At 40.7% G+C, this 72,089-nt stretch overlaps 1 protein-coding gene across 3 annotated transcripts; it reads left to right on the forward strand.

Annotated features, from left to right (window-relative positions):
• The first annotated feature begins 8,946 nt into the window (after positions 1 to 8,946).
• Positions 8,947 to 32,260, forward strand: Bpgm (2,3-bisphosphoglycerate mutase). Of its 3 annotated transcripts, none has more exons than XM_013021727.1 (3): positions 8,947 to 9,113; positions 19,086 to 19,747; positions 31,335 to 32,260. In XM_013021727.1, the coding sequence occupies exons 2-3, from the start codon at positions 19,147 to 19,149 to the stop codon at positions 31,511 to 31,513; spliced, it is 780 nt and encodes a 259-aa protein (XP_012877181.1). In that variant the 5' UTR covers positions 8,947 to 9,113; positions 19,086 to 19,146; the 3' UTR covers positions 31,514 to 32,260. The 3 variants fall into 3 exon arrangements, with proteins under 3 accessions (XP_012877181.1, XP_012877183.1, XP_012877182.1); XM_013021729.1 differs by lacking the exon at positions 8,947 to 9,113 and adding an exon at positions 10,795 to 10,838; XM_013021728.1 differs by lacking the exon at positions 8,947 to 9,113 and adding an exon at positions 18,662 to 18,770.
• The last annotated feature ends 39,829 nt before the right edge of the window (positions 32,261 to 72,089 follow it).

Here is a 72,089-nt window from a genome sequence, read left to right on the forward strand (position 1 = left end):
AAAATGATCAATTAACGAACTTTACTAAAAGGATGAAAGATAAGGAAAGTAAAAGATCAAGATCTATTAATTAAAGTAGGAAGTAGTTGAGTCCAGAAAGGGCTAGTAAAAACATGGGTAATGAACTATTATTTTAAGAAGCAAAAAGAAAAAAAAAGTACTATGAGATAGGACCATCTCTAAAGAGCTCTCCAACATCCAACAGATATTTGAGTTAGATGTTAAACATAGGCTCTAGCTACAGGCTGCTCAGAAGGAAACCTGCCAGCAATCACTTGGTAGCCATAAATCATTCATTTCAACTCTCCGAGGCCCTTTATTCTGCACTGAATACTGGGCTAATGTGATGCATCTTTCAGGGCTGATGTGAGAGTTAAAATAGACAGTGAGTATGAGACAGTTCACATTTGATAAAGCATGGTAGCTACTGTCTGATTATTATTATTTTTTAACACTTGAGACCCAACTGACAGCACCGCACACATGCTTTCTCCTCTGACCACCAGAAAGCAGACCAACATAGGCCTTCAAAAAACAAAAACCCTCAACTCTGAAGCTTGAGACTTCAGAATGTTCTAGATAGAAGAGCAAACCAACCTTCTTGAGTCTATCGGTCTTACCAGGACAAAACACTAATGAATATACCTTATGCAAGTTCTTTGGGTTATTTCAGACGAATTGACCACAATAACTCATGATCTCAAAAACTGCACTCAGGAATAAATGCCTACTGCATTATAGATAGAAAAACAGACAATGTGTCCATAGATGAGAAACTTCGATCTCATGGAATTGGACTGTACTGTACCATTGCTGTACATAACAGCCCTTCAGTCCTCCACCAATGAACTTGCAGAAAATTATCACTTCTTTTTTTTTTGTTTTGTGGGGTTTTTTTTGTTTTTGTTTTTTTTTGTCGTGCATGGGGCTTGAACTCTGGGCTTGGGTGCTGTCCCTTCAGCTCTTCAGCTGAAGGTAAGTGCTCTACCACTTGAGCCACAGCGCCACTTCTGGCTTTTTCTGCTTATGTGGTGCTGAGGAATCGAACCCAGGGCCTCATGCATGCAAAGCAAGCACTCCACCACTGAGCCACCTTCCCAGCCCGAGTACTTTACATTTTGAGCCACAGCGCCTCTTACAGTTTTCTGGTGCTTAATTGGAGATATGAATCTCATGGACTTTCCTGCATGGGTTAGCTTTGAACCACCATCCTCAGATCTCAGCCTTCTGAGTCACTACGATTATAGATGACAGCCACCCAAAGCCCAGCTAATAGTACCCATTTTAATTATATAATTTGATGAGTTTTAATTGTTTAGTACAACTATGTAACAGTCACTGCAAACCAATTTCAGGATACTCCCCTGTCCTATAAAGTTCCTTTCTGACTATTTGCAGGTAATCTCTGCTCCCTTCCCATCTCTGTAATTTTGCCTCTTTGATTAGTTTTTATAAAGCTGAAATCATACAATATATGGTCTGCAAAACTCTTTTTATTATTTTATGGCTAAGAGATACAATTAGACATAATTATTATGCTATTTTTCTTTTGAAGAGTACTCAGAAACTGGGCCCATCATTTCATGTGCCCTCAAAGATAATGATTCTCTCATATCCACAATTATCATGGTGCATCTCTTCAGTAAATTAAATGCAAGTTTTTCAGAACATTATACAAAACACTTTTGTGTTTCTAAAGTCAGGGCTCCAGCTTTATGAAGCCTTAAAAAATAAAATAAACCGATGACAGATAATTAATTGAATTATTTCCTTTTGGTTCAATGGTATTACATTATAAGATTAGGTGATGAAAAATAAGACCATGTTTCAAAAAAATGAAAAATATAAGGGAGGGTTGTACTACTGAATAAGCTTCTTTCATTGAGAAAATATTTCTCACTTTTCAGCCCATGCTGCTGCCCTTGTGTCTGTTAAGCATGCTTGAGTGCTCACTCTCATCGGCATCTATGGAAGAATGCTGTTCTCTCACCAAATCATATAGTAATAACCATATGTCTTATTATGTTTACAAAATAAAAAAGAATAAAGCAAGTGAAATAGACATTTGTTTGTTTTAGTGGCAGTGGGGTTTGAACTCAGGATCTTGAGCTTGCTACGTAGATGATCTACCACTTGAGTGACATCCCCAGTGCCTTAGGAGATATAGCTCAAATGGTAGAAAACCTGCTTGATCTCTTACACCCCGATCCTCCAATCTCTGTATCCCAGGTAACTATGATTATAGGCATGAGCCACCATACTTGGCCCTCTTTCAGATTCAATTAATCAGATGATTAGCATACAAATCATGGCCCAGGCATGAGGTATGGGTAAAGTCTCACATGGAAGAAATATACTCAAACTTCTATAGGTGTAATTATACCTGTTTTTTTTTTCTTTTTGGTCAGTTGTGGGTTTGAATTCAGAGCTTAGCTCTTTCACTCAAGCCTAGTGCTCTACCACTTTGAGCCACAGCATTGCTTCTGGTTTTCCAAGGGTTAATTGGAGATAAGTTTCATGGACTTTACTGATCAGCCTCCTGAATAGCTAGGATTATAGACATGAGCCACCTATATTTATACATCCAAATAAAATTATATAGGGCTTGGTGTATCACTTACAGTGCAAATTCAGGATGGTTAAGACCTTGGATTCAATCCTTAGTCCATATACATTCAAAAAAGTTCTTCAGATTTTACAAGTTTCTAGATGCAACCCTGAGCAGGAGGCATCTCCAGATCTGGACAGAGTGTGCTGAGATGTGGGTTACACAGCTGGAAGTGGCCTTTCTCCGCTGTTGCCCACAGGTTTCGATGATTAGAGTATTTATAGCACTCTGATATTCTCAGATGAAAAGTATTGGGTGAGCATAAAGATATATGTATAAGGGAATACAAGCAAACAGCATTGTAGTAAGTGGAAAATTAAATTTTTTAAAGCAGGTTATTAGAGTCACTTAGAGAGTACTTTCTGGGTACTTAGTCACAATAACTTGTTTATGGCAGGCACTAAAAAGGTTAATTCAGTTCCTTCAAAATTCCTAAGCAAATTCTGAAATTAAACTTAGGAGGCATTCCATGAATGGTGGTTACTTACTGCTTTGATTTGCTGGTTGAGATCAAATCCTGTACATTTCTGAAGGTTTCACTTAGCTTCTTTCTTCCTTTTTCTTTTCTTGCTCTTCTTCTTTCAGATACATGAGGAAACAGGAACACAGGTAAGCAGAGGAAACAGATGAAGTTACATTTTCCATAATGTTCTTTATGAAGTCGTGCTATTCGTTTTTTTGCCTAACTGGGACATAGATCCTTTTCCCACCTACCCTAAAATATTTCTCTACAGAAATAACCAATCCTAGCAAGGCATAGATGCCTGGCCTTTGATAGTTGGTGCTCCCCTGACAAAGAAATATTGGCTATTTGGTATTTTGGCCAGTTCTTTGCAATGATTATATGTCACAGTTTCCTGAATTCCAGCATGCCATCTTTCTTAGAATCAGTGTGTTTTGGAGCCTGCACCTTTACTCACTTCATAAATCAGAACTTGTATACATAACCCCACATACAGAGTAACCTTCCTTCTCTTGATAACCTTCACACTTTCTAGTTACTGACAGATTCATCTATTTCTCTAATTTACTACCTCACATAAAGCATGTGTGACAGGCCAGTGAGGACATTTGCTTGATATGAAGAAAACAAAAGTCAATTTACAGTACTGACTGCTAATACAAGACTGGTGGTTCACACCTGTAATCTCAGCACTTGAGAGGCTGAATAGAATTGTGAGTTCCAGAACATCAAATACAAAACAAAACCAGTCAAGTTCTTCCTAAATTTATAAGGATCCTGTACAGATTCAAATGTAAAATAAAAGTCTGTTCTCCTTCATGTTGGATTCATAGAGTTACAGGAAAAGTAGTTTCTCACTGAACATAAAATAGCAGAAGCTATCGAATGACAGCTCTTACAAGCAGTAGAGAACATGATGTTTGAAAAGGGTGATGCCTGGGGTTGCAGGTAGCCTCCAAAATGCTTATACCTAAGGAAAAATGTTTTAATATTATAATACTCCATTTTAGGAGCTTAAGATGATGATTTCAACAGTTAGTGTGTCATTTGTTGATTTTTTAAATGCTATGTGCTTTAGATTTATTTAAACAGCTTAACCCTCTGTGTTGGCTTCATGTTTTCTTAACTGACCAAAGTGTGACCCAGCACTTGTTTTGACCCAAGTAACCACATGCCTCTCTCTACCTCGCTCAGTCCCCAGAACCTTATCTGCCAGGAACAGCCTTTCTCTGCCCTAGGAAGGCCTCCCAGTTGCCTGCTTATCTATATGCTATATCCCTGGGGGTAGGTTAGGGGGGCAGTGGGGACCAAGAGAAAATCAACAATGTTGATTTTGCTCTCTATATAAATTATATTGGGTCTTTAAATGATCACTGAGACTTTTAAAGCTGGAACTTATTTACTTTCCACATATTTACTTGCTTAAATAATACAAGAATTTTATGAGGCAGCTACCATTATTCAGCCTGACCAAGACCAATGGTTAGTGCAGAATGGTCAGTACTTTCAGACATTCTGGCTCCACACATCCTACCCACTACATTGTTGTGTCTTTAAATCCACAAGTTCTGTTATCTCCTGGGTGGATTATTATTAGTTCTCAGTAATATGCTTGCATTGCAGATTTAGCCTGAGAGTTAGGAAATGTTGATTCTTATCCTGAGTGTTAAATATTTTTTGTATTTAAGCAGTTTTCTCACATTTTGGACTTCCATTTTTTCTCAATTATAAAATAGGAGAGTTGAATGGATGGAACTGGAGGAAATTATGTTAAATAAGAAGCCCAGCTCTGAAAGGTAAACATTTTTGGGATGCCAAAAATGTTGGTTTTGTATAAGTAGATAATGGAATAGTGATTCCTAAAGGGTAGGAAAGGAATACCCTTTGGTATTAGGCAGTTAGATAGGATTGGTAAGTTCTAGAGGTCTATAACATAGTAGGGTAAATATAGATTACAACAATTTATTTTATATTTATTATTAGGAGTCCAAAGGTTCCTAGTACAAATAAAAATGTTTAAGAATATAGAAATAATTACCCTATATTGTTCACTATGTACTGTACATGTGTACGAAATTATCACACTGTATTTCATATACTTATTGTTATTATATCAAGTTAACAAAGAAAAGGCCAGACACAGTAGCTCATTCAAGCCCAGCTACTCAGGAAGTAGAAATCAGAAGGATCACAGTTTAAAGCCAGTATAGGAAAAAAGTTAAGAACTCGCTCACGAATACATTCTCAGAGATACAGACATACATACATACATACATATATATATATATATATATACATTCTTCTACATGCATATGCAGTATTATTTAGTAAAAATAAAGTTGGAGGGAACTTAATCTCATATCTTTTTATTGGTGCATTCATTAGTGAAATAATTTTGAAGCCATGAATGCTGTACAGTATGAACCTATGGTAAGCCAAAGCAACAGGGCCTATTTATTTAGGGAGTTTGCAGAGTGGAGAAAAAGGTAATGTACAATATAAGTACCTCTGTGAGTAGTGTATAGTGCCTTAATCTAGAAGAACTGAGCAAGGAAAGAACACATTTCTAAGAAAATGATCACTCATCTAATACCAACATTGGAGAGCACTTCATTAGACCAATTGGTGTAAAAAGGTAGGGGAAATATCTCTGCAGAGGCCTAATTACATGGAAAGAAAGAGAGGTCAACAAGGGACCAGGGACCAGACCTGGGCCTGTTATACTAGATTATGGGTAGCAGATTTTAATTTGACCATGAAAAGGATAGGTCAGAAAATAGCACCAGGAGAAAGCAGCCACTTTATAATGACACTGTTAAGACAGGAGACAGTCCTGTATATGGACAGAGGACTGACTCTGGAGTTTCTTGGAGGGAGGGAGAAAATGTTTTTGCTAAGTTAAATAAAGAAAGAAGAGCCTATGTCAGTGGAAGATGTTTTTATGTTTTCTGGGCCAGTTTAGACTTACAGGGGCTCTGTATACAAAGGCAAGACCTCAACATTGCATGGATATCTGTTCTATTCAAGCTATGAATATAACAATTTTTAAAGAACCATATAGACTGATATTGACTTTTGCATATACACATTTAACAAAAAGAAAGACAAAGAGACAACATGGCTGTAACTCATTGAATTTTATTTCTTATTTGATGAATATAGGACTACATCAAAAGTTGTTATTTGCATAGTATCTATAAAATAAGAATTAAATTCATTATGATTGTCCTAATGGAAGTTAATTCAAATTTAGTAACTGATTGGTCCCCGCTTCTCCCCAAACTTCTCCCCCTGTCTTCCTTTCTTCCCCTCCTTGCCCTCGCCCCCATCTCTCTGCTTAGGGGGAATATAGCAGGAGGAAGGCATATTTCCAAGAATTACAAATTAGCAACCTTGGGTATTTAACTCTCTCCTCAACTGATCAAGTAATTCAGAGAAAATCAGAATTACTAACCAAGGGTGTGTGTGTGTGTGTGTGTGTGTGTGTGTGTGTGTGTGTGTGTGTGTGTGTGTGTGTGTGTGTGTGTGTGTGTGTGTGTGTGTTTAAAACAAGGCATAGTGTATATCTAATTTTCTTTTGCTATGCAGCTACTTCCTGTAATATACCACCACACTCTGCTTTAGAGTTGCCTTTCTAAGTGCTCTTCAAATCATAAGTTTTATTAGTCTAGTGTCGTTGGTGTCATCGTTGCCTTAAATGGGCTTATGAAAATAATTCTTGCAAGCTACCATATCATTATTTGAAAGCTAAAGGGAGACAGAACAGCTGGACATTATATTGGTACACAGATAACTACAGAAAATCCATCTTGCCATTAGAAAATAAATGACTTCTAAAATTCTTTAGCGTTTGTAAATATCTATGCCACACAGTCCATGCTTCCATGTGACTAAAATTTGCTTTAAAAATTCCTATTTGACCAAATTAAGATGGAAATTTCTCCTGTCTTACATCAAAACCACATATTTATTAGCCAACTATTCTTGGCTTACCTACAGATAAATGTTTGAAATTGCTCAGGTTTTAGGCAGTATTCCATTGTTATCCATAGTAGTAAAATTAAATCTAATGAGAAGATACCATTAAGACTAAATGCAGCCAGGCCCAAAGAAATATAGGTCCCATGGTTTCCCTTATTTGCAATAACTAGTGTGAGTCAAGCAAAAAAGGTCAGATAAGTTGATGTTAGGGAAATGAACCCTAAGATATGTATTCAAATGTTTTTTCTTTCTTGTGATTATTTCTAACACATTTATAAGATTATTTCTTTGTTTCTTTGTATGTCCCTCCCCCACGGTATAACCCCTGCTTTCACTGTATTTGATGTTGGTATAATTTGTGGAGGGGAAGGGAAAAACAAATCCTTTAAATAGGAATACAGGTGGACCCATTGCAACAATGAGATGTACAACTTGTTATGTCGAAAACGAACTTTACAACTTTGGTGGGGGTGGGGAGGAGGATTGGGTGGGGGGTGGGGGGGAGGGGGGAGGATGGGAAGGGGATACAAAGGAGGAGGCTACAATGCTTGATAAGAAATGTACTCATTATCTTGCCCATGTAATTGTAACCCCTCTGTACAGTATTTTCACACACAAAAAAAGACTAAATGCAGCCGTCTTATGGCTGTTAACTTATGGCCGTTTCTATATTCCAAAGTAAGGATGGTGGGGACTCTGAATAGGAGTATATTACAATGTAGTAGAAAAACTTTCGCCTCTTCTGCTAGACTCAAATGGAAGAGCAGATAACATTTGGAAGTTGCCTCCTTCGGCTGTTCAGACTCAGAATTCTAATTAATCTTATCCAAGCTAAAATCCAACCATCACTACGTAGGGTCTACCACCTACTGGGGTGCAAACTCAGGAGGAATTAATTATCGTGCTCTAGGATGGAAAAATGAGATACAGAACAAGCTACAATTAGGTCTTAATGAGATACGTCAACGTGTTACAGAAGTTAAATGAGTGGCAAGATTACCTTTCAAATACATCTAATTATTCTGAGATGAAAGCAGAATAATTCAGAGGACACTAAACACTAGATAGCGAAGCTTCTAGAAATGAAAAAGGAGAATTTCCCATGTGGGTAGGGAAAGGCATTATTCCTTATCTTTCGCTCCTGCAAGGGGAGGGGGGGCGGGAAGAATCGCTCCCCAGCAGCCAAAAAAATCCTGACACCTGTGCTTCCTCGTGTGGTAGTGGTTCAAACCTTCTAGAAGTTTCCAGGGCCTGGTGCCAAGCTTTGGGTAGCATTTCCATAGCTTTTTCTTTCAAATAATCGTGGCTTCCAAGTTGACCAGTTTCTCTCCATGTACCCATCTTCTGTTCTGGAAGCTTTGGGGGCGTTCCATTCGCATCTTCTCTTCACCCCAAACACCAGGGGGTGCCCGTTTAAGAGCACTTCGATAAAGACGGAATTAGCAAAAGCTTATTCTCCGGCAGCCGCAGGCCTTCGCTTTCATCACGATTTAAGACCTGTGGCAAAGAAGCTCTCTTCTGTGAGGATTAATTTTAATCCGAAAACTCCCCCCTGAGTAATAAGAAATCACCTCATCTCTTCCTGCCCTCCGCGGACTGGACTTTTCAGGGCAGGTGTTTCCCTCTGACGTAAGCCTCTTTCTACAGCCGCCAACCGTTCAGCCGCTTTCCCGTCGCCCTGGAGACACGCCCGGGTTTGTGTCTCTACTTCCTTAGTCCTAATCCCGCCCACCGGCGATGAGGTCATCTTCTTATTGGTCCAGGTACGTGCTCGTCTTCCCAGCAAGCTAATCAATGCCTGGCTTCTTACCCTAGGGATTTGGGAACCGGAAAGGACCTTGGCCGGTCCCGCGGCGGTAGGGCGGAGCCATAAGTGAGTGACGGCGCAACTTTCCAATAAGCAATGCCATAGTCCCTCCCCCCTCCCTCCTCCTTTGGCTTCAGGGCTAGAAAAGTGCGTGGATGCCGGCAGCAGCAATGAGTCCTTGGAGGCGCTGGCAGGTCCGCGTCGCCGAGGAGCGGCTGCTGCTGCTGCTGCTGGTGGCGGCGGCTTCTTTGCAGGTGAGTGGACGTGTTGTAGAATATTGTTGTTCGGGTGCTTTCCGCTTTTGAATGACGTGGTGTTAAATTTCGGAGCGCGGAGGCCAGCCCTCCTCCCGCCCGAGCTGTTGGTGGGGATCTGATGTCCTCTCCACCCGCCTCAAGCTGAGCCCCGGGGAGTCCCTGAATCTCTCTCCAATGTCCTGGGGCAGGCCCAGGGCAGGAGGAGGCCGCCTCGGTCGTGGGTCCTAGGCTAGGATGCATAAGAAGTTAGAGAGATGGTGAACTTACCTTCCTGGACGCCTGGGGCTTGGTGCGGCAGAGCCTCCCCTAATAGATCCTGGAAGGAATTGGGGTTGGCGCTGTATCGGGGCAATGGCAGATCTGGCTGTGGATGGGTAAGTCGATGAATAATAATGATAATTATGATGATGATGATGATACGTTTGAAAGGAGAGGAGGTGAACGTATTCAGGAACCAAATCACAGGTTTACAAGAAGCCCTAAAAATAAAAAAAAGGATAATTTTTAGGGATTAAGAGGGATGAGGGTTGTATTACCCCAAAGAGATGCATTGTTGAAATTCACAGACTTTGAATGATAATTGACTATTAGCCAATTGCACTTCAAAAATTGGTGGAGGATTTTTATAGCTTGTGAATGGTCCTAGAATGTTAATTGAATGGGAGCCCTATGGATGGGGAAAAAAAATCAAAGGTTACACTAGTAGGTATGAAGGATTTTTTTTTTCTATAATAAAAGCAGATCTAGGGTCAGTTTGTCTTTTACTTAAAATTTCTCTGAAGCCAGGCTCACACCTGAAGTGGCTCACACCAGAAATCCTAGCTACTCAGGAAGCTGAGATCTGAGCCAGCCTGGACAAGAAAGTCCTTGTGACTCTTGTCTCCAATTAACTACCAAAAAGCTGGAAGAGGAAGTGTGCCTCAGGTGGTTAGAGCACCACCCTTGAGTGATAAAGCTTAAGGGGCAGTGTATAGGCCCCATGTTCGAGCCCCAGTATGGGCACCAACAGAGAAAGCCTACCCCCTAGTCCAGGTTTTATATAATTTTGTATTCCTGTTGGACCTTACACACTGATGTTTCTCTAGATGCTGGTGGATTTTAGAGAATTCCAATTTCAACAAGTAGCTTGGATTAAGAAATGGTCAGTGAGAAGTAAAGACACTTTCGTTTTAGTCTTGAAGCTGTTACTATTTTTGTGATCATAAACAAATCATTTCATTTCTCAATTTTCACATCTTTAAAAAATGCAGAAATTGCTTTAGATTGTTTCTGAGGTCCCTTTTCATATTTAAAGCCTTGTTTTAAAAATGAAAATGATTAGCTAATTTCCATTGCAAATACATAAGCCAAATCCCCTTGCAGTAAATTATCTGCCCATAGATAAAAAGTTTCCAGCTTCAAAGACATATTCTCTTTTGGGTCCTTATTTAAACCAAACCAAGCCAATCACTGTAGACAATTTGGAAAGTTCTGCCCTGCAATGTGGAAGAATATGTCATCTTTCATCCCCTCAGAGGCAAGCACTGGTAGTGTTTGGGTAGAGCATGTAGTCTCTCTTCTCCTTCCTTGCCTGAGATTAAGAAGGCTATTTCTCTATAAGTGATAATGGATACAACTAAATTCATCTATGTACTCATCTTGGTATATCTGCATCTTAGAAAACAGAAGATGCAGAAATGTTTGAACGGAATGGTTTCTTGAACATCCTTGGCATGACACCTGGTATGAGGCAATATTTGTATGAGGACACAAGGCAAAAAGTATTAGTGGTAACCAAACCCCTTTCTTTGAAACTTGGCTACAAACGGGGGGGAATCGTACTTTATAGACTATAAATCAAATGTTTTATATGCTTCTAGAGCTGTATTTTTTTCATTACCTTCTTCACCCCCATTAGATTTTATTTCTGCTAGTAAACTTCTCTCTAATCCCTTTTCTCATTTTACTTTATTCTTCAGTTTTGATTTTACTCATAACAGCAGCCAGGTAAGATCACTTTCATAAATTTATTGGTGTCAGGAGTTACTGTAAGTATGGGGGTTAGATTTCAGGGCCTTGTGGTTGCTAGGCATGCGTCTCTACTACTGAGCTTCCACACTATCTCTCACTTGTTATTAGAGGGCTTCACTGTAATTTATTTAATATTCCTAATAGTCTTTTGAGAACTATGCTTTCTTCTCATCCTTATGGATATGGAATCTGAGGCTTAAGGAATGTTAACAGTTTTCACTGTTAGTAAGCAAGCAGAACTGGATGCATGTATTGTGTTAAGATACTTAATGCATCAAATTTCATTTTCCTTGAGAACTGTTCTAATTTATCAGAGACATTGTTAATATTCCTTTTTCTCTGTCCTCAGATATAGCTAGCCAATCTTTTAAAAGTTAGATTCTGGCTGAGCACCAGTTGTTCATGACTGTAATCCCAGTTACTTAGGAGGCTGAGATCTGAGGATTATGGTTCAAAGCCAGCTTGAGCAGGAAAATCCATGAAACTCGGACCTCCAACTAACTACCAGAACACTGAAAATGGTGCTGTGGCTCAAAGTGGTAGAGAGCTACTATTGAGGGAAAAAGCTCAAGGACAGTGTCCAGGCCCTGAGTTCAAGCCCTGTGAATGACAAAAAAAAAAAAAGTGAATCTGGTCATATAAATAGTATTTATCAAAATGAACTCCAGGAAATGGATACAAGAGATTTTTTTTTAAAGTGAGCCAGGTGCCAATAGCTCATGCCTATAATCCTAGCTGCTCAGGAGGCTGAGCTCTGAGGATCCTGGTTCAAACCTGCTTGGGAAGAAAAGTCTGTGAGACTCCTATCACCAGTAAAGTACTAAGAAAAAGCCAGAAGTGGAGCTGTGGCTCAAATGGTAGACAAAAAAACTTAGATTCCTAGTGCAGAGAATGTTAGAAGTTGCTCAAAACTGTACAGTGCGGATTTGGACCAAACCAGTTAAATGTCCTGGAGTGACAAATATTTTTAGCTAAGTGTAAGCTTTGGATCAAAATGATTCTGGTTCTATGCCCCTTAGTTTATATTACTTGATACCATATTTTGATTGCTCTGGTTTTGGAAATATAAGAACAACTTGTTTTAGGCTGGACTTTATCATTTGCCTGTCCTTTATGAGTTGTGATTCTAGAATCTTAAGTCATTAACTTGCAAACACTTGAAGGAAGCAAAGTCTTAGGAATTTTCATTTGGAGGACAGGATGGGCCTCCGCTGGGGGATATGAGACATCATTTGTTTAAATAAGAGGCAGGTGAAGGAAGTGGAAGCCATGTGTGGTGCTGCACACTTTGGAAGCTGTTAGAGATTCTGAACATCTTACAGATGAAACATCAGCCTTGCATCAATTTTATTCCCGCATTATTGCCTCTCTTCTTGCCTTGCCAGATGAATGCTAATCAAGAAGCATGACTTCAGTTTTATGGTGGCACTTGAGGAAAAGAAGCACTTGTGCATTTTAGTTAAGGTAGCTTGAATTTCTATGCAGAATATAGCAAAAGGTCTTTGAAAGTCCTCCGTATCACCTAGTTATTCCTTTGTTGCCAAGACAGTTGAATAGGAGCACTACTTCTGAGCAGGTGCATGTTCACCTGTAGTGAGAAGCACCTTGACACAATTTATGGGGATGTCTCGGAGCAAGGAAGTATCTGAATGTGTGAATGAAGGTGGTTAACAAGGGCAATTGCTTTTTCCCTCTATCTCAAACCTATTCCTATGTAATTCAATGAAACCAAAGTTTGTTATTTAGACTGATGTAAATGTGCTCGCGTTGTCTTCTGTGAGGACTCAAAACAATTCTGAATGGGATTCTGTTACTCAAAGTTCTTTCAGTTCTGATCAAAACTAACATCTGGTGATTTGGTAATGTTGGGAGTGTCCTATAAATGGATATTAAGGTCACATGCTAATGTGAGTATGTGATCCCGCTAAGCAGAGATCTGCCTGCCTAAGACACAGCCTGTTTTTGTAGTCTATAAAGTGTGAATGGTTTTTACATTTTGACTTGCTGAAATTAATCCAGTAGTAATATTTAATGTGCATGGAAATTTTATGAAATTCTGATTTTAGTGTCTGTACATAAAGTTTTGCAATAACATTTATTCATTTGTATATTACCAAGAGCTGCTTTCAGCGACAATGACAGAATGATACAATTATACGTAATTATGACAGATAATAACAAATCCTTAAAAATGCACTATTTGCCCTCATAAGGAAAGTGTTGCTAAGATCTGAGATAGGTTGTAATATCTTTCATACTTATCTCTTTCATTTTAAGATGGGGACCAGAATTATTATGGAAACCTCACTAGTATTCATAACCCTCATTCCATCTCTTTCTGGAAGTGCTACCTGATCCTCCTAAAATATGCTGTTAAATATCTATAGAGTTCATATAAATATGAAGCATAATTGTATATATATTTTCTTTGGCACAAAGCCCTTATTATGTCACTTTTCAGTCTTATCTGTTTGGGCAAATCTCCTCCTACTTCCTGGTTATACCTTATACTTAGAGTGACCATATAATTTTCCAAGCAAAACACTTAAGTATGAAAGGAGCCCTTAAGGGAGGAAACAGGAAACAGTCCTGTTTTAGACATATCAGCATATATAGCCACCCTGCTTATACCTGTATCTAGTTTGAATGGGCTTTTTATTCTTTATATGCACCTGTTCTTCATAGCTCCCTTAGGTGGAAGGCTTTTCTTTTTTTGACATATATGTTTTATTGTAAAGGTGTTGTACAGAGGGGCCACAGCTACATGAGCAAGGCAATGAGTCCACTTCCCATGGAGCATTGTCACCCCCTCCTTTACCCTTTCCTCCATCATCCCTTCCCTCCCTACTCCCCAACTCCTCCCTACCCCTGCCAAAAGTTGTAAAGTTCCTTCTCAACACAGTGTCCCTCACATCCCTTGTCACAGTGGGTTGTCCTGTACCCCCATTTTCAGTACCTTGTTATTTCCCTTCCCCTCCCCAAATCAGAAAAATGTATATACAAGATGCAGGACACTTTTCTAAACCTCTTACGTACCTTTTCAAATCTAGCTAAAATAGAACCATGTCCATGAAATCTTACTCAGAGATCTCTCCTTGCCTCCTTTATGAATGAAGCACTTCTCAAATTGTGAACTACGTTCATCTTTAGGAACACACACATACACACCCACACACTCACACACAATTTTTTGAGGAAGGAATTGACTGGATTAGATTGAAGAAACTGAGTATGTGGGGTTTCCCATCTGTGAACTATTCATCTCAATATGACTAAAGCATTGAGAAAAGTTAACTTCGAAGGACAGAGCCTTTTCGGTTCCAGTGTGGCAGTGTAGCCAGATGGTTTGAGCCATTGGTGTAGTGAATTCCAGCACAGCCATTTACAACCTGTCTTACCTTGGACAAGTTAAGCTCTCCTCAGTAATCATAGAACCTTCTCCATGGAATGACAGTTGAGGCATCAAAACAGTCCTGGGAACATGGTAAGGACTCTATGAATGTTGGCTGTTGTGGTTAACGACATCACTGCCATCATACTACCATTACAGGTGGGTAAGAAAGTATCAAGACCCCAAACCAGGATGTAAGAGCTGGAGGAAATGCAGTGCCAAAATTTTAATGAATGAGTTTCTGTTGATGGGTGCAGTCACCTTGGGAGAGGGGTCACAGCAGTGTGGGGTCCTAGGAGAAGATGATGTCCCTTTAGTAAGAAGTAACTTGTACACAGTCTTTTGAAAAAAATCAATTCAGTAGATTTGACAAGCACTTATTAGAGGTGTCAGGGCACTGGGGAAGTTATATCTAGGGACCAAGAAAGGGAAGGTGAGGTAGAGTTGTGTAAGAGATGTTTGTTGACTAAACCTTTTCTTTAAGCCAGCACATACTGTAAAATAATCCAGTATCATGTGGTCCCCTTTAGGGGTATGTAGTAAAACTATTGATTAAAAGTAGTTCTTTCTTTTTTGGGGGGGGGCCCAGTCGTGGGGCCTGAACTCTGGGCCTGGGCGCTGTCCCTCAGCTCTTCAGCTCAAGGCTAGTGCTCTACCACTTGAGCCACAGCGCCACTTCCGGCTTTTTTCTTTTTGCTTATGTGGTGCTAAGGAATCGAACCCAGGGCCTCAGGCATGAAAGGCTAGCGCTCTACCACTGAGCCACCTTCCCAGCCCTAAAAGTAGTTCTTAACTGTCATTAAGCCTTGCTGAGAGATTAAAGAAGAATCTTCAGAAACAACAGCAGGACTGACTTCACGAAAAACAAAACACAACTTGAGTTTTTTCAAAAATCGTTTTTCACTTGAGGGTAAAAGGTATGTATATTTTAGATCCATTCTCATAAGTTGGGGTGGTCACTATTTGGCCCAACTCTGTGCCTTTGGATTTATATTTTATGAAATGGCAGCCTATTTTTGGAAGGGTAATTTGTGACTGGAGATGATCCTGTGAAGTGAAGCTAAGTGAGCCTAGACCCCAATGCCAAGATTAAAATCCACAGGAGTATGAAGAAAGAAGACAGGGATTGGAGGCAGAATAATTAGGTGAGAGGCCCAGTTTGCTACTTAGTGGCCATTTGGTTTTTGGTTTGTTTGATCATTTTTTGGGGTGTGTGTGTGTGTGTGTGTGTGTGTGTGTGTGTGTGTGTGTGTGTGTGTGTGTGTGTGTTGGTAATGGGGCTTCAATTTAGGATTTCACACTCTCAGTTTTTTTGCTGAAAGCTGGTCCTCTACTGTTTGAGCCATGTCTCTACTTTTGGCTTTGTGTTAGATGATTGGATCTGTCTGCCCATGGCTGACTGAGCCTGGATCCTCAGATCTCAACCTCCAGTGTAGCTAGGGTTACAAGTGTGAACCACCAGCATCCAGGTAGGCCATTAGTTTTTGAAAAAGTCAGGATCTCTGTAGAGATCATGGACATCTGTGAATATACTAAGTTCTCAGCATAAAAGTACATGTTACAAAGCCATGGTGTATAATTTTTCTTGGCTTCTACTTTGAACTTGTCCTTGCTAACTTCTCAACCAGCCAACTGTTTTTGCTTTCATGGTTAGCCTCAGTAGCACAAGTAGAATCTAGTGATGTTTTTCTGAGTCTGGTCAGCAGATGCCTTGTGCATGTCAGGTGACACACGAAGTTCTAGAGAGCCAGCTGTAAGCCCTTCCTTGATAGCACTTACTCTACCAGGACACACAGAACTACTGACAAGTGCATGACTGGCACCATGGGGCAGTACAAGACAGTATCAAGCAGTCCTGACCTGTCCCAGGGAGTGAGAAGGGAGGACAGAGTCTGCCCCGAAGAGGGCTCTCAAAGCCTGGCTCTCAGGCCAGGAGTGTCAGCATCACCTGTATCTTGTGGGGAGGAGAGGAAGCACTGTTCTCACTGATACTGGGGGATTTCCATGCACATTAACCTTTGAGAACCACATGCCTAAAGCTAAAAAATGTTTAGACTGAGCTCTACAGCTGGGTTGTCCAAACCAATAGCTGTTGAACACTTGAAAGTGGCAAGTGAGATGTGCTTTAAGTGTAGAATACACATCAAAAACTGAGAAAAGGAGTAGAAAATATATCCTTAATAATTTTATGTGAACCATATGTTAGAAGGATAGTATTTTTGATCTATAAAGTTAAATGAAATACGGTATTATTTTACCCATTTCCTTTCTTTTCCGTGGTACTAAGGTTTTTTAACAGTGCCTCATACTTTCTAGGCTGGTGCTCTACTACTTTAGCCATTCCTCCAGCCCTACTTTTTCGTGGGTTAATTGGAGATGGAGTTTCAAGAGTTTCTCTACTCAGGCCCAATGATACTCTGGATCCCAGACTCTTGAGTAGCAGTGATTATAGGCATGAGCCACTGGTGCCCAGCTTCTTTTCAGTTTTTGATGTGGTTTTTAGAAGGTTTAAAAATGACATGTGTGACTTACATTATATTTTAATTAGACCCAGCTGATCTGAAGGATGAACAGAGGTTTCCTAAAGCAGGGAGAGAATGAAGTGGCAAGAAGGTAATAGTGACTGGAAGTTACTCAGAGCATATTTTATATATGAATTTTTAGCAGATGAGATGATCGTTTTGGGTGTTAGAATGTTTAGCCGTGTGTGGCAGTAAACACTTAGAAGACAGACAGTAGGATCACAGTTGGAGACCAGTCTGGAATATATAGTGAGATCCTGTTTTTAAAAAAAATCAAAAACAAAAAGAAGCAAACCAAAAATATTTATTCTTCTAATTTCCAGGTTCTCTCTGGTCTGACTCTAACTTGTTTACCCTCCATCGACTCACAAACCCGTACACCCATCTCGAGGAATCCAGTGTCTGGTCTCTCCCAGGTGTGGGCCCACAGCCTCATTAGCCTCATGGTCATTCTGCCCCTGGCACAGGCAGTCCCTGACCAAGCTTTTGTTCTCCTCTGTCCAGTCCTAGGCTGAGAATAGACATTGTGCTTCCTTCCCAGAAATTCCTAGGCCTCTGAGATGCTTCCAACTGGAGCCCTGAACCCTGATCACTTCCCTCTTCTGGTCACCTGTGTGTTTTGTTTTCTGTGCACCAAAGTTCAAACCTATTGCTTGACAAGAAAGGGGAATTGTAATTCTATGATAGCCTCTCAGGTACTTGCAAATTACCTCATTTCGGTTTCTTCCCTACCCCTGAAGCCTTATACAAAAGAGGGTTCCCCCTTCCTAGGAATTTGTTAAAGAAATTAGTAGAAACTGTTTATAGATTCCAGCGAACTTGGTCCCTGATGGTTGTATAATTGTAAGTGAATCACAGTTTAAGTGGGACAGAAAATCCCTAGTGAATGGAAGTTGCCAAGAATGGCAGAAAGCGAGACTCTGATGTCCATATAATCTTTTCTTCCCAGTGTAGAAAAACACTGAGGTGGAGGAGGAGGGCACGGAACATGTCAGCCTGGCAGAGTGCATCAGGGTGGACTTCCTGTAGTCCACTGCATGGAGAATGAATGCAGGCCGACACAGCCAGGTCTGCAGACACCAATCCTTAGAAAGCAGCTGAGACAAAGGGAATCTGAAATCATTTTAGTGCCGTCCACGCCACTTTACTAGATTCTTCTGCCAAGATGTGGCTGGTGTGTGTAGTGTTTGCCCAGCTGGGGAAGAGGAGGCAGGGCCTCCTTATCAGTGTTGTTCCTCTCACCCCACAGACCTGCTCCCCTAATCTGTTCAGACAGGCAGTCTCTCTGCTGCTTGTATTTGATACCGTGTTTTCCATCCGGATTTATTCCTTCCCATAGCTGTATCTTGAGGCTCGTAGAAGACTTATTTGGGTGAGTACCACTTTTGCTGTTAATATCACTTTAAATCACTTTTGATGTGTTTTCAAATATTGAGCCAATGTGTTTACATTCCTAACATTTGCTTGAATGTGGTATAGCCTGGAGCATTGATAAACTAGTTGCTACCAATCAGTGATGCATAGGAGAACCACATGGAGTGGTTCACTGAGTTAACATGTTTACAACTTCTATAATAAGAAGGTAAGGCTGGTACGCATTTCTTTTGCCACTGTGGAAAAGCAAAGAGAGAAGGATGCTGTCAGTGTAGAGTCAGCTGCTGGGAGCTGGGAGTTCCTAGCTCATTCATTTACACATCGACAAGTCCTTTTATTAAATCCTGTCTACTTACCGTAAGTATAAACTGCCTTTTTATCTGGCGGAAACACAGCATGCCATTAGAATGAAGTGTTCTGTTTTTTTTTTACGTCATACAATTAGCATTACTATCCAGCCATGTAAGTCAGCTAGGTTGTCTGTAATTAACTTTCTGGAGAACATGCCTCTAGGTACCACAGTGTAGGAAGCCCGGATAACTGACGTCAGAATTGTTCAAAGGCGTCTCAGTTTTCTTTAGAAACTGGCTGTTGTCAAATTATGCCCCCATTCCTAAGCCGTCATTCGAAGGTGTAAAATAACTTGTGCTTTTTTGTTTCTTTTCTCACCAGATGTATTGCTGGTCTTGAACATTATCCCATTTGAAAACACCAAGGAGGGTCAGTCACCAGGATGTCCAAGCATAAACTTATTATGTTAAGACATGGAGAGGGTGCTTGGAATAAGGAGAACCGATTTTGCAGCTGGGTAGATCAGAAACTGAACAGTGAAGGACTGGAGGAAGCTCGGAACTGTGGGAAGCAACTCAAAGCACTGAACTTTGAATTTGATCTTGTGTTCACATCTATCCTTAATCGATCCATTCACACAGCCTGGCTGATCCTGGAAGAGCTGGGGCAGGAATGGGTTCCCGTGGAGAGCTCCTGGCGTCTGAACGAGCGTCATTATGGAGCCTTGATTGGGCTCAACAGGGAGAAAATGGCATTGAATCACGGTGAAGAACAAGTGAGGCTCTGGAGAAGAAGCTACAACGTGACTCCACCTCCCATTGATGAATCCCATCCCTACTACCATGAAATCTACAGTGACCGGAGGTACAAAGTCTGTGATGTACCCTTGGAGCAACTGCCACGATCTGAAAGCTTGAAGGACGTTCTAGAGAGACTCCTTCCTTACTGGAATGAAAGGATTGCTCCTGAAGTGCTAAAAGGCAAAACCATTCTGATATCTGCTCATGGGAACAGCAGTAGAGCCCTCTTGAAACATCTGGAAGGTATGTCCCTACTTTATGTCCCTACTTAGTAGAGGTAGTTAAGTTTGATACAGAGTTAGCCTTAATTGATGCACTGTTTATATAACAGAATTCCCTTCTTTATGTCCATTGGTCCCTTGAGATTAAGAACCATTTGTTGTATATATCAAAAGTCATATGCCTTTGGCATTCATGGTACCTATACAAAACAAGTTTTTAGGCTTGAGTCACCAGAGGAGCTCAGTATGATGCGGAATATCAGTTTTTGAATCAGTAGGTCTGGGGTGCAGCCTGAGCATTTGCATTTCTTAAAACATTTCCGGGTACTGCTGCTGCTGCTACTGCATCTGCAGCTAAGGGTTCTACACTTGAGAAGCATCTAAAGGCCCATAAGACTTTGTTGTTGTAAGGTGAGGGAATTATAAAAATGGAATTGAATGTCTTATTTGACTTTTTCAAATTAAGTGCTTTAGTTTTCCCACTTTCTTCCAATTTTAAACCGTTACAGCTATGTTTTTAGACCTAGGTTTTCTAGGGAATTCTTTTGTGCCATTGCTATTTCTTCAGACGAGACTTCCTTACTAGGAGAATAGCTGGTTTATTTATTTATCATAACTCTAAAAGCTTGTTGTTATTGAAAATTGCCTTTGTTTTATTTAAGCTTATCTTTGAAGGGGCCCTAATTCAGTCTGTAATCATTTCCACAAAAGAATTTGTGTACAAACTTTAGCAGCATATTTATGAAAACCAGAAACCAGATCTACCAGTAGATCAACCCAATAAGTGTGTCAATTAAATATAGTCGGTCCACACAATGGAGTATTTATTATTCAGCACTTAAAAGCAATGAAGTAGGGCTGGGAAGGTGGCTCAGTGGTAGAGTGCTTGCCTTGCATGCAAGAGTCCCTGGGGTCAATTCCTCGGTACCAGAAAAGCAGAAAAAGCCAGAAGTGGCTCTGTGGCTCAAGTGGTAGAACACTAGTCTTGAGCTGAAGAGCTGAAGAACAATGCCTAGGCCCAGAGTTCAGGCCCCATGACCGACAAAAAAAAAAAAAAAGGTAATGAAGTATTCACATGCTCAGTAACACAGATGAACATTGAATCATTGTGACCATCATACATGCTATGATTTCATTTATTGTACATGTCCAGAATAGGCGTTATAAGTTAAGAGTACAGTAGTTGTTAGCTAGCATTACGGTGAGGTAGAGGTGAGGATATTGAGAGTAAATGAGCATAGGGTTTCATGTTGGAATGGTAAAAGTGTGCTAAAGTTATGGTGAGGGTTGCAAAACTCAAACTACTACGTTATTGAAATGTACACTTTAAGTGGGTAAGTTATATCTCATCAAAGCTAAAAATACTCAATGGGATTGAAGGCTAATGGAGTTGTCACTGGCTAGAAAACAATAGCTTGTGCCATAACAAAACATGTGCATAGGTCTAGAATGTACAATAAGAAGAAAGTGAAAACAGCTCTGCCAGCTGGGTGGAAAAGGACTCAGGCTCTCAGAGGTGAGTCGTGTTAGTCTTGGCTGCTTCCAGCGTTTTTCCTGAAGCCTTCTTTAAAAGTCGAAGGTATGAAACTCAGTCTCAGAGATGAATAAAGTTGAAATAACCTTAGTTTATAACTCAAGTGTGTATATGTACACACTTCATGAAAGTGTGTATCTTCTGTTTAGAAGATAATTTAAAGCAGAGGACTTGGTGTGGGAAGAAGGAAATTGGAGGAATGATGTCCCTAGGGGTAGAACACAAGAGGGCTGGAAGCTATCTTCAGGAAAAGAGAGACATTTGAGAGGGACAAGCAGAATGGAAGTGATAGGGTTGGTGATAGAGCAAGATGGCAGACAGATGCTCAGGAGGAAAGTTGGTCGGAAAAGCTGCAAGATGCAATTAGATGCATATGAGTGGGTGTGATGATAGTGACTCATCCACAGAATGACATGAAGGTCGTTTGAAGTTTCCCCATCAACCACCCTACGTAGGACGACTTTGTGCCCTTTGGGCCTGTAGTACCCCTTGTGGTACCATTGGGATGAGTCCCCGGATTCTCTGCTGTTGCTGTGATTCCCCTTTTGACTCAACTCCAGAGGACTCATGTGGTAGAGATTATTTCTTCTGCATGAAATAGTCTGAGATGGAATTTAGAATCACTTCATGAATTACTTAGCCTCTAAACTTCAGTCTCCATTAATCAAGTTACTTTTAAAGTATACACTGATAATTTAGTAAGATTTCAGCCATTTAAAAATGTATTAATATGTACAGATGCATTTACTCAACAAAATGGTGAGTAAACAATATTATAACATCTTACTGTCTTCCACACCTGACCTTCTAATTCCCAACCTTAAAGCATTTTACTGACTTTAGATGCTAACTTTTCAAGTCTCAAAAAAAAAGTGTGAAGCTAGAAGTGGAGCTGTGGCTTAAAAAAAAAAGTGTGAATCTTCTTTAATTAGGCAAGAAATACAAGATTTTCTTATAAAAAGGATTACCTTTCAATTTCAGTGTGTGTGTGTGTGTGTGTGTGTGTGTGTGTATGTGTGTGTGTGTGTGTCAAAACCTATCAGAATTAACCACATTAATTGCCCATTTACAGTCATGTGATAACTTGGTTCATTTTCTGGTTCATACCTGTTAGCTCAGTACAGTTATTAAATAACATTGCCTTTTCCCTTCACAAGTACCACAGCTATAGTATATTAACTTTCACAAGTATTAATGATCTGAAATGGACATAACCATAAGCATAGTAACAAATGTCAGTGCTCAAATAGGCTGATGGGCCGACCTCAACCCTACCAGATGACTTATTTATGTAATATCTTATAAATTGTATGCAATTGGAGATTGCTTTACTTTTATTTTTTTATGTTTTTTGAGACAAAGTCTCATTTATGTAACTCAAGCTGTCCTAGAACTTGTAATCTTGCTACCCAGAAGTAGATTGCTGGGATTATAGGAGTGAATCAGCATGCCCAACTAGATTGGTTTACTTTTTGATATGATAATTTTTAATATATTCAGAAGAAAAAGCAAGCCATGAATTTTCTTACTATATAGGAAAAAAGTTCCTGCTCAAGGGTCTACTTTATAGATTTGAGGGAGCATAAACAATTACCTACACTATTTCAGTAAGTCCAGGTTAAAGTTGGATCTGCCTCTGACTGGTTCAGACACACTTCTCACAACACACTATGAAAACTTCCCACACAGAGCATCCTGCTCTGTAATGTTCCAGACAGGTTGGTGTTGCTTTTTCAGTGGTTGGCATAGTCACTTCCTGTTTGCTTCCTCTGGTCCACACTGAAGGAAATGCCAGGTACGAGGCTGAGCACTGGATATGGTTTACACCTTGTCAGAGGAAATGGATTGTTTAGTCTGGGCTCAAGCAAAGAATTAGGCAGTTTCAAGTTTAGACTCAGAATGGCAGCAAGACACTCAGGAAAGGCAGAGGTGATCTCTTGGGAACTGCGTGCAGCTGTACACACAGCCAGGCAAAGAACCCTGGAGATGAAATTAGAGAATTGGGAGGAAAGGTCAGCTGGGACTAGCTCCTGAGGACCAGGGACTGACAAGCATGTCACCTTTGGCATTTAGTGTGGTATTTTCAGAAGCAGCAAGTTCAAGCTTTTCTCTTGTGAGTAGATATTTGCCTAATGGTTAAAGTTTTCAAAAGGTACACCCAATCTATAGACGCCTTTATTTCTCAACATTAAAAATGATTAAGTACAAAGTTAAATGGTGGAATGTAGTCTCTCTGTCTTATTCTAGTTTAGAATTGACCTTCTTGTCATCACATTAAAATGCTCAAATAACCCATTTTCAATGGCTCTCCCCAGCCTATCTTTAAGTTATCCATACATGGTATGCAAATTTTAAAGTATTAAAATTATGGGCTAGTTGCAGTGGCTCCCGCCTATATTTCCAGCTGTTCAGGAAGCAAAGATCAGAGTATCAAGGTCATACCAGGAGAAAGCTGGTTGCAAGAGCTTATCTCCTCCCTTAGAGGAGAATCAGCAACACCGTCCTCCAGGTTGGCCACAATCCTGGGCAAAAACATGAGATTCTATTTGAAAAGTAACCAAAGCAAACAAAGACAAGATGGTGGTGGTGGGTTAAATGATAGAACGCTGTATGTCCAAACCCTAGTACCACTGGGGGAAAAAAAAAGCAAAAATTAAAAATAAGTCGATTGTGTATGATATTGAGAATCTCTTTCAACTCTTACTGGTGAACACAGAACTGTCACCACAAATGATTGTCAGTTTAAATTTAATTGTGCCTGACTGGACTGGGAAGGGAGTAGAGAATGGGTAGCAGCTCACAGTTGAATCCACTGGAGCTGTTTCTGTTTTTCTGGTGCGAAGTGTGTGCATTACAGGATTGGGTTTCCTTTCACCAATCTTTCTGTCTCACTAAATGTTTCCTCCTGTTTCCTGAAGTTCTAAGATGTTTTCAAGCAAACTGTTTAGAGAAAACCAAAGAATATAGAGTAGACATTTTATTTGAGTTGTTTACTTATCAGCAGTAGATAAGAATCAGACTAAGAATCTTCCAGCCCTCTTTTTTTCTCTTGTTAAATTCATGGAGAACACAGTCTTTAATCAAACCCTTACAGGAGATTAGATTTAATTTGAAAGTCCAGAAAGTTAGTTTTTATTCAATTCACCCATGATGCCCACGGGCCAGAAACCGTCTTTGAAATGGATGACTTCCTTTGAATCTTTTTTTCCTAAAAATTTCAACAATATTGTATCTCTAGCAAAGACCTAAGAGTGCTTCCCCTTACAGATTTTATATTAATCCTTATAGCCACTGGTTGCATGTAGTAAGTGCATTTATCAGCTCATGCCTGTAATCCTAGCTATTCAGGATGTTGAGACATTGAGGATCATGGTTCAAAGCCAACCCAGGCAGAAAACTCCATGAGACTTTATCTCTAACCAACAAAATGCTGGCTTGGAGGCATGGCTCAAGTGTAGAACACAACCTCTGGGTTCAAGCTCTGATATTGGGACACACATACACAGATATTCAAATAATAAATACAATTTATAATGTCTTGTTGTTGGTGGTAGTGGGGCTTGAGCTCTGGGCCTGGGCGCTGTCCCTCAGCTCTTCAGCTCAAGGCTAGCACTCTACCACTTGAGCCACAGCGCCACTTCTGGTTTTCTGATGGTTTCTTAGAAATGAGTTTCATAGACTTCTCTGCCAGGGCTGGCTTTGAACCAGGATCCTCAGATCTCAGCCTCCTGAGTAGGTAGAATTACAGGCCTGAGCCACCTGTGTCTGGCTCTGGTTCTTAAAATGTTCCAGTCCTTTCAAGAATTAAAGACAAGTAAGATGAGTGGCACATGCCTATAATCTCCGCACTCAAGAGGCTGGGGTTATTTTCCTTAAAAGAAAGATAATGGGAAGAAACCTCCATGGAGAAAATAGATACAGGGGTGAAAACTGGTTCTCTGAAGAACATTTTTAGACTGTATTAAAAAATCTGAGCCAGTTATCAGAAAGGATGTGATACCTGGCCACTCATTTTACTTTCACATGAAGTTCTTAGTGAGTGAGTTTTTAATAAGACATACATTAATACCACTCTAATTGTTTCAGCCTTAGGAGTCATATTTGTTTAACTCTCTTAGGATAAAGAATATTGCTTATGCCTAAATTTAGTAATGAGAAATGGCTTCCCTGTAGATTTTCCTAATTTGGGATTTTAAAGTTTCAATTGCTTGTTTCATTGATTAGTAACTGATTATTAACCCATTTAAATATTTGTGATTAATCTATAGCGTGAATGGCTTGAGTATTCATTAAAGTAGAATGTCATTTATGTATTGGGAACACTTTGTATTTAGCTTTTTTTGGTAGATAAAGCATTAAGGTTTGGGTAGCCTTTGTTTAGTGAACTCACACCCAAGTGTGGTTAACTAAGCCAGGGAAATGAGCCTTGAGGGTGGTGTTAAAGAGAGGACCTGTTGGATCTGCTTTAGATCTGAGGCCATGGTCAAAGAAGCAGGTCCCATGTGGACACTAGGCCCTTGCCAAACACTAGGACTTTGTTTCTAAGGTCCAGACAGTAATGCTTATTAATCCTTGTCTGTTGTGGTCCCAGTGTGTTAGCTGATTCTATGGGTTTGAGCGATGGGCATTTCAGTTCTTTTCAAGTCTGGAAATATTGGACGCTGATATCTAGTCAGTACATACCTAGTTTTTCACAAGGGAAAAGCAAAATATAAATCTTCTCCTCTTTTATTGTGTGGAGGTGAAAATGACCATATATAGGTGAAATGAACAGAATCTGAGTCTTGTGCTATGAGAATAAAGAAAAAAAATTTAAGCAAGCCTAGGCATTATCCAAAAAAGAAATGTACTTTTCAGTTGACATATATAACTGTAACCCTTCTATGTATACAGTTAAAAATACTTAAAAATACAAAAGCAAGCCTGGGTCCATTTTTACTGCCTTAATGGTCTTGTGACTTGAGCAAGCTTATTTAACCTTTCTGGATCAGTTTAGTGTTTTTAACAGCTGTATTGGTACATAATTCACCATTACAAGCCAGATATGGTAGTGCCCACCTGTAGTCACAACACTGATGAAGATGAGGTAGTAGGATTTCAGTCAAATTCAAATTCAACTCTGACCATCTAGTGAAACTCTGCCAAACAACATCAAACAAACAAAAAACAAAGAACCAGTCACCACTGAAGTGTATAATTCAGTGCTTTCAGTAGATAGTTGTCGTATATACTAGTCCTTGGAATATCAACCGTACAGTTTCTGGTTTACAGAGACCTGCAGGCACTGGCATCTGCAGATGCCCATGTCCCTTATATAAAAAGACATAGTATTTGCATAGAACTTACACACACCTGTCCTGTACTTGAAACTTCCTCTATATTTAGTTATAATACCTAGAACTATGTAAATACTCCCCACACTGCATTCTTTAGGGAATAATGACAAGAAAATACCTCTGTTTTTAGATATAAATGTAGTTTTCCCCCCTCTCAATAGTTTCTATCCTTACGTGATTGACTCTGTGGATGAGGAGCCAGTGGGTGGAGGACTGACTGTATTCAGAGCTTTAAATCCATGACCACAGTCAAGTTTAAAATATTTTCAGAGGGAGGTAAGCTTGGTCAAGGAATACTAAAAACCAAAATCCTGGTATGATATTGCACAGGACCGTGTCAAATGATAACCGTTATGTATTACGTATCCCAGAAAGCTAAAAAAAGGACTTTGAATGTCTTCATCAGAAATAATGTTGATAAATTTGAGTTGGTAGACTGTTCAATGGATTTAGATTTGATAGTGTATTTTTAATTCTTTTCAAAAGGGATCCTGTACTCAGCTGTCTCCACTCCACCCCCCTCCCCCTCCCATGTTTCCAGCCCAAGGCAGCAACCAACCTGCCCTCTGTCATTGTGGATAAACATTTTTTTTTTTTGTTTTTTTGTCGGTCGTAGGGCTTGAACTCTGGGCCTGGGCACTGTCCCTCAGCTCTTCAGCTCAAGGCAAGCGCTCTACCACTTGAGCTACAGCGCCACTGCCTGGATAAACATTTTGTATGAAGTGTTTCTAGGTTTATCCGTGTTGTAGCTTCAGTCAGGACTTCCTGCCCTTTTATTTCTAAATAGAGACACTGCATATATTCTTTGGATGATAGACACTAGATTGTTTCACTTTGGATTATTACACAGAATGATGTTCTGAAGATTTGTGCAGGGTTTTTTTTTTTTGTTTTGTTTTTTTTGTTTGGTGGTGGTGGTTCTTTGCCGGTCATGGGGCTTGAACTCAGGGTCTAGCACTGTCCCTGATCATCTTTGCGCTCAAGTCTAGCACTCTACCACTTGAGCCACAGTGCTACTTTTGGTTTTTCCTGAGTACTTTGTTGGGGATAAGAGTCTCATGAACTTTTCTGTCTGGGGTTGTCTTCAAAATGCAATTCTCAAATCTCAGTCTCCTGAGTAGCCAGGATTACAGGCATGAGCCACGTGCTCAACTTGTGCACAACTTTTGATGTGGACATATATTTTGTTTCTTTTAGGTACAGGCCAAGGAGTGGAATTGCTGGATCACATGTCAGAAATTTCTAGATTTTATTCCAAACAGCCTACAACCTTTTTCACCCATCATTTTACAATGCATAATGATTCTAGTTTCCTGTCTATAATTTGTGTATAATTTGACTTTTATTGTAGCCATTCTAGTGGGTAAAAGGAGGAGGGTTTCCCCTTGTGGTTTGAGTTTGCATATCTCTGAAGGCTTTTCTGGTGGTTGTTGACTGTTCATTTATGTTTGGAGAAACATTTCTTCACATCCTGTGACATTCACCCCTTTATTTTTGATACTTGTTCATATATTTTAGATATGTCCTTAATCAGGTGTATGATTTTTTTTAAAAAGAGAACTAAAAAACCTCTTCCTTTCTAATCTGGGTGCCTTTCATTTTATTTTCTCACCTCGCCCTGCCTAGAACTTCTATACACTATTGAATAGAAGGGCAGTGCTAATCACAATAGAGCTCTGTCTCCTAGAACATGTCCTAAGGTTTATTAGTTAGCACAGAATCTCTAAATCATGAATCCAAAATGTTGATGTGAATTTTTACTTTCTACTTTTCCTGGTAAACTTTAGTGAAGCACGATCATTTTTCTTACTTATTGCCTAACAAATTGATTTCTACAGTAAACATTTAGATTGAAGGAATTTATAAAAAATCTAGTGGGCAACATGTTTACAAACTCTGGGAACTGCAAACATGGATCTTGAAGAATAGACAAGTCTTCTGTGTCCCCATGACTCCAGGCCTCTGATCTACCTCTGCTTTTCTCAATCAGTAATTCATTGCTGCACTATTCACAATAGCCAAGTCATGGAAACAGCCCAGATGCCCTGCAGTGGATGAGTGGATCAAGAAAATGTGGTACAATAGAATTTTACTCATCTATTAGAAAGAATAGTGTGCCATTTGCAGGAAAATGGATGAACCTACAAAAATTATGTTAATTGAAGTTATTCAGACTCAGATAAACAGCACATGATTTTTCTTATCTGTGGAAGCTAGATCTAAAATGCAAACAGATATGATTAACATATACAGGGTTTATATGTACAGACACAAACTGATTAAAGGATTATACTTAGGGGAGGAGTCCAAAGATGTAATTCCTCTGAACATCTAATGAACTGTTTAACGCAATGAATACCCGGAAGCAGAAGCGTGTTTTCGTGGGGCAGGGTAGGGAGGCACAGGAATGGAGGGAGAGAAGCTGAGCAAGTGCAGGCAATGTATTCAATGTACATTATGTACAGGTGAGTTACGTAACTTGAATATAGGGACAGGCAAATGAGGGAGAATGATGGGAGGTGACATTGATCAAGATGTATCGTGTACTCATAACTTGGTATATGGAATTGTAATCTCTTTGTACAGGCACTTCATAATTTATTTTTAAAGAGCAAGATAAAGGAAGTTGGTGCTGGAAGAGAATTTCCAAAGGGAAGAATGGTCATGGGAGGGACACATGTCCACTACTGGCAATCTCCAGGACTTCCTATTGGATTTAGGTGTGCCAAGGGCTGGATTCTAAAGCCTCCACGGTCACCTGGTCCCTAAACTGCATGCTGCTGCATCACCCCATCCCCACTCCCCCCACCCGCTCCAAGGGAGGCACAGGGCACCTGCTGCAGCCAGCTGCCAGCGGGCTTTTCTGACTTGACTGAGCCAGAGGTCCCTTAGGATCTAGAGCAATCACCATCGTCCCTGCTCACCAGGTGCTGTGAAGCCTGACTATGTCTGTTCTTGCCAGTGTGAGCATGTGGCGGTGATCCCAGGGCCTGGTAGTCATCACACTAAGGCCAGGGTTTGGCAGGGCAAAGCAGTGACTCAGCAGCTCTCCCTGTAAATCTCCTGCTTAGAAGGGAAAGAAGAAACTGCCACACACATTTCATCCTTTCCTATCCCACAGCAGGTAGAGATGCTGAGTGTGGCAGAGATCGAAGGCTCAGAGAGATTACTTGCCCAAAATCATAGAGACAGAATACTTGGAAGAGACAGCCTTCCAAAGTTAGGATCCCTTCCATTGAGTATGAACAGTTTCTGTCCTAGACATGAAATCCTTACTGCCCTCCAGCACAGGAAAAATCCACAATAACTCTGTGGGGGTCTTAGCTGGTACTTATGGCCAGTAACTAATTAAAATGACAAAGTATACTGATAACTAACTGGTAATTACTAATTCTTCCACAGATAAGTAAAGACAAACCCTTGGACTCTCCTCAGAACTTGCGCTACTTAGATTCAGTCTATTAATATAGAGCAGAAACTATGAATGGACTTTAGAAGTTTAAGCAATTAGTTTTATATATTTTAAAAAACAGAAATTTGAGTGCTTTTAATCTGCAACACTATCTTCTCCCTCCCTCTCTTCCTGTCTCCTTACTCTCCTGCTCTCTCTCCTCTCCATCTCTCTTCTTATACCTCACTTTTGCCTATTTTGAACTCCAAGCAAGACTTGAGAGCAATTACATTACACAGGAGCGAGGCTCTGTATGATCCATTTATGATGGCAATGAAGATGAAATGAATGAATACATATAAAATGCTAGCAATATACCTGGTATGTTCTCAGAATGTTAGCAGTTTAGCTCTAAAAGTAGTAATGTCTGTGGCTCATACCGATAATCCTAGCTACTGTGGAGTCTGAGATCTGAGGATGAGAGTTCAAAGCCAGACCAGGCAGGAAAATCCACAAGACTCTTCATGTAACTACCAAAAAGCTGTGGCTCAAAGTGGTAGAGCACTAGCTTTCAGCACAAAAGCTTAGGGACAGTGCCCAGGCTCTGAGTTCAAGCACACTGTCTCACATGTGCGCGTGCATGTGCGCACATACACACACAAACACACACACAAACACACACACACACACACACACACACACACACACACACACACACACACACACACACCACATAACACCCTCTAGTCAGAAGAAAAATTAACCTCTATCTCACAAGTACTTAACAGAAGTACTTTACACTTCCTTCCTCTGCTAGCAGTTGGGGTATTAAGAGACAATAGAGCCAGGCCTGTTTACACAACAAGCTACATAGTCCTTTCCACTTCCCCCAGGCTGTGCATCTGGGCACCTAGGGTAGAATTCCTGCTGGACTGGGCTAGCCCAGGCTGTTCCAAGCTCAGTGCTGGGACACTTAGTCACTTTCATGTCAAAAGAGCTGGATTCAGAGCTTAACAAAGTCCTAATTTTATGAGCAGAATAGAGAAGAAGCTGAAAGCAGCTTTAGAAAGGAAATACCCCAGAACTGGTTACCCAGAAGGCCTGTATTGTTGATGTGAATTTCTATCTAAGTATACTCCTCCTCCTTCCCTTCCCTCCCTCTCCTCCCCTCTCCCAATTTCTCTATCCTGAAATCATAGCTGTTACAGTTGGAACCTTACACAACACCTGACATAGTCTTAGAAGCAAGGTTAAAATATGGGTTTAAGTCAACAGGTAGTTAAACAATTAAACAGAACCTTCTCCTGAAATTGTGTCCCACCCTGACCCTTCCTCTTCTGACCCACAGGTATCTCGGATGAAGACATCATCAAAATCACTCTTCCCACTGGAGTCCCGATTCTGTTGGAGCTGGATGAGAACCTGCATGCTGTTAGGCCTCACCAGTTCCTGGGTGACCAAGAAGCCATCCAAGCAGCCATTAAGAAAGTGGAGGATCAAGGAAAAGTGAAACAAGCCCAAAAATAAAGTCCTTTGCAGTTCTGTCGAGGAATAGATGCCAAAGGAGTGGCAGGCATGCAGTGTGTTCTGGGTGCTGATCTGTTTTTCTCCCTCTCCCTCTTTCCTGATTGCATCTTCCCTGGGCTAGGCCATGTGGTACAGTTGGTGTAGGTAGCCAGGTAACTTAGCCAGGTCCAGAAAAGGCTTTAGGATGCCTAAGTGCTTATGTCATAAGCCTTAGGAGTTAGCTTTCCTTACCAAACCAGTAACCAGTAGGGTTTAATCAAGGTTGTTAAGTGTCTGAGATGAGAAAGTAAAAGTAGGGATGAGGTTTAAGGTATTTTGTAGTTTAACAAATCATCCCTGAGTAATTGACACTTTTCCAATAAATCACTTTTTAATAAGTCTTTCTGAAATGATGAGTATTTCAAGATAACACACTATGCATAAATATTTATTTCTAGTCTTTTCCTCGAGGAAAAGGGATGCTTTGTCAGTTAAGATCAGAATGGGAAAGTCACAGATGGGTCCCTTCAAGAAGGCCAGCTCCCGCTGAGGAGCATTAGCAAGGCCCTTTAGCCTCCTTAGCGCAGTTATCCTTGGTTTCACATTCAGTAGAATTCCTCTTTGCCATTAGAGTGAGCAAGAATATAGGCATTGCGGGGTGTTTATGTTCCATTTTTGTTTTGCTTTTGGTGGTTTTTTTTTTTACTTTGATCTTTGGGTACTCATAGTTGGTTGCAAATAAAATTCTCTGACAAAAAAAATGACATTGCCAAGTTGCCCATATATGTGTGCTAAATTTCAGAGGTAGGCCTCTGAATTTGTCTTTGATTCTTGCCTTCTTGTCAGCTTTGCACTGATTTCACTACCCAGGCACTTCTGGTTTTCTATAAATTGAAGGTTGGGGCCAGTGAAGGTAGAGTATAGTGACTGTGACTGGTATTCACTTGGGCAAGGGGAATAGCATATTAGGCCTTGTCCTAAATGTGTGGAGTCATTAGGTAAGGGGGAAAGACAATGATATATAGTGTAGCTAGGATAGGCTGAGCACACAATTGATTGCTTATCAGTCTTAATACTACTCTCTTCCACAGTATATTGTGAGCATGTAAGCCATCATTTCTTTTAGATGTTGCCTCTGTTTCAGAGCAGGTCCACATATTTCAATGATAAAATCATGTAAAATCTCTAATTATAACTATTAGAGATATTTTCCATAGTATTCCATTTGTGGATTTATTTGTACCCATCTTATAGTAAAATTGGTATCAGAAGGAACGCACTCCACAATCCAGGCTTCTGCTGGGTCTTCATTTAATCTTAAATTTAGAACTCCCTGGGATTGACCAAAGACGATGGCCGAAATGAGCCTGCTTTGCTCATAGCTGTCCACGTCTGTGCTGTATAACAACATGGAATGTGGATATCAGAGTTAGGATGCAACTCTCAGATCTTCCTAGAATTTCAAATCTGGCTAGAATCATTGGCTATGACCATTTCTGAATAGCTTTCTCTTTGGAATTGGCTTCTTGAGTTTTTCAGCAGGTGCTGGATTTTTCTCTTGCACCTTATCTAGGCATCCATTCTAAAGGACCATGGGCAGCAAGATGTGTTGTACCCAAAGTGATGGAGACTTCCAGAACCTCTGGAAACTTAAATACTTCCTCAGATGGGGACAAGTTATACTGATATGTTCTGATATGATTTGCCCTTAATTGTTCTTCATATAAATATGAACAGCAGAGACACTTATGAAATCTTCATTAAAAAATGAATTTTAACAACTCCAGCACTTCAACCTTAGGACCACCTAGTGAAGCTGTTGTCTACCCTGTTAACGGATGATCTGGGATTTCTGATGCAGTAATCTGGAAACCGATCGGACTTATATCTTAATCTTGACATCCTTCTGAAGCTGGCATAGAAATTAACCTTTTCTTTTGAGGTAAGGGAAGTCACCAATAAATGTGGTCCTTTGAGAGAGAAGCTTACACACTGCCAATCTAGGTTTGCCCTGGGTTCGGCTAGACAAGTCATCTGTACTCATGATGAAATGATTGTGTCATTGTGGGGGCAATGTGGTAAGATAAGAAAAAAAAGCCAGAGCAGCAACAGCTGCTTCTAGAGATCTAACTTAAATATCTTCACTGAATAAGGTATCCCAAGACACTGAACATTTGTTCTCTAAAACAGCATTTGTGCTCCAGAGAGAAATGGAAATTCCTACACTGTCTAGCACTAATTTGGGCACTGAAATTTCAAAGCATCCTTGGGTAGAATTCATTGTGTCTAACATATTCTTCTTAGATAAGAATATGAAAAGATGGTCGATGCGATTTACCTCCAAGTTCACTCAGATGGTTTTTTGTTTTTTCACAAAACCTGCAAGTTATTTCTCATCTTAGACCACGAACACTTAAGACATAGGTCCCCCTGTGCACATTAGTAGCAGTGGTTAATAGCAGTGGTTTACATCCCCTATACCTGTGTGGAGAAGACTTTTGGTTGGAGGGGCGAGTCAGTTGGGGGGGCGGGCGGGATTTGAACGTGTTAGAACAAATCTGTGCTGCATTGCACTTGGCTAGCCTGGTGGCTGAAAGGAAAAATCCTCCTGGTCATGTTGCCAATTCTGGTAAAGAAAGGTCAGAGATCAAGAACCCTTCCCCCTCTCATACACAGGCACTGGTGCCCACTCTCTCTGTAGCTGTAGACTTTTATTTTCTTAGGTCCTTTCTGGTCTTGACCAAATGAGGGAAAACAGCGTTACTAGACAGAACATTGATGTATGTGCTGTGAGTTTTAAATGCATTTTTACTCCTTAATAAGTGACACGTGAGATTCTTCAAAGTTGAGCTTCTCTCGCTCTGGGAAGCCTTCCTTTGTCCTTAGAAACATACAAACATTGTCTCAACAGGGCCGAAACCACTCCTGTTTCCACTTGGTCTTTTACATAATTGGGTTTTGCAAATTTGGGGCTCAGTTATCTAACACTCCTCTTTGCCTCACACACAGAAGATCTGCGGTGGCAGGTGCCACTTCGTACTGTAATCCAGGAGCTTCCATGTTTGGCCTGAGAAGTCAACCATGATCCCAAGGGAACTATGAGCCATTGGAAACATCATATTTCAGGCTATATGAATGCACTGAATTCCCGATTAATTGATGCTGGTTAAAATACAACAACAAACCATCGAATCTTTTTTAATGACAAGGTTATAAGAGCTGAATTGAAGTCACTCCTTTTCTAAAATTGGCAACATATTATTTGAGAGTGCTCTCATAAGTGGTTGGTTGTGACCCCCCCCAAAATGTGTTAGGAACTGAAGCCCCCTGCCCATATTACTCATTTGGAGAAGAGCCCTTAACTAGGCGATCAGAATCAAATGAGGCCATGGGGATAGCGGCATTAGCAGCTTTACCAGAGACCTGAGCTGTCCCCTCTATCCCAATGCTTGGTGCCCTGTGCTATGTGATGGTAGCATAAAGTCCTCACCACATACAAGCAGAAACTAGTACCATGCTCTCGGACTTTCTGGCCTCCAGAACCATGGGCTATGTTAACTCTATAAATTATTCTATCTGTGCTATTCAGTTATAGGGACAGAAGGTGATAGAAGGCAATCTAGCTATATATATGGTCTAGCCCCAGGACCTTGAGTTGCTCACCCCTCCAAATTATTCTGAGTTCCTTTGGCATGTTTTTTCAGACAAGCCAGAGTGCCACATCTTATTTGCAATTTACTTGAGTTGGAGCTGACTACGTTTTCATTTACTATGACTTGATAAATTTTAAAATTATCTTTACTATAAATTTTAAACATCTACATAAAGAGATAGAAAAAAATTACACATATGCCCATCCTAACTACCAAATCACTGTGACCACTGCCATGTACCATTCACTCCCTCTATTCCAGTGAGCTATTTTGAAATGAAAGACAAACATCAAAGAAGGTAGATTTTGGAAACGATGAAAGAAGATAAAAGGTGATTCTATGTTTCTGCTTTTCAACAGCAAATATATGCAAATGTGTATGCCTGCGTGTATTTTCTCTTTCCAACAACCCCAGCCTACCCACTGGCTCTGGTGGAAGCCATACCCACTAATAATTGTTAGCATGCCTCGTTCTCCAATCTTGATTCCTAAATACCTCAGAAACAGGCGTGTTTGGAATGTTCCACGTTTGGGGCAGATCAAATACAAGGTGAGTTTGGAACATTTTAATGAGTCAGAAGACAATGCCCAAATGGGACAAAGAAAGTTGACTGAGAGGACCAAATTTGGAACAACTTGGAATCAAGGGAATAAAAATGAATGAATTTTTAAATAACCTATTTTTAAAAAGCCCATAAATTTTAGAGGAGAGTAAGGGAACAAAAAGGTAAAATTAGGGATCGGAAGGTGGCTCAGTGCTTGCCCTGGGTTCGATTCCTCAGCACCACAATAGCAGAAAAGCCAGAAGTGGCGCTATGGCTCAAGTGGTAGAGTGCTAGCTTTAAGCTGAAGAGCTGAGGAATAACAGCCAGGCCCAGAGTACAGGCCCCATGACTGACAAAAAAAATAAAAAGTAAAATTATAGAGAAGAATGCTCTTTCAATATAATAAATTCAAACCAAGATCAGTGGATGTTAAAGGCATTGAGCTTTAGAGAAGTGATAATAGTCCAGCATGAATCTTTGTAACTCCGAAGCAGCCATCATGTCTCTCCTTCCATGTACCTTCTGGGACTGCTGAGGGTTTATGGCCTGAGATGAATTGTGTACAACAAAAGTCAAATGGATTTTGTTGGTGTTGAAGACTTATGGTGAAGATGGCCACTTGCACCTGGGTTAGCTTTTTGTCTCTATGACAAAATACCTGAGAAAAACAACTCTGAAAGATTTATTTTGGCTTATTGTTACAAAGATTTCAGTCCGTGATTACTTGGCTTTATTGTTCTGGGGCTGTAGTGTAGCAGAACATCATGACAAAATCCATGTGGTAAAGAATTGTTAGGTACCTTTTGGTGGCAAAGAAGCAGAGATAGGAAGAGGCTAGGCATGCCCCCAGAACCCCACTTCCTCCATCAGACACCCACCTTCCACAGTTTCTACCACTTCCCAATAGTCTAGTTATGAATCTACTGAGTAGGACAGATCCAATGATCCATGATCCAATCACTTCCGCTACAGCCCTACTTCACAACAGTTCATTGGGGATCCAAAGCCTTTGGGAATTCAGTGTCTACATCACCGCAATATCTAAGTTTTCACACTCCGAAAAACATGGTTTCTGAAAAATCTTTCATAAACAAGCCTTTTTCAGTGCTTATTTAATTCTAATTTTAAATTTTCAAAAGGATGTAATTTAAATACAAATTAAAAAATTACCTCATGGCACTAATGGCTCATGCCTATAATTCTTGCCACTCAGGAGGCTGAAATCCAGAGACTCAAGGTTCCAAGCCAACCCTGTAAGCATTATGCCCACCTTTGGTCCTTAGCTCCACCCAGACCTGAGCTCCTCTCTGCCTCTGAGTTCCCACCATACAGCTGGCCCCTCCTCTCCGCCCAGACTCACCTGAACTCCCATTTACCTCACTTCCTACCCCGAGACCCTGCTGCTACCTAGATAGTGGAGGCTGTCATATGCTCTCTGGGGCAAATATAGCTCCTCTAATAAACCTTGTAATAAAAAGTTTCCTGTGCCTGCCTGCCTCTGCGTGGTCCCCTGGGATGGGGGTGACAGATTCTTTCAAGCCCAAGCAGAGAAGTCCACAAGACTCCATTTTCACAATAACCAGCCAAAAACAAGGCTGGAGGTACAGCATGAGTGAAAGGGAAGGAAGGAAGGAAGGTAGGAAGGTAGGAAGGAAGGAAGGAAGAGGGGAGAGAGGGAGGGGGGAGGGAGGGAAGGAGGGAGGGAAGGAAGTTCTACACATTCCAGGATGTGACAGCAGCATCAGAAGAGCCTACTATCCACTGTTAAGAAAGTGGGCATCATATGGTAGCAGCTAGCCAAGACAGGGTCACTGGTAGAGGGTCATCTTCCCCTCATGCTGAAGTCACTTCAGCTGAATGAGTTATCTTTCCACTAAGTTTACTCAAGTATTTCTCATGAATTTAACCACACAACTATTGCAAAGGGAATATCTACCTAATCATAGTGCTCACTATCTTCATGAGAGAAACTTCTTTGGATGTCTTATTGAGCCAGATAAGCAATCAGACAGGAGCTAAAGTTTGTATTAGTCAAGTTGATTGCATAAAAACCTATGTTTTCAAGGGAAGACCCATGCTTGAGGCCAGTCTATCTTGATATTGGGTCTATAGGATATCTGTTAGAGTTACCCAGTTAGCCTCTGGCCAGAGGTTGGTTAAACTTAGTATTTTTATTTCTGAAGCTCCCCAGGAGCCTGAATGGGATTTTAGGGAACATTATTTACAATATAATTGTAGGTACAATCTCACCAATGTTACTGTTTTACCCGTTTTTAAAGCCTTTATTTCTGCATCTAAACACTGGAGGTCACTATTTATTCATAAATGTTTCTTGAATTGACTGCAGTTCTAGCTCTGGCTATTGACTTCAACAGGTCATGCCAAGAGAGAGGCCTGGAATTTCTCCTCTGGTGGGATTTCTTTCTCTTGATTACATAACTACAGAGCCTGGCCTGTGTAACCGTGAACATAAATAGTAACATTATGTGTCCCCATGGGATCTTAGCCTGGGAAAGAAACAGTCACTTTTAAATCTAAAATATAGGCCTGGAGATTTGTCTGATCGCATTGGCTGCATCAGTATACTTGGCTATTCAGGCAGCTCCTTGGCCATTACACTCGACTTTGCTTCTGATTAGTTATAAACTCTTGGTTATGTCTCTTCTCACTTTTCAACCTATCCCCTCTCCATCCCTATTGCTGCTGCCCTGAGTCTAGCTCTTATCTTTTATTTCCTGAAATACTTCAGCAGTCTTGGAGCTGATGCTCCTGCCTTCACTTTGGCTCTTCCCAGTCTTCAGACAGGTGTCAAGGTGATGTCTCCAAAGTTCCACCCCTCAGAGTCTGGTGCAGACTCCCTGTTGCTAGACCAGCATCGTTGGGCTCTGTCTTTGCACCTGCTGTTCCTTTGGCTTGCCTGGTCCTCCAGCAACCACTCCACCTGGCCCTCCTCTTATTCTTATCCTCATGGATGTTCTTCTTTCAACACAGAAAGGGACCCATGGAGCCTGATGACTCACTCCCAGAATCTTACTGGTTCACTTTACTCTTTCCCTCTCTGGGAGGAAAATTGACTAGATTCATGTCTGAGTGCCTTCCTTGACAAGACCATGCAAACTTGCCCTCCAGCATTCTCTGGATTTATTCCCCTTAAGTGCTAACTGCCCATCCTATAGATTGATTCTTCAGGATATTTCTTATAGCATTTGATCATTGTCCTGTGTGAACCATGGCTGAGGGTCCTCTTACGTCAGCCTATGGAACCATGGAAAATACCCTTGGTCAGCAGGAAGGCAGAGGAGGCCTGTCTGCACAGACAAAGCCTTTCTCCACAGGCAACTGCTATAACTGCATGGTTATTTTAGGAGTCATCCCTTGTTTTAATTCCAATTATAGAGTTAAATGTATTAACTATGTTGAAAATAAATGGAAAAGATTCCCTAATCTCACCATCCTAAGAACTGTTTCTTCCTTTCTCTGTATTTCGCACAGATACATTCATAATTTACGTGCCATAGTGCATTCTTTTACTAATCATGAGCATTTCTCCTTGGTTTATAAGCTTCAAATAACCTAATTCTACATCTGAAAAGTTCCATCATTTGGCTAGAACTTGAAAGTGTCCCCATGGGGTGGGAATAAGATGCTTTCAACTTTTTTTTCCTATAATAAGTGATGTTTAAGTATTTAAGAATGTTGCTCAAACTAACAAAAACTACTAGTAATATTTTTAAATATGTAAAGCCATGTTGTGTGACTGAAAATCACTAATTCAAGAAATGGCTAGGTAATCTCTCTGAAAAGAGTTCAAATTTAGTATATGACTAAACTTTGAGTGCTATACTGTGTGCCAGTGTGTGTTTTGGCATGGGCATGGGTGATCCAAGCTGAAGAAATAGTAGAGGCAACAACCTTAAGGTATAGAAAGCTAAGAACTAGATAGATGGGGAAGGTCCATGTAACCTGGGAAGAAGCCATATGACAGATAATGGTTACAATCAGGTATCTTGGATCCCATTAATGAGGACAGACATGGCATGTGATCAATCAGTGAATTATTAGCAGAAGCCAAATAAAGCCATGAAGAGATGCATGAAAAGAAAAGTCTTCTAAGCCAAGAATTTTCCCAGTATCCAAGTCCTTGTCCCTGAGGAGCTTCAGATATTTGAAAATACAGTCTCTCTGGGTCAACATATACATTCTTCTATTGGGAAATATAAGCCCTATGAGAACTGAGAGTCAAGAATCTCGAAAGACATGAGAGAGAGCCTTAAGGAAGCTGTGAGCATCAGTGTCTTTAGTTAGAAATAGCAGACACCAGCCACTAGCCTACACAGAAAAGGAATTAATCCAAGAACACTGGGTGGCTCACAGACGCTTTGGGATGGTTAGAGTATTGTAGTTGGGAGGCCACTGAGCTGAGAACAAGTCTCAGATCACATCCTGCGATTGCACCAGCAAGGACTCAACACCCTAGCCACTGGGGATGGATACTGCCATCTTGCTGACAGTGCTGGGCACTGGGTTCTATTCCACTTGCCAGTACCCTGGTGGATTGCCAAAATGGCCACACATTCTTTCCCTTGTATCCATCTGTGTTCCCTTGCCAATGGAATTTTACCCTCCCCTCCAAATCAGGGCTCAGCCACTGGCCATCTTCTTTCCCTTTTCCTGTGTAGTAGATCAAGGCTGACCCAATTACTAAATTAACTGAGCTGAAATCAGTAGCTGTATCGTGAGCAAGGACAGGAAGTCTCCTCCACAGTGAGAAACACCCACTGCTCTCCAACATACAAGAGCCTTTGTGTAGGGTTTGACTGTACCACATCCCCACGCCTCCAACTGCAATTCATTTTTTCCCCACCACTCCTGTCTAGAGTTAAAGGACAAATTCCATGGGTGTGCAGGCTACTGAGAGAGCTCGATTCCAGTTCAAGAGCTGAAGAGCCTCCTGGGCCACATTAGGCCATGAAGGCACTGCTGTGCCTCCAAAGAACTTTGTGCTGACAAAGATCTCTGGTTATGACCACTTCCTCCTCTTTATACTGCATTGGAATTAAAAATTGGCTCTGTTCAAGACTCATGCAGAGACCTGGACCTCAGTAACTCCAAAACACACACCCTTTTGAGAAATTTGTAATTTCATCATTTCTTGACCAAACGACTCTAACCACAGAAAGGCACAAATTTTCCATTAGGATTTGTTTTACTGCTTCCTTTTGGTGGGTATACTTTCTTCTTTCTCTTTCTTTCTCTCTTGCTGTCTTGGTCTTAAATACCCAGTCATTACATGACGTATCAGTTTTTCAAAACTGATTTTAAAGTAAACTTGTTATTAAATATACACATTTTGCCTTTCTGTCTTTCTAACTAATTTGTAGATATGATAAAAGATATATAGAATATTCTATGGCTTAGAAAAGCAAATTTAAGTTTTTTATTTGAACCATGAACCTTAATCTGGGCTTTGAAGTCTAAAAATCTAGGATTACCCACTCTCTCCCCTACTTTTACAACAAGTTGGTGCAGAAAGCCAGGGACTATAGTCTCTAAATACAGGCTGTGGGTTGCAACTGACAGAATTGTTTCTTGTACAGCAAATAATTTGTAACAATTAAGAATCGTGAAGTTAATGAAAAGCAATTAACCTGATGGTGAACTTTGTCATACATTTTCTTCCTGAAGTGATCACATCATGCAGGTATGAGCCTTAGATTTCAGATTACAAAAGAGAATGTGGAGCTATGATTACATACAAACTCAATCAACCTGGAAAATGCCAGAAGATAGAAGGAATGCAGGTTAGAGCCCTGGGGCAGAAGGAGGGAAGAGATGAGTGAAGGAAGGGATTTGTGGGGAAGACAAGAAAGAAGGAGGGGATGCCATCCTCAGGGCCTCTACCAAGTTGAGGCAGGCTCCAGGCTGGCCTTGGACAATGCTGTGGGGTGGGGGCAGAGCTGGTTTCTCTCCTTGGACTGTTGATCTTGAACCTCTGTGGATCTAACAGCGCCTCAGCCTTCCACCTCTAGCCGTGCACAGTATAGAGTCACAAGATGTCCCGTTCTGAATTACTCCTCACTTCCTGGAAGACTTGACACCACAGCAGAGTTAGCAGAAGCTGTGGGAAAAGATTTGGGCCGAACAGGAAAGGGGTTTTGGGAGGAGGGTGCCTATGTGTATCTCGCTACCAGTCAGAATTCTAGAACATGCACGGAGGAGCTTTTGAGACATGAAAAATAAATTGACCAAAGACGTTTCGAATTCTATTTGTAGGTCTAGATTTTGAGAAAGAGATTTCTGCCTTGAAAAGATCAAACTAGAATTTGCTCTGAAGGATAAGCATTAAGGATTCCTTCAATGAATACCCAACACCATCACAAGCTCCTTCCCAGTCACTAAGAAAGTTTGTTTCCCCTTGGCTGCCACAGATGCCAGAAACTCCTGCAATCAGGGACAAAAATCTTTATGAAAACATTAGAGATAAAAATTAGTCAGCAAACATCCCCAGGGAACAGAGCATTCTGAAGTTATTCCCTCCCAGGGAAAGGATGGTGCATGAAGCAAGGGGAAGAATTCTTGGTGGCAGAATATCTTCCTGTTTTGACAGTGGAAAGGGATGCTGAAAAGGAGTAGAGGCTGCTGCTGAAGAAAGACCTGGAAAACGAAGTCATTGAGCCAGTAGAGTATACCAAGGGTAGACCTTGGGTATCTTCAGTTGGGTGGAGGGGAGAGAAGGGAACAATTTCAAGCTGGATGTAAACATACCTCTGTCTCTTCCTGTTGTTGATGGTAGATAATCACATGCTTGCTTCTGTGGACATTTTGGTGTCTCCATTGCAATGCTTTTCTAAGCAATGTTTTTGGGGTAGTGCACAGCACAGGACAGTGAAGTGTAGAAACACTAGCCATAAAGAGCCCCAGGTTTAGTTCTACCCCAAGCACGACCACCAATTAGCTGAATGACTATGGCCAGCTGCTTCATCTCTGAGGCTTAAGGACTCAAAACAGTGACTCTAGATCCAGTTTCTCTTCTTTCCAAATCAGAACACTTTGTGTGTGTGTGTATGCATGCCACTGTGCTGGTACTGGGGCTTGAACTCAGGGCCTCACACTCTTACCTGCTTTTTTTCCATTCAAAACTGGTGCTCTGCCCCTTGAACCACACCTCCACTTCTGGCTTTTTGGTGGTTAATTGGAGATTAGATCTTAGGAACTTTTCTGCCTGGGCTGGTTCTGAACTATGATTTTCAGATCTCAGCCTCCTGAGTAGATAGGATTACAGGCAAAAGCCACCCTTATCCAACTCAGAACACTGTATTTGTAAGTGGCGGAACAGCCCTGAGCTCTGTCCACTCAGCATCCTATCCTCATCCAGCCTGTGGGTTGACTCTTTGGGATCCTGTGGTGGTTGGACTTTTCTGGGCTCGGGTTTAGGTGCCATCCCTTCCATTGCCTCCAGCAGTAACTGCCAGTTAGGGATCTGGTGGTCCTGTTGTAGGGTAGGGTCCAGAGGAGGACCTAGGAGCCAGAGGAGGCTGATGCCAGCAAGCTTTGAGTTCTCCAAACAGTGGACAACTTCTTTCTTAGCTGTATACACTGCCAGAAGATATAGAAGCTCTGGGGATCTTTATGAAAAGTTATCTGATTATGCATAGCTTTTATTTGTTATTGCTTTTTGCCAATAATCACATATTTTCCTGACTTTCTATTGAGCTCTGCCTTGTAAGTTTAAGCTGCCTCTGGTCCTTTTCTCCTCTAGCAATCACAGGATCAAGACAATAAATATTGCCCCTGTGTTCCTACTGTGTGTCACAGCTGGCTCAAGGGATCAAAATAAATGTCTCTCCTACATCCCCTTGGTAGAGCACCACCTTTCCAGAGCCTACTTCCAACACACAGACAGAATAGAGAAGGACATGTCTTCTAGTCCTGAGCCTGATAAGAACTCAACTCACCTCACAGTGCGGCCTTTAGAGACGCTATATACACATCAAGGAACATTACCATGTCCCCTGCTCCCTCCATTGACAATAAGCATTTAGTGAGCACCTACCCTTTGGGAAAATAGATGATTAATCATGAGAAGAAGTAAGAAGTGACATACAAAAATGACATGCAACAAGATGGGTTCTTTCTTTTTTTACTTGACTCTGGGACAAGTCACGTCCAAAGCTATATTACACACGAGGCAGTGTGGTACAAGCCCTGAAGCACTAGGCAAGGGAGAGGAGAAAGTGAATTCAGAGTTAAAGGATTCCTGCAAAGAGATGAAAAAGAATATCCACATAGGAAAAACTCAACCCAGCAACCCTTAATGCTAAATAATGGCAATACTGGGCATGTTGTGGACCAGGACCAGGTGTTACAACTCTCCCCAAGAGAGGAAGCAGTAGGCAAGAGGGAGGATTGGGGACTGGGGACTGGGGACAGGAGGTCTCAGGGGCCACCATCAGTCTGTCCTCAATTTGTCAACAGCAGGCTCAACATGGAGGGGTCACCTCCCATCTAGAAGCTTCTCTCTGATGCAGAAACCCAGGATTGCCTCATTCATCGAAAAACTCAATGGTTCTGAGATAGTCACAAAGACACTAAACCTGCTCCTGTACATTTTAACTTGTCCCTGTGTCCTTCTGGAATCTGGTAGAAAATCAGAAAATCTATCAGAGCAGTTCTAATGTCAAAAGTAAAACTGAGCAATAGAAATGAGCGTTTCTGCAGAAATTATTCTGTGTAAGCCTTGCTTAGTTCTTTGTATATATACTAGTCTATCAAGTAGGCCCTATCCCGCTCTCCTTTTTAAAATTTTTATTTTATTGTCAAGGTGATGTAGGGCTTGAACTCAGGGTCTGGGTGCTGTACCTTACCTTTTCTGCTCAAGGCTAGTGCTTACCACTTTGAGCCACAGCTCCACTTCCAGTTTTTAGGTGGCTAATTGGAGATAAGACTTCCCTGCCCAAGCTCGCTTTGAACCTACATCCTCGGATCTCAGCCTCTTGAGTAGCTAGGATTACAGGTGTAAGCCACCAATGCCTGGCTATGCTCTCCCTTTATGTGAGGAGACTGAGGCACAGAGCAGTCAAGACCACACAATTACGGCTGGTAGAGTTTGGCTCCAAACCAGGGCAATGTAGCTCTCCATCTTATACGTTCAATACCATGCTTTGCTAGCTCTCTGTTATAAAACAAATTATAATGACAGACACTCAATGACATATGGGGTTTTCTTGGACATCCTGAACAAGGCTCTTACAAAAGAGCTGATGAGGGCTGGGAATTTGGCTTAGTGGTGGAGTGCTTGCCTAGCATGCATGAATCCCCGGGTTCAATTCCTCAGTACCACATAAACAAACAAAGTGGAAAGTGGCTCCATGGTTTAAGTAGTAGAGTACTAGCTTTGAGCAAAAGAAGCTCAGGGATAGTGCCCAGGCCCTGAGTTCAAGCCCCAGGACTGGCAAAAAAAAAATCTGATGAAGCAGAGGTAGATGGTATAGGATCAGAGCACCTCAGAGTATGGTAAGGTGTCTAGGAGGTTGTCATGGCTACTCTATACATGCTTTGCCACCACTGTGTCGTGATCGTTTGTAACTTAAACAGCAACAAAAAGCCAGCAGCTATAGGAATCTGGAAATAATATCCCCTAACTCAAGGGACTAATGCATTGGTTTAAAAACGGTTGACATTAAAGCTGGTATGTGAGTTTACTGGGGCCGTTGGCAGAGACGCTAACAATTTATGGAATGCATTTTTTGAAAGGATTGGGGGGGAAGTATTGTGTCTTACAAACCCAGAGTTGAGAACACAGCTCAAAGGGGTGAGCATTGAATATCACACATTCAGTATGCATAGTTTTTCAGGGGAATTAGTTTGCTTTCTTCCTTTGCTTTTTCTGTTTTAGCTCTTACCCTAAGGATCAAATTCAGGCCATGCCGGATGTACCCAAATCATTTCCATCTGTTACCCAGGACGACCCAGAAGGCCTGGCCTTGAGGGGCAGCTCCCAGAGAGAGCTGTTTGTAAAGGGACCAAACTGTAATCCTGTCAGCCGTGTTTCGGTTCAGCCTGGTTGCAGGTCCCACTAGTACGGTCTCTCTGGTTTTTTATTTTCTTCTTCTCTCTCTTTTAAATGGGCTGTTTTGTGTTATGGACCTAGATTAAACTCACAAAAAGAAGCCCTTTATTTCTGTCCCATTTCCTTCTCAAGTGCTCCCTCCCTATTATATAATAATGTGCTTCTCATGGCGTAGAAACTTAAGACAGATAGGCATACTAAGATGCAAGGGTTGAGTGATGTGGTCTGGCTTGGCTTCTTTGTTTTGCAACAAGAAGAAAGACACAAATCTCTGTCCAGTGGAAAGGCTCCAGTGGCTAATGAAGTATTCAATCAAAAGAAACCTAGGCTCTTTATTGTTGTTATCGTTATTTATATTGTTGTTGTTGTTAAGAATCCCTTTATGGTAATTCTGGGAAAGCTGCTTGGAACTGTCCTGCTTAAGCCCACATTTTCACTGCTCCCCAAATCACAGAGACCTGCTTAGGTCTATGCTCACCTCCACACTGATCAGACATGAGCAGGGAGCTTGCCCAGCTGTTCAGAGGGCAGCAGCAGCGTTTCCAGGGTACACATTAGCCTTCATTATCCATGGTTTCCACGTCTGTGGACTCAGCCAACCTTGCGTCAACTATATCCAGGGGGGGAATTATCTGTATTGAATATGTACAGGCGTTTCTCTTGCCATTACTCCATGAACAATACAGAGCAGCATCTCCTTTCTTACCAGTCACATTGTGTTAGCCATTGTAAGTGATGTGGGAATAACTGGAAGTAGGGGGGAAGATGTGCCTAGGTTACAGGCACGTTTGCCTTCTCATAGAAGGGAGTTGAGCATCCTCAGATTTTGGTGTCTGCAGTGGGTCTTTGGGACCGATGCCCCGAGAATATGTGGATTCACCAGGACATCAGTGACAAAATGGAAAGGGGACACGAAGTAGTGACAAGCAGCGCTAGGCACTGGCAGAGCATGTAGGGAACACTACCTTGTGTTGGGTGATTCTCACAGGAGCAGCTAGAGTGATATGGGACAGTGACTGGCTGTGTGTTTGGTGAAGAGACCAACACGACAAAGTTGGCTGGGCTCAGAAAGAGCGGGTTCAGTGAAGCATAAAACTTTTGTGTTAGCTGGGTGTGGACTCCATAATCACCAGGGGCACCTCAGTGCTGAGTCTGGAAGCCACTGGAATGAATGAACCCACATCACCAAGGAGGAGATCCAAGCTTACCTGGCTCCGCGCCAGTGCCTCAGATGAGCTTTAGACTTAGGTTGTAGAACCACAGCCGGAGCCCATCCCTCTTACAAATGAGGACTGACTCTCTCCTTCTGCATGGCTTCTTTTCAGATGGAGAAGCAGCATTTGAGCCAGCATTGCTGCCTCTTTTAAGGCAAGGAGGTAGAGAGCAAGCAGCTGCAGAATGGGAGAAACAAATGGCTAGGAAGTAAGTGTCCCAGGCTGCAGGTAGAGCTGGTTTGTTTTCTTACTGCCTCCAATTCTTTTCATGCATGTTTGCATTGGACTCAGGTGTAACTAGGCCAGGAGAAAGCTTCCTGAGGAAGGTCATCTTCACTTCACAGACCCTGTGGCACCCATCATAAATCCACAAGTGAACCCACTGGACAGTAAAAGAAAAAAATGCACTGGGACACGATAAATTATACAGGTCTCTAAGCATTCGTAGAAGAGGATCACAAAAGCGCTATAGCTATGTGCATCTGATCGTATAAAATAATATTTATCAAAATGAAATCCAGGAAAAGGAAAACGAGGTTTTTTATTTTCTTTGTTGCAATTTTTTGTTTTCTTTTCTTTTTGTCTTGGTTTTTTTTTTGGTCATTTATCTGTCTTTGAGAGAGTAAGGAGGGCACAGAAATAGCAAAACAAAGGGTGAACAAATGCAGCAATGACACTCACTAAACACTATGTTGAAAATGAACTATACAACTTGTGGGTGGGGTTGGGAGGGAAAAACTGGGAGAGAGTGAGGGAAGGGGTGACACTGTCCAAAAAGAAATGTACTCTTTATCTGGCTTATGTAACTGTGTATTACCTCTGTGTATTACCTTTGCAATAACAAAAAATAATCTTTTTTTAAAAAGTGACTCCATGGGTTGTTCCTGAAGCAGCTACTTTTCCTACCACTGCTCAGTGGAGGACCCACAATAATGACAGCATTTCTCTGACATCAAGGACAGAGAATGAGCTGCAACTAAAAGCATCGGCCTCTTCTACACTGACTCATGGATAACACCAGGATCAGCCAAACAAACCACTGTATAAGGTAGGGCCAGCTTGATTTAGAGCATGTATAAATTAGGAAATGTGTAGCACTCAATGGAAAAATATTAGATTTATCAGCAGAGCTGATAGACAAATTTGGCATTGGGTGTGCTCAGACCTTTAAATATTTACAACCAAGGACAAGCAGGAGTAAGAGACTTTTCTGATGGAGTAGTGTACATTTCAAAGAGCCAGAATGTCTGCTAAACCTGTGAGTCCATTCCACACTGTTTCTATAAACAGTAGCCAAGCTTTCCTGGATCACATTAGCAAATGTTGTATTTGAACACTTAGAATGCACACAGAGGCTGGAGACCTGGAAAACAACCCAAACCCAAGAGCAGCCACCCAACAAAGAGGTTTCTTTGTTCATTACACTAAGATGATGGACTGAACCTGTTGCAATTTAACACCCATGGATCCTAGAACCCCTTTGCCAATGCCCTGCATTTAAGGAACGTATTGGAAATAGAAGACATTTACATCCTTGTAAAAAAAAAAAAAACTCAAGCTACTCTCAGGGAGTTATGCCCAACACCCAACTTCCAGCCAGAGGCTCACTCTAGTTAGGGTGTTGAACATTTCCCAAAGGTCCATGTGTTAAAAGTTTGTTCCCCAGAATGCTAATATTTGGAGGTAATGGACCTTCTGAGATCTGTAGGTCATTTGAGGATATTTCCTTCAAGGAGGATTTGGGACCCTAGTCTCTCCCTCTCCCTCTCTATTGCTTCCTGGCCATCAATTGTATAGATCTTCTCTGCCATGTTCTCCCACCAGGATGTGTACTGTCTTGTCACACACCCAAAATAATAGGATCGATCAGCTACAGCTGAAAGCTCCAAAACTGTGAGTCAAAATGAAAGTTTTCTCTTTAAAAATGGATTCTTGCCAGGCGCTGGTGGTTCATGCCTGTAATCCTAGCTACTCAGGAGGCTGAGATCTGAGGATCATGGGTCAAAACCAGCCGGGGCAGAAAAAGCTGTGAAATTCTTTTTTTTTTGGTCAGTCATGGGCCTGAACTCTGGGCCGGGGTGCTGTCCCTCAGCTCTTCAGCTCAAGGCAAGTGCTCTACCACTGGAGCCACAGCGCCACTTCTGGCTTTTTCTGCTTATGTGGTGCTGAAGAATTGAACCCAGGGCCTCATGCATGCAAGGCAAGCACTCTACCACTGAGCCACCTTCCCAGCCCAAAGCTGTGAAATTCTTATCTCCAATAAATCACCAGAAAACCAGAAGTGGTGCTGGTGGCTCAAGTGGTAGAGTACTTGCCTTGAGCTGAAGAGCAGAGGGACAACACTTAGGCCCAGAGTTCAAGTCCTACAACCTAATCCCCCCCCCAAAAAAATTGATTCTCTCTGGTGTTTTCTTAGGAGTGATGAAGAGTTGTACAACATAAAGCTCCTTAGGGAATTTTGTTTTATGTGAATTTTTCCCCAAAGGGATTTTTGAGAACTTGACCTTGACAGTGTACTCTAGAGAGGGAAGGAACTAGTCAAGAATGAGATATTTAGAGGGAGAGATAATAGGAAATAAATGAAGGAGTGGGTAACAATATTTGACAAGAAATGTACTGATTACCTTACTTATATAACTATTAACCCCTCTGTACAGCACCTTTACAACAAAACAAAAGCAAATAAAAAGAATGAGCTGCTCCTTTGAAGCTTCTGCAGACTCCTTTCCTATGCCCTCAGTACTCACCAGTGATAGTGTCTGGTCCCCACTGAAACACAGGGAACCCTCAAAACAGTCCTAGCATTTGAAGCAGCGCATCCAGAGTTCTACCAAAGGGAAAAAAGGATTTGGGGAGCTGGGATTCAAACACACACACCTGCTATATCCCGAATGTCTCACTAAAGTAGATGGTAAGAAGGGGTTGGCTGTCTTTGAGTAATTATGACATTAATATGATGCTTTAGTTTCTGAGTAATGTGTTTTTGAACCCCAGATTCCTTATGTGTAAAGCCTGACTAATCACTCATCCACTCAGAGTTATAGTCTGGGTTGAATGAGATAGTGCGTAGGCGTTGGGTTCCTATTGTATGTGGAACACAAAAGACTAGGAATTCCGGATTTTGATTGTTGTGAAAGTGTAGAGCCAAAGAGGTATCAGTTGAAGAGATTAGAGCATTTCCTACGGTCCAACAAGAGGAAACATCAATGACTCTGGGAATTGAGAAGAATCTCCCACTCAGGTTTGATACATTTCTAAATTAACCATCCAACAGTAAAAACAATGCTTCAAGATGACTGTAAGAGTCTGAATGTTGATATGCTCCATACTGCTTAAAATAGTGAAGCAATCTATAGAGTTGCAAATATGAACAATTAGGGGAAGAAGAAAGAACATATTAACTGCCAAGACCAGCAGGAGAAGCCATCCTTCCTTCAGCAGCCCATGAACAGCTACTGGGTGCTACAAAGTGATTCGAGGCACTTCTGGAACTGGAGACTAAACGGAATACATCATGGACATACAGAGATCACAGACATTTCTAGAATGACAGACTCCTACAGGACACAGGCTAGCAGAGGAGAGTAACATGGCTAAAATGTTTCAGAAGCAACAGTTACCCTACTGATCCTCATTCTCAAACAAATTACACTTATTAGGAAAGCTTTTGCAAATACAAATTTATTGAAAGTATAACATCTGATGTTAAATTCCAATAGGATATGTTTTCCTGATAACTTATCCAGATCCCAGAGAACATTGTTTTGAGAAAAAAAATTCTAGAAAGATGAAACAATGAAAAGAGAAGTTGAGAGAGAGCCAGGTGTGTGGTGCATGCCTGTAATCCCAGCTACTGCTAAGGCAAAGATAGGAGAATCATGATTTGAGGTCTGCCCCGGGAAAAATTAGCAGAAGATTCTATTTGAAACACAAATGAACCTGGAACATAGCTCACGTGGTAAACCAAAGCCTTGATACCAAGCTCTAGGACCATGCAAAACACTGGGAAAAATGGGTGTTTAGTGTTTTTTGTTGTTGTTCTTAGTTTTCTTGTACTTATATAGCTATTGGAGTTCTGTGGAAAGGAAGATAAGGATTCAATTTCAGAGTAACTGGGGCCAAATGTTAGAGCATTCGAAGATAGAAATGAAGGGAATTTGAAGATCCAGGCAAAGGCTTCTTAGTATTTGAGTGTTCTACAAGACAGTGGTGCCAGACTTCTGGAATTTATGAGCCAGAATAACTTTTTTTTTTTTACATTTGGGAATGTGGAGGCCAGGAAGAGGTTGACAGCATCATCTTTTGCCAAATAAGAGCACTGAAAACATTCTACCATCCATCGGGTATCTCTGGTCTTTCACAAAGAAAGGGATTTTCTATGTGTGTATATGTGTGTGAGAGAGAGACAGAGACACGATGAGAAGATAAGCTAAGAACAACTTCCTCTTCAGAAAAGGGTAACAGGTAGGTCTAACACTGTGGGAAATTCTAGCTAGATTTTGGTCAACAGCCACATATTGCTATCCCATGATGTTTGCAGGACTGCATTTTCAGCCTCCCATGTGCTTAGGAGGCCATGTCTCTCATTCTCTCGAGTGAAGTGAGGAGGAATGCGTGACTTCCCGGCGTGGTGTGTTCTTTCTGTCTTCCTTTCTCATATCTTGAAGACAACAGAGGCCTGGGTCGAAGATGCTCAAGTCCTAGAAGAACAAGCCGAACAGCCCTCACCTCCATGAACAGGATTGTCAGGTAAGCCTTTATTTTCTTGTACATATATGCATTTACTTATGATTCAGTTGTATGTATTAATATTTGGCCCAGCCTTTGCAAATCAGTAAAAAAAAACTTTATCACACATTTAAGAGCTCTTCTTAAACGACTTGGATTTTGATGGCAGAAGAGTCAAAGTTAGTGAGTTCAATTATTATGAACCATGACTGTGTTTACGTCTTGTAAAATAAATTTTCTGAGGCGGGGTGTGGCTCAGGCTGGCTTTGAACTCATGATCCTTCTTTTTCAATTGCCAACATATGAGGCTGGCCTTAAGATCCTCTCGCCTCAGTTTCCTAGTGCTAGAGTTATAGGTATGTACTACCATGCCTGGCTACATATTTAATTTTATAAGGTCTCTAGCATAAAATCTAGTTGTTACTGGAAGCTAGAAGGTGCTTTTATAAAGAATATCAAGAAATGATATCTGCCACTTGATGAAAACAGTTACTTCCATTTGATCTATACCAAACCATCTAGTTTGATGCTAGCCTTCCAGAATTCTGCTGCTTGTTATGGGCTGGTTGATTTCCAAGTTCATATGTAATACTTAATGCAAAATTATCGTGATCCTTGAAAAAATAATTTTTAAGTGATCCAGAGTGCTGGGCACTGGTGGCTTATGCTCATCCTACCTATTCAGGAGGCTGAGATCTGAGGATCACGGTTTGAAGCCAGCCTGGGAAGGAAAGTTTATGAGACTCTTGTCTCCAATTAACCACCCTAAAACTTGGGCTGTGGCTCAAAGTGGTAGAACACTAGCCTTGAGCAGAGAAGCTAGGGGACAGCACCCAGACCCTGAGTTCAAGCCCCATGACTGACAAAAATAAATAAAAAAATAAAGTTAAAGTGACCCAGTGTGCAACATTATGAAGATCTGATAGGTAGGACCAGATATCAATGGTTTGAAAAATAGAATATATATATATATATATATATATATATATATATATATATATATATATATATATATATATGTTGTGTATAACTATATATACATATATATAGTATGTGTGTGTGATTGACAAAAAGAACACTATGAAATAGTTTCAAAGTAAAGATAACACATTTTTTTAAAATAAAGAGCCTTTGAACTGGTGTCAATCCAAAAATCAACTGAAGGCATTTGACAGGTAACAGTTATATTAAGAGCTGTGAGTTAACCAACAGCATACAATGGCAGTATTTCAAATTTTCTTGTTACTTTTCCATAATGGTATCGTCTGTTTTTGTGTGTGGTCAAATATCATCCAACATCTAAAAATTCCTCAGTATTTTCAGGGCAGTAGATGCTAAGAGGAGCCTCAGAATGAGTTTTTAATACACACACACACACACTCACACACACAGTCTTCATGCATTAAAAGTGACACCTCTCAACAAGGCTCCGTGGCTTACCCCTGTAATCCCAACCACTGTGTGGGGGGATGGAGGGGTGGAGACAGGTTGCTCAGTGTTCAAAGATGGCCTGGACAAAGTTAGCTAGACACTATCTCAAAATCAAAGTTCTAGGGGCATGAATCAAGTGGCAGAGCCCTTTCAATGCCCTGGATTTAATACCCAGTATCCTTAAAAATCAGGGAAGAAGCTGGGAAGGTGGCTCAGTGGTAGAGCGCTTGCCTAGCATGCATGAGGCCCTGGGTTCGATTTCTCAGCACCACATAAGCAAAAAGAAAAAAAGCCAGAAGTGGTGCTGTGGCTCAAGTGGTAGTGTGCTAGCCTTGAGCTGAAGAGCTGAGGGACAGCGCCCAGGCCCAGAGTTCAGGCCCCAGGACCAGACCCTGCCCCCCCTCCCGCCCAATTTTTGTTTTTTTAATCAGGGAAGAAGATAAAGATAGCAACACTTCTCTTACTCATTTCGATGACTGTAGGAACCACTAGTTATTTACCTAAGAACCTCCTGAGATAGTACCATACCTTCACATAGTACATATCCCATGTTTATTAATTGTTTTAGCCATTGAGTGAATGATCCCTTTAATGTTCAAGACTTTGGGATGAAATTATCTCTGTTTTCATAAAGTTACTTTTGGAGATATAAATCAATGCTCTGAGACAGCAAAAACACCCTGCCTGGAATCTCTGGCTTTCTTTTTTTTTTTGCCCGCTCTGTTGTTTGACAAATAATTCAACTGCTTAGGACTTTGGTTACTTCGTGCTATGACAGTTATACAGTATCCTAGGGGTCTTTTAGGATAAATGAGATAATGAATATATAGTATGCTATATAATATGCTTATGTATTATTGGTATTTAAAGGGATAGTCTGAGAAAATAACTTCAAGTGGAAATTTTCCAAATATATTTGGATTTAGGAAAGTGACAGGATAAGTTTTCATAAAATAAGAATTTGCTGCATTAGCCTTAGAATTTCAGTTAAAAATGAAGTCACACTATTACATCTGATGAGATTCAGAAGATGAGTGACAATTTGACAAAGACCTTTACAGTTTCTAGTCTTTCTCATTTGCCAAGCACAGGAATGCTATTGGGAAGGAGCAAGCGGGGTGATGATTTAAAATGGAAAGTACCATGGCAGGCATCCGAAGTTGCTTTCCGATTAGTCTCTGATTAAAGAATGGAAAATATTTTTCGCAATGAAAATTCTTGTCATGAGGCCAAACACCTTTTGTTGGAATAGCTTCTTGGGAGAGCAAGTTCTCCCTCTCCTTCTCTCTCCCTCCCTCACCCCCTCTCCTTCTTTCCTTCCCCTTCCTCTCTTTCTTCCCTTCTTCTTCTCCCTTTCTTCCTGCCTCCCTCCTTCACCCCTCCCTCCCTCCCTCCCTCCCTTCTTTCTTTCCTTCCTTCCTTCCCTCCTTCACCCCTCCCTCCCTCCCTCCCTCCCTTCTTTCTTTCCTTCCTTCCTTCCTTCCTTCCTTCCTTCCTTTTCTTTTCTTTCCTTTTATCTGAGATCAGTACTCAAACTCGATATCTGATGCTTGCTTTTGCTCATTGGCTTGACACTCTATGACCAGAGCCAGGCCTCCATCTCCAAGGGAGAGCTGGAACTCATTCTTGTCTAGGCACTTCATCTCTTTGGGAACTGATATCCATCTGTGACTAGCAATTTCAGTGGGAATATTTCTGAGACCTGGATTTCTAAGGATTCATTATTGAAAACTAGATTGCTGTAGGCTTCAATTATCCTGAATCAGTTGTGTATCTTTGCACCTTTATATTTGACCTATGTATTATTAATTTACAAAAGGGTAAACTATTATGTTTCTATAAAGTATATTTATACATTTAATTAAACATGGAATTGCATGTTTAATTATAAAATAATCATTTTGGGGAACATTTCAGCAAAAAATATGCTTGTATGTTTCATTTACAAGAGCTTCCACAGTTATAAAGGCCCAATATTTTTTGTATATGTCTACAAAATAGGCTTATGTGTAGAACATTTGGAAATGGAGAAAAGCATACAGAATAAAACTAAAAATGTCTTATTGTACTTCATTTTTAGGCCTGTGTTATTCCTTTTTTCTTAGACATGTACATATGCTTAGATGCATACATCTTTATATTACATATGTGCAATATATGCAAGACACTTTTATTCTGTTCACATTTATGAACTGATAGGAACTGCCCTTTAGTCATTCACATCTTCTCCAGAATGATGAGAGTGGCTGCAGAAACTTCCTTCACGGTGAGTTTTACTTTAATCTGTCCCAGAGTTCAAGAAGTCCCCTAAGGTACATTAAGGCCACATAGATACATAGTAGCCTCCTTCACCTCCCATAAACGTGTCCTTCCTCTAGCACATTTTCCCAGTCATTTCAGATCTTTCCTCTTTCAGGGACACTCCTCTCTGTATCTCCACGTGCTGATTCTACCTGTGGTTTCACTGTGTCCTAAGAAGGGGGAGGGGGATCCTTTTCCTGATGGCTTGGCTCAGTTCCTCCCCCACTCTTTCCTTGCATTATTATATGTTATCCATAGAACAATGCTATGCTTTGTTGCAAAAAATCCACAAGCATAGAGTTCTAGCTTCATTTTAAGATACGTGTGTGTGTGTGGTGTATGTATATAATTTTTAAAAATCTATGATAATAAACACACATTCTGATTTGATGTGTACCAGAGATGAGCATACTAGAGATCACCATTACAGGTTTCTTTCTCTCTCTCTCTCTCCCTCTCCTCAGTCTTCCTCTACCTCTCTCCCCCCATCCCCGCTCTTTTCTTTTTGTCTGAGATCAGGACTCAAAGTTGGTACCTGATGCTTGCTTTTGCTAACTGGCTTGGCATTCTATGACCAGAGCTAGGCCTCTAATCCATAAGCTTTGTTTAGTAAGATAGTGTATATATTTGGATGTCATTATTGTATCTTTGAACAGAATTTGAAGCTCTGCTCAGATCTCCCCTCAATCCAGGCCTGTGCAGATCCCTTACTGCAAGCTATTAGGGGAGTGTATCCTAGCTTAACATGAGTTACCATGTTCCACTAAGTGCTGGGTAAGACTTGGGTGGGATTGTTCAGCATTGTGATCTCTAATAGGGTAGAAACCAGCTAAGGCAGGTAAGTCTCTGAGATTCTAATCTCTAGTTAACCTCCATAAAGCCAGAAGTGGACCTCAGTTCAAGTGGTAGAGCTCTATCCTGGAGCACAGACACTCAGGGAAAGTGCCCAAGCCCTGAGTTCAAGACCTAAGATTGTCAAGAAAAAAAGTAGACATGCAAAAACAAGGATAATTCTAATAGTTAATTTGTCATTGGAGTTCACCTTTTATTGTTCTAAAAGTTATTAGATCTATTTCATGCAGTAAAAATTGGCAAAATAGTTTAATGGCACTTGCCACATCATAATGATATTTTGAAACAGAATATAGTGAAAGTGAAAATAAGATTATTGGCATCTTACAGTATGTCTTGAGCTTACTGTTCCTAGGAAATGGAATAGAAACTAGAATTCCAGTAACCATGAAAATTCACATGCAGCACCATTCAAAGTCAAGGCACAATGAGAGATTCAGTAGAATATATGGCAGGAGAATTTTTTTTGGTCAATGTACTGTTATGAACAATGCAACTGACTGCTATAAAAATTTCACCACTGACAAAAGTCCAGTGGGGAATGTAAGAATTATCAGCCAAAGTGCTTAATGTATTCATTCAAAGGCTGAGATTTTGTGAAATCTTTATAGCACCAGTGGGTTGAGACTTTGCTTTGCTTGCTTTTGTATTGTAAATTCATGCAAGCAAAAATGAGAAAGATTTATCACTTTGTAAACCTCTTGACATATGAACAACAGAAGACATTTTTAGGTGTTTAGATCAGTTTTTTTTAAGCACACCATCAAATAAAAGTGGCAAGAATATAAACTAGCTGTACAGACATCAAGAAAAGAATGGCAAGGAGAACACACCAAAGGAATTGTTCACATCAAAGCCATTAGCAAAGTGACTTCAAATAGGTTGAGTGGGAGGCTACAAAAGGTGCTATTTATTGATAGGGCACAGTGCCTTTCAGCCTTTCAACCTGAATTGCTCAGTCTCCTCAGGCTATCAGTTATGAAGGAGCAATATTTACATTGCCAACTATAATTTTTTGACATGAACAATTAGAATAGTAAATTCTAGAATTTACTTGTGTGTGTGTGTGTGTGTGTGTACACTAGTACTGGGGCTTGAAGTCAGGGCCTGAGTGCTGTCCCATAGCTTCTTCACTCAAGGCGGTACTCTGTCTCTTGAACCATACCTCCACTTCTGGCCTTTTGGTGTTTATTTTCTTGGAGATAAGAGTCTTACGGACTTTCCTGCCCAGGCTGACTTTGAACCTTGATCCTCAGATCTCAGCCTCCTGAGTAGCTAGGATTCTGTGTGAGCCACCAGCACCCAGCTAGAATTTGCTATCGAACAACAAAAGCCAATGACAAGTGAAGTAAGAAAAAACTAGGTTTTATTTGTTTGTGGTTGTTGTTGTTGGTAAAGAAACACCATTACCATCCTTACCACTCAATAAGTATAATTTTAGGATTATTAACCATATTAACTATTGTAATCATTATAAGCTGAACTATTGAAGTTCTCTCTGTGTGACAAATGTAATATAATAAAAATTATGTTTATTATATACTATTTATTAAAATTAGATCGATTGCATATTAAATCTACTGTACATTATAAAATTAGAATATTTGTATTATACTTTATGCTAAATTTCTGGCTGCAGCATTAAGTTTACCCAAAGTGGAGCAGAAAGCACAGAGTTCCATATGTCCTTCCTTCTCTCCCAGTTCCTCCAAGAATTAATACCTTGTTGGAACTGATTAATTAAGATAGAGACCCTATTACTAACTAAAGTCCATTGTTTATCTTAAGGTTCACTCTGTGTGCGTGCTGTGGGTTTTAACAAAGTCATGTATCCCCATTATGGTGTCAGGTTACCACCCAAGGAGCTGTCGTAATTTTAATAAGCTGAAAAGAGCCCAATTAGGAATGAGAATAAACACATTCCTTTGCATACAATGGCAGAAAAATTTCCATCAATGAAAATGAAATGATTTCCAGTGTCAGTCAGCACATCGCAGCCAGCACATTTCATAAGCCTTCTTTGATCACAGGAATGAAGGAAAACAAGGAGCGAGGCAGACAAATGGTATAAGGCAGAGCATCAGAAACCAGGATACCAGGCTGTACATGTGCTACTCCTGACTGGGGGCATCTCTGCCTCTCTAGCTGGTTCCTGGTCCTCAAAATAAAACATAGGACTTTGTGCTAGAAAGCCCCTTCCCGCTCTGGCTGAAAGAATATACAGATAATTATAAACATGGTTAGTATATATTTAGAAGTTTGGTAAATATTTCCTTAAGCTTCACGATTTTTTATGCCAACTGCTGTGAGAGATTTCAATAATTTTTTAAAAGACTAAGAAAATATAGAGATTTATATTTCAAATGTTTATCAATTTAGCCAGCAAATGACATGTTTGAGCTATAGCTAAAATAAGAAAATTGATAATGATACAGATCCTTTTCCTAGACAAGAATCCATAAATATCTTCTTCTCCAATTCCCTTCAGTGAAAGAACATAGTCTGTAAGAGCTCATTTTTCTTGTGGGGTGGGAAGAAGCTCATAAATAATTGTGTAACTGCTCCAAAATGTGGAGCTTTCTTTGGGACTCTATTTTATTCTTATTTACGCAGAGCCATACTAAAGTTGGTCAGTGGTAAGACTCAGAAAAGCAAGGAAGTTTGGATTATTTATTTTGCAGACTTATGTTCTGTACTGAAAACATCTCTAAACACGCTCTACTTGGGAAAAAATGACTGTCCAAAGAATCATGTGAACATTACATAATTAATACTAGCTGACATTTATTTTAATCCTAATGTCCTGAGCTTTTTACATGGATTATAACCTTCCATGTACGCATCCATCTTATTAAGTAGATACTATTATTATCTTCATTTTATAGATGTGGAAAGTAAAGCAAAGGGAAGTTAAATCGCTTGTCTAAGGTTTCTTGACGGTGGTGAAAACCGGGATCTGAGCCCAAGCAGGCTGACTCCTGATCTTGAGTTCTTAACCACTAAACTATACTACTGTAAACTATATATTTGTATTTATTTCTATGCACTTTTTTATTTAGTGGGAAAGGAAAGAAAGTTTCCTATAATGATGTATCTAAAATAGGAGCAGAGACAAGGAGCCAAGTGAAAATGGTTTGTAAAAGGCTTGCTCTGAATTTAGAAATCCATAAATCCCAGCTTCAGCTGTTTTTAAACTCGAGTAAACTACCGCTCAGATTTATGTAGCAATTAAGAAACTTTCGTTTCTGCCACTGCTGTGAATAATGAAGTCTTTCATCTCTAACCTAGGAGCCTTGTGTCCTCGGCCAGTGTCCACGTAGCAGGCTAGCTTGATAGTTTGCAAGGGTAAAATCTCAGTCCCCTAAGAGGTCTTGATGACTTTTGTGGAGTTGTACTTTTTAGAAAATATTGTCACCAATATCTGGATGTTATACCTAGATGAATAACATCAAATGAATCTGAGTAAAACTTAATGAAAGAATCATCTTGTACAAACAACCTACTAGATCCTTGTTGTTGTTGTTGTTGTTGTTGTTATCATTATTATTTTATTGTGTCAGTACTAGAGCTTGAACTCAGGCCATCAAGCTCTTGCTTGGCTTTTTTGGTCAGTGCTAGCACTGAACCACTTGAGCTATAGCTCCATTTCTGTCTTTTTGTTGGTTAATTGGAGGTAAGAAACTTTTCTGCCTGGACTGATTTTGAATGACAATCTTCAGATATCAGCCTCCTAAGTAACCACCAATGCCCTGAATAGGATAAATTATTAATTTTGTAAATAAGACTGAAGCTCGGGGTCATTAACTACCACTTACAATAGTGTACAGCTAGTGAATGTTAGGACCAAAATCTATAACTAATTCAATGATTTTTTTCTGCCACCTTTGCCTCTTAAAATTTTTTACTATACAAATACTAATTTTCAAAGGCAATAGAAAGGAAAACTGGTTATTGAAAGTAAATGAGGACTGGGAACATGGTTTAAGTGGTAGAGCCTAGCAAGCTCAAGGTTCTAACTTTATATACTCCAAGAAGCACTAAAAGAAAATGCAAACTTAAAGCAGAAGGAAAGGGAGAGACAGCAAAAGAATGAGGATGAAAAAAAGGAAAGGAAGTAGAGAGTAGAGAGACTTAATGTATGGGAAAATAGAAATATATCCAATGTACTTACAGGAGAAAGAGATGGTTAAGTTCCCTGACACAAGCCTTAGAAGCAGACAGGATTGTGGAGCTGGTGTAGACACATGGAAAAATTTAAATATAGCACTCATGATGAGGTTTAAAAAGATCCAAAAGCCAAGCTAAATAAAGTGGTAATCCAACAATGAAGCAATAAGAGTCTAAGGAAATGGAGCAGTCATCAGAGTCCCTTAGGAAAAGTGACAGAGAAAGAGCTCAGGAGAGAGAATCCGGTAGTTTGAAAGCATGGACAGGAGATATTTCCTTGAAGCAATAAGCTATTATAATAAGGACAGTCTTTGGTCACTGCCAAAAGTGTGTGTGTGTGCATGTGGGGGGGGGTAATTTGTCTGTTTTGCTTTATTTGAACACGATTAGTCATGCCTGTGTGCAGAGGAGAATCATAAGGATTCAATATTCAAATATCACCTAATGATGCTGGTGACATCCTGGTTAGGCCTCAATGGTCTGTTTTCTGGCAGAACACAAATGAAATAACTTAGGAAAGTTTCACTTCTTCAAGGGGCCTCAAGAATGATGAATGGGTCCCTTGTTCTGAGGCATCGTTTTATTTCCTCCAAAGGAAAAAAAAAATCTGATGGACAGCTGCTAATTTCTGCTTCCATGAACCCACCTTTCTCTCCAATAAGATCACTTGTAGTCGAAGGAACGTGTACTGTGGCTATGAAGCCGTTATTCATTAGGCTTCAGTCCTCATTAGTAACTTCTTTATCAAATAAACACAGATTCTGCAGCAACAGAGAACAAGAGACCCCTTCATACCCAGTACAAAGATAAATGTCTCCAACTCTTCACATCTGTGATCCCCCTGTCTCCATGACAACATAAAGTAAATAATAAAGATAGTCCAGATCCAGGAAAAGGAACAGCGGGGAATGTCTGTCCTAAAGGAAAACAAGCGCTTCACATATACTTACATACCAGTGAAGGAGCTGGAGCGCCCGTATGGAACTAGGCAGTTGACCCATAAGAAAACAACAGCGAGTGCAGAAGGCAGGGCCTGAAAGCAAGCACACAAGAAATGTCAAGATTTTTTGAACAAGTGTTGTCTGCTTTTGGCAGAAGGCCAGAAGAGAGCATTGCTTCTTATATTCATGGCCTTGAATAGTACGTGTTTTACAGTTTGTGCAAATGTGTTTTGAATTATAAGCTTGTTATGTCACACTAAGTTTAAAGGGAACCATAGATTATAAAAGTCATAATATCAAAGAGTTGGGAACCGCTGATTTCGTCTTTGCCATGTAACTTCTTGGTGAACCTGTGGTCTGCCAAATAGAGCCTCCGAATCTCCTCCCTACCTGCAGCTTGACATAGGGGAACCCCCTACAAACCACTAAAATACTCGAGGCATTTCTTTATATATCCCCAACAGGTGAGGAGAGAGGGGAAAAGCAGCCTCTGGGAGAGGAGTCTGTGCCCTCATGGGTACAAAAAAGCTCTAGGGAGCCAGGCACTGTGGCTCACGCCTGTAATCCTAGCTACTCGGAAGGCTGAGATTGGAGGATCAAGGGTTAACACCAGCCCGGGCAGGAAAGACCGTGAGACTCCTATCTCCAATAAACCACCAGAAAACCTGAAGTAGAGCTATGACTCAAGTGGTAGAGTGCTGGCCTTGAGCTGAAGAGCTGAGGGACAGCGCCCAGGCCCAGAGTTCAAGCCCCAAGACCAAAAAAAAAAAAAAAACAACTCTAGGGAGAGGGTAGTTTTAGGAATGGGGATTTTGAGTTAATTTCATTTGCTGGCTAACTGTTGTGACTTTGGACCTTTTAACTTACTGATCCTGGCTGAGTTCATGAGAGAGAGACAGGGAGGGAGAGAGAGAAACAGAGTAACAAAGGGAGAAGGGGGGAGGAGGGGAAGAAAGGAGAAGGAAGAGAAGATCAAGGAAGGGAAGGGAAAGGGGGAGGGAATAGGAAAGGAGAGCTGTGTGCTCTAGAAAGGAGGGGAAGGGAAAAGGGAGGGAGAGAAAGGAGGGGAGAAGGAAATGAGGGGATAGAAGGGAGAGAGAGGAAGAAAAAGAGAGAGAAAGAAAGACGAAAGAGAATCCATGATCTCTATGACCCATGCATCTGTACCAGCCTTGGAATTCTGCAGTTCCATGAATTGAGTCAAAGTATAATTTTGTGTCAGCCTTTGCTCTACTATAGCAAAAGCTATGCATTGAATACAGCCAGATAGCGTGTGTATGGGTGTATGTTTGTGTGTGTGTGTCTGTGTGTGTGTGTGTTGTGTCTGTGTGGGGGGGGGTGAGGGATAGGGATAGATTAGTGGAAAGACTGACTGGTCTAGGGTCAGCAAGTGACTATTTATGACATATTAGTAACTGTTTCTAGTGTCTCCCTCCCTATGACTGAGGTCTAAAGTATTCCCTCACTGCATTACTTGAAATCATTATAAGTGATGATTATTATAATTGGAATAATTATAAGGGATTAGTAACTGGTAGTCATTCTATCTTAATAGATGTAGAGTCAGTAAGCACTTGGATATTTCCAAACATATAAGTAAGATTTTAGAGTATCAGGGCTACTTGTCTAGTAACATGTAGAAGAGCAACCTTAGGCTGAGTGATGGGATTTCTGCTTAGTCCACGGAATCCCAAACAGTGGTCAGAATCCCTAGCAGCAGCTTTCTTTCTTTCTATGACTGTGTCTTCTTTTCCCCTAAAAGGATACACCTAAAACATTCTGGTTAAGTCAACATTCTAGAATAATCGGGTCCTTAAAAAAAGTGATTTGTCATTTATTTACAGGTAGTATTTTCAGTTGAAAGTTAGCTAAAATTCAATAGCCACAAAAGATAATTTGGGAGATTTCCTCTATTCTAGCATTCTTTTCTTTTAGCTAAGTTACTCTTGTCTTTACTGGTTTCTTTTTCTCTGTCTTTCATCTTTCACCTCTCCCTGTCCTTTTACCTTTCTCCTAATCTTTGACTTGAGCTTTCTCTTCATGATATTTGCTGTTTTTCCATTCTCCTCCTCCAGGTCTATCTCTCCCTCCCTCCCTTAGCTGTTCATTGTGTTCAATGTATGTTTTACTTCCATTCATCAACAATGTTCTCTGGGAAGTCTTTTCTAGGAGATGAAAAGTGGAGGGATAAATGGACTTTGAATATGAGAAAATGAGATTTGCATCTAACTTTTGGCACTGCATTTTATAGAATTTGGTTGATTTGATAGAATATGGCTGCTTTGAATTTATAGTGCTCAGTCTGAGCTCCAGGAACTGGGCCATACTGACCCCAGAGGCACTAAGATCCTAAACAGCTGAGAGAAGAAGGAAATCAGAATGATTGTGGTATGGAAGGAGAAGACCTTAATTCTGGAAGAAGAAAGGAGGTCAAAAAAACAAATCCCATGACTTACCTGAACTAAAGAAACAAATGAATAGACTCTTCTAATTTTACCATCTATAAACACTATGGTTAAATTAATTGATAAATTTAATTCTCAGACCAAAGACTAACACTGGTTAGTTGCTAACAGTCACCACTATATCAAACCCCAAGTATTAAACTCAACTTTACAACCTTTTCGGGTTTTAGTTCTGCTGTAAGAAATGCATATGTTGACCATATAAGATGATGTATTGTGAAATGAACCCCAAGATAGGGACACAAGTGGTTTTCTTTCCTGCTATTGTTTTTAATGTTTTTATAATGTACTATGTGATTTTTTGTTTCTTTTGTATGTTCTTCCCCCATAACCCCTGTTTGCACTGTATTTGATTCCAGTTCCCTGCATCTTTTTTTGGGGGGGGGGGAAGGTCCGGTCGTGGGGCCTGAACTCTGGGCCTGGGCACTGTCCCTCAGCTCTTCAGCTCAAGGCTAGTGCTCTACCACTTGAGACACAGCATCACTTCCTGCTTTTTTCTTTTTGCTTATGTGGTGCTGAGGAATCAAACCCAGGGCCTCATGCATGCAAGGCAAGCGCTCTACCACGGAGCCACCTTCCCAGCCCCTGCCCTGCATCTTGTATGTACCTTTTTCTAATTTGGGGAGGGGAAGGGAAATAACAAAAATGTTTAAATAAGGATACAGGTTGACCCATTGTAACAATGAGATGTACAAGACACTATGTTGAAAGCGAACTTTACAACTTCGGTTGGGGGGGGGGAGAGGAGTTGGGGAAAGGATGGTAGAGGAAAAAAATAAAGGAGGGGGTAACAATTTTAGATAGGAAATGTATTCATTACCTTACTAATGTAACTGTAATCCCTCTGTACAGTATCTTTACAATATAAACATACTAAACAAAGAAATGCATATGTAATTATTCACCCATTTGTGGCATGGGGCAGTGCTACTGACACACAATGACCAGAGGCCAGAGGTGCTTCTAAACATTCCACAAGGAATTGTTTTTTCCCAAATACCAAAGTGCTGATGTTGAGTGCCCAGGTAAGATGTATTCGGTAGAACAAAATCATTTTTGAAGTAAGGCATCCTTTTGGTTTTAGTGTCTGAGGAAAAAAAATGCCTGGAAAAAGAAGGTATTCAATGGGAGCTACAAACCTTTTAAAAGCTGAGCTGCTGTTATGAATTCAGGAAGCATTGTTTGCCTTTTGGACAAGAAAAGATCTGTGGCCTGTTACATGCCAAAACATTTGCACAGGGCTTGCTATGCAGCAGCAGAGAATCTGTCCATAAAAGGGATAGACTTTGCTACCCAGAGGGATTCCCATCAAGGGTTTCCCTGGTGAGCCTAAAAACTCAGTGGGAAAGGCCAAGGCGGCCTTCAAGTTCCTGCTGCTGGCCACAGTATGTTTAGATTTCCCCAGAGGTGTGAGTGAAGAGGCTGTGGGGAGGAACATCACACTAGTCCTGAAAAGGAACCATCTTCTTGCTTCTTAGATGTGGAAATGAAGCAGCCTCACTGGAGGAGACCTTTGAGAGGGGAACGTTGGCTTCGTACACAAGGAACATTGAAAGCAATGCAGACACCTGGAGGTTTGGGGTTCAAAAAGATGAAGGTCTGAACCCCAGTCCCTCTACTGTGTACTAACTCCATGGCCTGGGGCAAAAAAAAGAATGAAAATGACCTGTATATCTACCACAAGCCAGTATTGCATATAGTGCAATATGATTTAACTTTGTTTTTTGTTTTTTTTTTTTTTACAATAACTCATTGAACTGACTTGGCTAAGTCATGCTATCAGCAGCTAGCTAAATAAGCTTTTTTTTTTTTTCCTCCAAGGGCCCATGCTTTTCTTCTGTAGCATTATGCCTTATCAAATCCCTAGGTCCCCTGTGCCTCAGCTTTGGTTAAATGTCTGGACAGACAGACTTCAAAGAAGGGTTAGGAAGGAAAACAGAACCATCTATGATATATCCTCCTGGCCTCTAGAGGGTGCTCAACACTCTTTGCTTTCTGCCTCTTTCTCCCTCCTTTGCCTGAAGGCTCTTGGCACATTCATCAGCCATTTTACACAGGTAGAAGTCTCCATCTATAAGATCAAGGCCCTGTGACTGTTCAGGCTTCTTCTTTTTCTCTCTGCAAAACTGCCATCAAACTCCTGTGACTAGGGAGGGACTTAGGAAGCCCACAAAGCTGGTTTCCTTCCTTTCCCTGTGGCTTCTTTTTCTTTTTCGATTTCTAAGAATGAGGTAAGGTGACCCAGTGCTTGCTGCTGAGGGTTGAGAAGAGATTTCCAGTCCTTAGATATCTGAGACGGCTGCATGTACCTGGGTGCCATTTAAATGTCCAGACTAGATCTGTGTGAGGCCTCAAAGGCAGTCTTCCTTTTGTTCTGTAGATTCCTTCTTTCATCCAATATTTTTTTTTTGTGGAGGGTGGTCCGGTCGTGGGGCCTGAACTCTGGGCCTGGGTACTATCTCTTCAGCTCAAGGCTAGCGCTCTACCACTTGAGCCAAAGTGCCACTTCCGGCTTTTTTCTTTTTTCTTATGTGATGCTGAGGAATCGAACCCAGGGCCTCATGCATGCAAGGCAAGCGCTCTACCACTGAGCCACCTTCCCAGCCCCTCATCCAATATTTTTGAACCTTGACAGCTTGACAGACATTCAGTAATCCAGGCTTCTCTTCTACCAGATAAATGGAGATTCCCTTCCAAGGAAGATCCAAACTTGATGAGTGCAAGGTTCATAATTTGGCTCATCATTTGTACTCGTATTTATTTTATGGAGTGGGATTAAAAAATGAGTGGTATATCACCTGCCCACCTATGATATGAATGTCACACCTGGATTCTGCAGTGCTCCCATTTCCCATTTTAAAAGACCTGAAAGGATCAAATTACTTTTTAGTGTGATGAGCTCAATGATAGCCTAAAGATGTCAAGTTCTAATATCCCAGCAACCTAAAGGGTTATTCCTCTTCCTTCAAATAGTGGAAGTGATTACCTTTAGGATCTTAAGGCAATGAAATTTTCCTGGGCTATTTGGATGGACTCCAAATGACATTCTCCTTGTCTTTAAGAGGGAGGTAAAGAAAAGTTAGACACAGAAGAGAAAGTGCTATGAAGTAGAGGCAGAGATTGGAGTGATATAGGTAATGAATGCCATGTATCTGGATATTTTGTATTATAAAGATTCCAGACCAGGGTTAGAAATAGGAAGAGGCAAAGGTCCTTCCCCAAGAACCTCTACTGCGTCCCTTTGGATATTTTGTTTTCAGGCTTCTGACTCTAGAACTATGGAAGGATACAATTCTATGGCAAGCCACCAAGTTTCAGTGTAATTTGTTATAGCAGCATCAGGAGATTAATACATCAACTCTAATCCCATGGCAAAATTCAAGAATACTTACAGGAATTCAAATTTATTCAATGCCTAAGAAGTTCAAGCCCACGATATTAATTTTAACATCTAAACCCCAAATTCTCACTTTAATGAAGAGGGGAAAAATCAATCAATCAAAATGGATCCTAGAAATACTGAAATGATGCTAGCAGCACATACTGTTTCGTTTTTGTTTTTCAATGATCACAGACTAGATGCTACTACCAGATAAGATTAGATTACCCAAAAACAAAAGGAGAACATTTAGCAGACAAAGTCTCACCAGTTGTATTAATCCGAGTTTTACAGTTGCAAACAACTGAAACAGATGTGGTTGATTTAAGAAAAAAATTAATAAAAGGATATTTTGTATTTCACAGAGTTCAGAACCAGGCTTAGAAATGGAGCGGGAACAAATGAGGCCCAGGCAGCAACCACGCCCACAGCCACGCCTGGCTTGGGACCCCATCCTGTGAGGCTAACACGGTGCCAGAGTCACTGGCTACCCTCTGAAGCCCCCGAATCAGAGGCTACCTGCCAGAGCCTCAGTGGCATGCAGAGCCCTCACTGCAAGGGATGCTGGGAGATTTCATTTTTAGGTGATATCATAGGAAGCTTGCTCTGTCTCTCATCAAGCTTTCATGAAAAAAAGAGAAACAGAAATCTCAAAATCGATGTATGGAACTGGAACAGTAGCATCAGAGGATTATTATTATTATTATTAACAGATCCATTCTGTGAGTTCAGAATTTATCCATCAGCGAGACATGTGCCGAGCAAATGGGAGGTCACAGCATTTGTGGCTCAGTACTCTCTCCATCACTCACCTAAACCCCTAAAAAAAGACAAAAATGCTATCTATTCTTGTTAATGAACAAAATTTTTTTAACAAATTGAGTTTTAAGAATCTAATTGGCTTACATTAACAGTTCATGAATGGGGTAGTACTTGGTCCATAACAGAAGAGCTTGGCTGAGCATAGGGGAATATGAGCTTCTGCAGGGCAGCTTGAACAGGAACAAGGAAGTAGCATAGTACAAAAGCAGATCCGTTAACACTAGGTTACTTGAGGCTACTCTCCTTGTATGGCTTGGGGCAGAGATGGGACATTCTTATTATGCTGACTCAGATCGACTGAATTCATACTTATCCCGATTCATTCTCTCCCCGTCTCCTTTCTTCACACTAAATAAGAATCAAATCTTCAGAAACATTTTAGAGGATACAGAAAAGATGTAAAAGGAACAACAGAACACCACGAAGCCCTTTAATTTCTCCAATCAGACAGATGAGTAAGGAGAAAACCAGAAATGTTCCTGCCAAATCCACCTCTTCATTCTTTCATCACCACAAGGCAGTCAAGTGCAGCCATCTCACCTTTCCATGAGGGATACAAGAACCCAGCGGATGCCTGAAAGTAGAAGTAGTGCCCAACCTTTTGCATACACTGCTATATCTTCATGTGTGTAACATAACTACAAACATAAAAAATCAAGCATGATGAGAGATTCACAATAACTAATAACACCTAAGCTAGTGGCAATGATTTCCTGTAATGAGTTAGTGCAATTGTAGTCTCTCCCCTCTCTCAAAGTAACTTACAGTATTTGACCCTAAAGAAGCTCTTTTAGGACTCAGGATGATGAGATCTAAGGATTGAAAACAATCTGGGCAAGAAAGCCCATGAGACTTTTATCTCCAATTAACCACCAAAATGCTGGAAGTGGAGATGTGGCTCAAGTAGTATAGCACCAGCCGGGGGTGAAAAAGCTAATGGACAGTTCCAAGGCCCTGAGTTCAAGCCCTAGCCCTGGCAGAAAGAGAGAAAGAAAGAAAGAAGAATGAAAGAAAAAAAGAAAGAAAAAACGAAAGAAAGGAGAGAGAGGGAGGGAGGGAAGAAAGGAAGGGAGGGAGGGAGGAGGGAAGAAAGGAAAAAGAGAAATAAAGGAAAGAGAGAAAGAGAAAGAAAGAAAGGAGATAAAGAAGAAAGAAAGAAGAGAGCAAGAAAGGAAGAAAAGAAGGAAAGGCAGGCACTTTAGGGTTTCTCTTTGCCAGCATCACTATATTTATTTGTACTTTGGCCATAATTAAGTAAAATGCAAGTTATGTAACATAAAGATAAGAATATTCAGATAGTCAATGTAACAGTCAAGCTGGCCATGAAGTGAATTACTGGGTGATAGTATATACTGTGTGTATCCAGTGGACCAAGAGATGATTATGACTGAGTCACATCCCAGGTGGGATGGAGAGGGTAGATTGAGTGTGATTTTATCACACTAAAAGTAGAAAACAATTTAAAGCTTGTTTATTTTTAAATTATTTCTGGAAATCTTCATTTGATATATTCACAACAGATAGCCACTGATCACAGATAACCAAAACTATGAAAAGAGAAACAGCGATAGAGGAAGGAAGTATGGTACTATCCATGGGAGAAAACTTTACACACAGCAACATGAGCACTGAGATCTGACTTAGGCTCTTGATTGTTATAGATTCCTTTTTTTTTTTTTTTTGGATGCTGTCGTGGGGCCTGAACTCGGCCTGGGTGCTGTCCCTCAGCTCTTCAGCTCATGGCTAGCACTCTACCACTTGAGCCACAGCGCCACTTCCGGCTTTTTTTTTTTTTCTGCTTATGTGGTGCTGAGGAATCAAACCCAGGGCCTCATGAATGCAAGGCAAGCGCTCTACCACTGAGCCACCTTCCCAGCCCTGAGTTAGGCTCTTGAAAAGCCAGATATATGACACTTACACAGGTAATAGATTATATCTTAAAAATGTCTTCTAGCTGCCATCTATGTTTTCAAGTAACACAGACACTAACCATGTGGATTAGTCTATTTATAATTTTTTGTTCTCATCTGTTAAAATTAAAAAATAAAACATTGGCTAATATTATAATTGGGAACAGCATATGTTAAAGACAGAAAAATACAAAGTAATTTTAGGATTAAAATAGACTTTTAGCTTTCATCATTCTTAAGATATATGTCAAATAGGCTGGCATTTTCATGAGTTGAGCAAGGAAACTTCTAAATTTAGATTGGGTAGACTCAAAGGAGATCTTCTCTTACAAAGCCCCTCTCTGCATCTCCCACCCCTACCCGCCCTAGCTGTGTTACTTCCAGTATTTGGTCTACATCTTTTTTCTTATTCATATTCTGTTCTGATCATCTTAGATGTCTCTGGTTCTTGTACTGCCTCTCTAAACTCTACCTCTTTTATTTCCTTTAAAAATATGATTCCATTTTGTTAAGGTTTATTATTATTAAGGTATTGTACAGAGGGGTTACCATTTCATAAGTCAGGTAATGAGTACATTTCTTTTTTTGGACAGTGTCACCCCTTCCTTCACTTTTCCTCAGTTTCCCCCTTTCTTCCCTGCCCACAAGTTGCATAGTTCATTTTCTACATAGTGTACACTGAATAGCATGATTGCATCTGTTCACACTCTTTCTCTCCCTTTTTGTGCTCCCGTTTGCCCCCTAAAAAAATCAAAACAGGGGCTGGGAAGGTGGCTCAGTGGTAGAGTGCTTGCCTTGCATGCATGAGGCCCTGCGTTCGATATAAGCAGAAAAAGCTGGAAATGGCGCTGTGGCTCAAGTGGTAGAGTGCTAGCCTCGAGCTGAAGAGCTGAGGGACAGCGCCCAGGCCCAGAGTTCAGGCCCCACGACTGACAAAAAAAAATCAAAACAAACATCACTACCAGCAGCAACAACAACAAAATCCACATTTCCATTTCCTGGAATTCATTTGGATCAATAGTATTTTAACTGTTCAGAGGACTTACACCTTTCGGTTCCACCCAAAGATGGAATTATCTTCCTTTAGTCTATTTGTGGGTGAATACCTGGAGTCCTGTATAAATTATAATATCCAGTTACATAGTTTCTGTATATGATAGAAAATATGCACCCCTTTTCTCTCTGGGCTCTGCTTACCTCATTTAACATGATTTGTTCTAGGTTCATCCATTTCCCTGCAAAGGACATAATCTTATTCTTTCTAATGGATGAGTAGAATTACATTTATAGAGTAAAATTCCATGAATAAAATCTACATTTTATTGTTCACTCATCTATCGTAGGGCATCTGGGCTGTTTCCATAACTTAGCTGTTGTGAATAATGTATCAATGAACATGGACGTGAGAGTATCTTTATGGTATCCTGACTTGTAATGTTCTGGGTAGATGCCCAAGACTGTCTAGCCAACTGCTGCTTTCCCCACAGCCAGCTGACATTGGCATCTCTTACCTGGAGCTCCTCCTACTAGCCCTGAATCCTCGTTCTATCAGCTTCTTTTCTTCTTCCTTCCTTCCTCCTCCTCCTCCTTCTTCCCCTCTCTCTCACTCTCTCTTTCCAATCCCTGTAATTAAGCTTGCATTTTTCCTACTTAAAACCAGACCAACAACACACACATGAATACTTTTTCCCCCATCTCCCTTTCTGAACCCCACCAAAAAAAAAAAAAACCCACGCTCCTCATTCCCTTCCTCTTCATCACGAAATTTATTTTAAATGCCATCTGCTTCTATTCTGATGCCATGGATCCCCTTCTCAATCCTTGCAGCCTGGCTTTAGCTTTTAGTTTTTTTTTTTATCTAACTCCATAATAGTTGTTTTAAAGGTCAGTGGCCAGCTAGTTACCAAATATAGTGTTTTCCTTTATTCTTACCTTGGTTGATTGATTTATGTGGCTGATCCTCTTCCATCACCACTAACTACCTCCTTCCCTGGTGACATTCCCACTTCCTTTACCTTCCCGGATTACCTACTTTTCTTACTCCCCCTTTAATCTTAATCCTCTTCAGCTCTAAATAGAAGTTTGACAAACTAAGAATCTGTTCTAGATCCTTTTCTCCAT

The sequence above is a fragment of the Dipodomys ordii genome, unplaced genomic scaffold, assembly GCF_000151885.1.
Source record: "Dipodomys ordii isolate 6190 unplaced genomic scaffold, Dord_2.0 Scaffold56, whole genome shotgun sequence".
Classification (NCBI taxonomy): domain Eukaryota; kingdom Metazoa; phylum Chordata; class Mammalia; order Rodentia; family Heteromyidae; genus Dipodomys; species Dipodomys ordii.

Excerpts from the sequence above, each read along its gene's own strand:
- Bpgm (XM_013021727.1), top strand. The coding sequence starts at position 19,147 with ATGTCCAAGCATAAACTTATTATGTTAAGACATGGAGAGGGTGCTTGG. Across the intron at positions 19,748-31,334 it reads CCTCTTGAAACATCTGGAAG|GTATCTCGGATGAAGACATC; the intron begins GTATGTCCCTAC and ends TCTGACCCACAG.